Here is a 52,662-nt window from a genome sequence, read left to right on the forward strand (position 1 = left end):
TCCCTGCCCCTGGTTCCATCCCTGCTCTCCCAGCTCTCCCCCTGTCCTGTCCTCACAGGTTTTTCTCTGGTTGGAGTCTCCGTGTTCTCTATAATTGCCTCTGAGCTGCTGGATTTTGTTGTTAAGGGCTGAGCTCCCCACAGGAACCCTGTACCTTAGTCCCACCCACCAGCAGGGAAAACAACCACCCTAGGACCACAGTAGGCCCAGGGCCAGCTATGTCAATACCCAAACTACCCACCAAGAGATTGGCACCACCCAGGAATGCCCTGGGTCTGGCCCTGGCTAACAGCAGTCCTACAGCAGCTCCTGAACACCTTGGGAGGACACCCTGGAAGACCACCTCTTAGCCAGCCAACTCAGGATTTGACTATAAAATATGTCAAATATGTTGGGGAGAGGGAGAAAATTCAGAGTTGTTAAAATTCTTTCAAACTTAAAAAATCAACTCGAAATGACTATATGATATAGATATACACATATATGCTCATATATATATTACTACATATAAACATTTGTTAACCAGAAATAAAAAATCTATAGTAGATATACACAGAAAAAAAGAGGACTCCACACATAACACTAAAAATAGCCATCAAATTACAAAGGAAGAGAGAAAAAGGATTAAAAGCTTGACCAAACAAAAGAGAATTAACAAAATAGCAATAAATATATAACAATGAAGAGTATCTTTTTAAATCTGTTTTTTGGGGTCTGTGCTACATGATATGGAGGATTTCAGCCCATGTAGTTCCCTGATCAGTGACTGAACCTGTGGCCCTTGCATTGGAAACATGGAGTCAACAACTGGATCACCAAGAAATAATTACTTTAAATGTAAGTGGAGTAACTGCTCCAATCAAAAGACATAGAATGGCTGAATATATATGAAAACAAGACCCGTATATATGCTGCCTGTAAGAAACTCATTTCAGATCTAAAGACACACACACAGACAAAGTGAGGGGATAGAAAAGCATATTCCATGAAAATAGGATAGAATAAAGCCAGGATGCCAGTGCCAAGCCAGGATGCCAGTGCTTATATCAGACAGAATAGACTTTAAATACTGTTACGACAAAAAGAATGCTACATAATGATCAAAGGCTCAATCCAACAAGAACTAACAATCACAGTCATATATACATCCAACATGGGAGTACCTAAATACATAAAGGGAAATATTAACAGACATAAAGGGAGAAATTGACAGTAATACAAAAATAGTAGTGGACTTTAACACCCCACTTACATCAAAGGACAGATCATCTAGACAGAAAATGGATAAGAAAATATTGACTTTAAATGACATGTTACATCAGAATAAATTAATAGATGTATAGAACGGTCCATCAAAAAGTGATGCATGTGCAAGTAAATCATTCTCCAGGATAGATCACATCCTATGCTACAAAACAAATCTCAGTAAATTTAAGAAGACTGAAATATAATCAGGCATCTTTTCCAGCTACAAAGTTATGAGAATAGAATCCAACTACAAAAACACACAGAGGCTAAACAATATACTAAACAACCAATGGATCACTACAGAAATCAGAGGAAATTTAAATATCTGGAGACAAATGAAAATGAAAGCAAATCATAAAGGTAAGAGCAGAAATGAAAGGGAGACTTAAAAAGAAAAGATCAATGAAACTAAGAGCTGATTCTTTGAAAAGAGAAAACTGGAAAACATTTAGCCAGACATCAAGAAAAAAAGACCCAAATCAATAAAATCATAAAAAGTTACAACTGACACCACAGAAATACATAGGATCATAAAAGATTACTATCAACAATTATATGCCTATAAGGTAGACGATCTAGAAGAAAATGACAAATTCTTAGAAGTGTACAACCTCTCAAGACTGAATCAATAAGAAATAGAAATACAGACAGACCAATTACTACCTATGAAATTGAATTAGTAAAACAAAAGCAAAATCCTCCCAACAAAAGTCCAGGCCCAGACAGCTTCATGGGTGAATTCTACCAAACAGAAGATACCTAACACTCTTTTCAAACTATTCCAAAACTTTCAGAGGAAGAAATACTTCCAAACTAATTCTACAAGGCCAGCATCACCCTGATACCAAAACCAGATAAAGATAACACACAAAAAGAATATTACAGGCCAATATCACTGATGAACATAGATGCAAAAATCTTCAACAAAATATTGGAAAGCCAAACTTGACAATACATTAAAAGGATCATACATCATAAATAAGTGGGATTTATACCAGGGATGCAAAGATGGTTTCATATCTGCAAATAAGTCCCTGTGATTCACCACATTCCCAAACTGAAGAATAAAAATCATAAGATCATCTCAATAGATGCAGAAAATCTTTTGACAAAATACAATATCCATCTATGATTTAAAAAAAAAAAAAACTCTCAACAAAGTGATAATAGAGGGAACACAGCACACTGAAGTCATAAATGACAAGCCCACAGTTAACATCATACTCAGTGTGAAAAGCTGAAATATTCTTTAAGTTCAGGAGAAGGATGTCCACTCTTACCACTTTAATTCAACATAGTTTTGGAAGTCCTAGCCACAGTCAACAGAGAAGGAAAAGATATAAAAGGAATCTACACTGGAATGGAAGAAGTAAGACTGTCACTGTTTGCTAATGACTTGATAATACACATAGAAAATCCTAAAGACACCACCAAAAAAATTTCACTAGAACTCATCAGTGAATTCAGTGAAGTTGCAGGAGACAAAATTAACATGTAGAAATCTGTTGCATTTCTAAACAATAAAAGGTGCTACTAGAGAAAATTTTAAAAATAATCCCATTCATAATAACATCACAAAGAATAAAATATCACGGAATAAATCTAACCAAGGAGGTAAAAGACCTATACTTGGAAAACTATAAAGAGACCGATGAAAGAAATTGAAGGTGACACAAACAGATGGACCAATATACTGTGCTCATGGATTGGAAGAACTAATATTGTTAAATGATCATACTACACAAGGCAATCTACAGATTCAATAAAATACCTATCAAAACATAGCATTCTTCAAAGAACTAGAACAAGTATTCTAAAATTTGTATCGAAACAAAAAAGATCCCTATTAGCCAAGAGTATCTTAAGAAAGAAGAACAGGAGGCATCACACTCCATGATTTGAAACAAAGCTATAATCATCCAAATAGTATACTTCTGGCACAAAATCAGACACACAGATCAAGGGAACAGAGTGGAAAGTGCAGAAATGACTCACACTGATATAGGCAATTAATCTACAACAATGAGCAAAAGACAACCTCTTCAAAAAATGGTACTGAGAGAACTGGACAGCTACACACAAAAGAATCAAACTAGCCCACTTACACCATATATGAAAGAAAATTAAAAATAGATTAAAAACTTCAATGTAAGACCTGAAACTCTTAGAAGAAAATATAGATTTTTGACACAGGTTTTAGCAATATTTTAGGGGATATGTCTCCTCAGGCATGGAAAACAAAAATAAACATAAATAAATGGGAGTAGAGTGGGAAAAAAAATCTTTTGTACAGCTAAGGAAACTATCACCAAAACAAAATGATCATCAACTAAACAGGAGAGGATGATATGTCCAACAAAGTGTTAATGTCCAAAATATATAATGAACTCATACAATTCAATATCAAAAAAACCAATAACCTAATTTAAAAATGGGCAGAAGACTTGAATAGACATTTTCCCAAAGATACACAGATGGCCAACAGTCACATAAAGCCATGTTCAACATCACTAATTATCCAGGGAACTGCAAATCAAAATCACAGTGAGACATCACTTTACACTAGTCAGAATGGCTATTATCAAGGAGAGAACAAATAAGTTTTGGTGGGGATGTGGGGAAAAGGGAACACTTGTGCACTATTGGTGGGAGTGTTAATTGCTCTAGCCACTCTGGAAAAAAATCCGAAGCTTCCTCAAAAAATTAAAAATAAAACTACCTATGATCGGCAATTCTACTTCTGGGTATTTATGGGAAAAAATTAACATACTAATTCAAAAAGATACATGAACTGCTATGTGTTTTGCTGAATTATTCACAATAACCAAGATATGGCAGCAATCTAAGAGTTCGTAAACAGATGAATGGATAAAAATGATGTGGGGTGTGTGTATAAAATGAAATATTACTCAGACATAAAAAGGAGTGCAATATTATGATTTGTATCAACATAGATGGACCTAAAGGGTATTATGCTAAATGAATTAAGTCTGGCAGAGAAAGGCAAATACCATATGATTTCACTTATATGTGGAACCTGAAAACCAAAACAAATGAACAACCATAACTAAACAAAGTCGTAAATACAGAGAACAAACAGGTGGTTGCCAGAGGGGAGGGGTTTGGGGGAGGGAAACAGTTGAAGGAGATTAAGAGGTACAAACTTTTAGTCACAAAATAAACTAGTCATGAGTATGAACTTTACAGTGTTGGAACACAGTAATAATTACATAATATCTTTCTGTGGTGACAGATAACAACTAGACATCATGGTGATTATTTTGAAATGTATAGAAACACCAAATCACTATGCTGTGTGTACCAGGAGCCAAAATGGTGGTGTACTTCGATTAAACCTCAAAAACAAACTCATAGAAAAAGAAATCAAGTATGTGGTTGCCAGAGGCAGGGGGTGGAAGGGGACAGGGGATTAAATGAAGGTGGTCAAAAGGTACAAACTTCCTGTAATAAGATAAATAAGTGCTTCCCTTGTGGCTCAGCTGGTAAACAATCCTCCTGGGTTCAATCCCTGGGTTGGGGAGAACCCCTGGAGAAGGGAAAGGCTACCCACTCCAGTATTCTGACCTGGAGAATTCCATGGACTGTAGAGTCCATGGGGTTGCAAAGAGTCGAACACAACTGAGGGATTTTCACTTTCCCGTAATAAGATAAGTAAGTACTAGGAAAGATAAAGTACAATATGATAAAGATGACCTACACTGCTGCATCTTTTATATGAATTATTAAGAGACTAAATCCAAAGTGTTCTCATCACAAGGAAGACTATTATTTTTCTATTTCTTCAATGTTGTATAAGATGATAAATCAGCACTAAACTTATTTGATAATCATTCCAGGATGCATGTAAGTCGAATCATTATATTGTACACCTAAAAATTACATACTACTGTATGTCAATTACAACTCAATAAAGAAGAAAAAAAATGCTCTCCAAGAGAAAAAAGGAAAGAGAAAACCACATCAGAACCAGAGAATCAAACTGAAAATTATCCTGTACAGGAGATTAGCTGCTGTGGAGAGCCGGTGGCTGGGTGGCACTTGAGCTACTGCTGGTGGTATCAACCAACTCATCTCTTTTCTTCCTGCTTCCCCACTTCTCTTTCTCCTCCTCTCTTTTTATTCTTTCTCTCCTTTTCTTCTTTCCTACTACCTCTGTCATAGTCCAATGTGTATTGCTTCAACCAGCACATGGTGCAAGAGGTTTTCAAGCTTCATTAAACCAATAGGAAAAGATTGTCCTGAGTGAGTCAGGAGAATTCAATAGACAATTTATGGGAGGCTCTGAGAATGCCTCAGTGATGCCTCAGAAATACCTTCTGACTGGATATTACTTTGGGGGAAGTAATCCGAAGGAAGCAAGGTAGTTAGGGATTGCATTTTTAAAAATGTATTTGGCTTCAGGGGAAAAAATATTGCTTAAACAGAAACTGCTGATGAAGTCACAGAATGACTCCACCTCTGGAATGAGCTTCATTTTCATATATTTTGGTAAGAAATTTGGCTCTTAGTTGAGCACTCGGTCACTCTACCCACTCAAGGGCAAGGTGATAAGGTTCTATCAGACCAAGCGTCTAAACGAACCTGAGACTCTACCAAGGTCAGAAATGCTGCACTTCAAGCCAAAAGATCTCTCTTGGGTTTGCTTGTTTTGACTTGTAACTATAAATTTGTCTTGCCTAAGTGTCCAATCATATTATAAAACAAAGCGCCGGTCTCTACGGTACAGCATCCTCTGCAGCAACAGGAGTCGTAAATGTACATTTTGGGGATTCTCTAATTTTTCCACTCTTCTGATCTCCACAGGACTTTAAATTGCTTCCCGATCAAGTAACACAAAATGTTCTTGGAAGTGCTGAACCCAAGGCATTACAATGTCACTAGCATGGTGTCCGAAGTTGTGCCTATTGCCAGCATTGCAATCCTGCTGCTCACTGGATTTCTTCTCTTGGTTTGGAATTATGAGGACACATCCTCAATACCAGGTAAGGCAGTCGTTTATTTCTGTATCTAAGGAGATTGTTTCCTTGGGCTTTTGATCCATGAGGGTAAAGGAAATTCTACAAAACGACAAAGAGTAAACCTGGGGAGCTGACTGAAGTCCACAGCATATAAGCAAATGAGGACTCAGGTGAAAAAATGTTAGGCAATTATCTGCACATGTTTAATGAAAACATTAAAACAATTCCTCAGATAATCTCTACCTGGCTGCACTTTGCTTTGGTAAAATAGACTTGGCACAAGTATCCTTTAAAATAAGTTTACAATGGGGACAGCAAAGTAAAATTCCAAGAACTCACTTTTCTTTTGATCAAATTCATTCCAACTTTGCTCTGAAGGTAAAAATGTCTCTGGAATGCCGTCTGTCCTTCTGTCTGTCTCCCTCCAACTTTGCCTCAGTCATGTCCTCTGCCCTCTCCCTTCCCAAACTTATTCTTTCTCTTTATCCCATTCTTTATTTTCTTTTATCCTTGGATAAGGTGGTGATGTTGATGCCACCATAAGAGCTGGATGGGTCCTGGATACTGGAAGAAAAGTGGGGGACCACTATCATTGCCTTGAAAACCTAGAAACATCTTCAACAAGCTCGGTGGACCAATTAAAAACAGAGTATAATATAATTATCCAGATAACTTCAGTAGGAACACCATCACTCCACATTGTCATACTAACTCAGAATTCTCAGAAATATCAGACTGCTTTTTAATTTTCAGGGAAAATTCCTCATAGCAAGCATCTGCCCCAGTCCCATAGGACACTTGATAAGGCTTTATTTCAAGAGCATATTCATTACACACTTTCAAGTGTAGGCCTCTTTACACAGTGATGAAGAGTGGGAGTATAGGGCTGCTGCAAAATGCCCTGGGTCTGGTTTCTTTATCATTTTCGACAGAACGGCCTGTCTCTCTGTTTGATTCAGCCTGATATTTTAGGTTACTTTAAATGCCCAATGTAATGGAATGCTTAGTTGGTTTTCTTCTCTACTCCCTGATAGGGGTCTGAAGGAAGACTGTTCCATGGTCTTTAACTCATTGAACCCCATCTCCATCACTGCCCCTTTCTCACTGGATTCTCTTCCACCAGTGGGCACCTAAGTCAGGGTCCATGACTGGTAGAGGTGAGGGAGGGGCTGTTTTTAACAAGTCACCCCAGAGGTTTGCGTTGCAGGTGATGGTAGAACTCCCTTGGACCTTTGGGGAGGTGGGGGGAGGCAGGCACAGAATGAGCATCCCTGAAGCTCTGGGCTGGGGACATGAGGCTGTCCCACACTCACAGTCTATGACACTATCATACAGTGCTGTCACTCTCAGTCCTGCCTGAAGTGGATCCTCGTGTGGACCTTTCATTTTCCCAGGTGGTTTTCCTGAGCAGTCAGGGTTGAGAGCACAGAATGGAGCCCAACCCCTTCATTTGATATAAAGGGAAGTTGAGCACCAGAGAGGGCCTCTGCCTGGTTCAGGCAGTATGAATAACTGCGGAGCCAATCTCCTCTGTTCATACGTGGGGGTTAAAGTTCCAGAAGAGAAAAGGCTTGCCAGCATCTCAGCTGGAAGGAAAGTGGGAATGGGGGAGCAAGGGAACCACCAGGAAGTCCTAAATCCCGGATGGATGTTCATTTTGCTACTAGGGAGCTTCTACTGAATAGTTCCATGCTTTCCCCGGGGAAAGGTGAGGTCTGGTTAGAACTCTCTAGCTCTACAACCCTCTAGGCCAGATCCCTCCAATCACCAGCTCTCTGGGCTCTCAGTTTTATGCATATGGGGAATCTCAGGGTCAGTGGAGCCAAAGAGTAGGGAAGGTACAGTGAGCTAAATTCCCCAACTTAACAATTTTCAAAGCAGTTTCATGCCCACGTTCTCTTGTGAAGCTCTGGCACTCTGGTGAGGTAAGTGTGTTGATCCCTACTTTGTAGATGAAAAAAGTGAGACATAAAGAGGCCAGAAGTCCACAACTAGTAGATGATGAAGCTGGGACTCAAAGCTAAGCTTCTTAAACCCACATTTACTGAGAGACCCTGTGCTATCAGGTCATGGGGACAGGGGGTCCCGGAGTGTGCACAGGTGACACACATAGGCAGAGGACATAGTGCCAGGGAGGGCCGTGTGGGTTGGAGAGGAAAGAATCATTCCTACTTGGTGATTTGCAAGCTTCAACTTGGGGAAACTGCGCCAGTTCACTGATCTCTGCCAAGACTACGGTTATGTGGCGCCTGGCACCTCTCCCTTCCCCAAAGTTACAGGGTGATGTCTAACCTTGTATGTGGGCCCTCTCCCCCAGACCCTTTCTTTGCCCTGTGAACCACATTCTTTACAGGAGCCCTGGGGAAAAAGGCATGGTGATACAGTCTCCTTTTGCCCGCTAAAAATCTGTTCTACATAAAATGCACAAATAAACATGTGATTACAGATCAGAACAAGGAGGAGGATGTAGCAGGATCCCAGAAACTCCTCTTGTGCCTTTCCAGTTATACCCTCTGTCACCCCCAGAAGTAAATAAATAGCCTTCTATTCTATAATGATCACTCCCCTGCTTTCTGATAGATTTTTCACCTAATTTCATATTCTAAACAACATACTTCAGTATTACCTGTTCTTGCATGTTTTAGCAACAGGAATCCTATACTACTTATTCTTCTGTCTTGGTTTTTGCCTTACACTTTTGCCTGTAGGTTTCATTCAGGTTGTGGCATGCAGCTGCAGTTCACATAGTATGCAGTTACATGAACATCTCACTGTTTAGTCACCTATTCTACTGTTAGTGGACATTTGGGGAGTCTTCATTTTGGGGCTACTGTGAACAAGGCTGCTATGAACATTCATGTGCACAGGTTTATTCTGTCTAATGAGGTTTAGCTTAAGAGTCTCTTCTTAAACCAGTCCATTCAGACTGAAATTATTGAGCCCGAAAGGAACTGGTGTGGTGTGGACTACTTTTTACTTGTAGAGCTGTGAAGAGCCTCATGTTAACTTGTGTTGTTATTTTAATTATTTTGTATGTGAAACTCATCCATATACGTCAGAAGACGTAAAAGGACATTTGGATTTATAGGAACAAGAACAGCAATATCTTAAGCAATTGGTCTTTTGAGTGGTGCTGAAATACTGATTGTGATCTGATCACTTTCCTAGGTCCCAGCTACTTCCTGGGAATTGGGCCCCTCATTTCCCACTGCAGGTTCCTCTGGATGGGGATCGGCAGTGCCTGCAATTACTACAACAAGATGTATGGAGAATTCATGAGAGTCTGGGTATGTGGAGAGGAAACCCTTATTATTAGCAAGTAAGTCTCAATAACTGGAGAGATACCTGAAAAATCAAGGTTGGGATATTTCCTATTAAAAATCAAACTTATTTTGATATTTTGCCATCTTTGTTTCCAATGGTTTTACTACTTAAATAAAGATGAGTGATTTCCAGGGAATAATATAACACTTGAGACAAACAGAATAATTGGGTTTTGCTTGAAACCTGAGGTATAAACAATGAATTCTGGAAAGACTGGAAATTATTCAAAATATCTCTGAGCAGGGAATGTGGAAACTTAGAATATAGATGATTTGGTTTTGACAAAACACTTCAAGGAGAGGTATTATCTTTTATACTTCCCTAAGATTTTGGTCTTAACTGTAGAAGCAAGCATGAAAACAAATAAACAAGCAATAGTAATAGAAAACAAATACCTGAGGGGAGCGGAATTCTGATTGCATCAATTTGCTGATGTGTTTCTAATGCCAACAGGAGGGGAGACAGCAAACGAAGAAGGCATTCTTCTCTTTAAAGAATGCAGCTATCCTAAGGTGACTGTCTGCCAGTGTCCCAGTAAAAGCAATGGCATTCTCCTGCTCCTCGTACACTGTTGCGTTTTCCAGATAACTTTGGGAGAACTTTGGAGTTCACTCCAGTGTTAACAAAATATGGATCAACTAAAGAACTAGCTTTGTGAAATATTAGTTCTCTTACTGACTGATCATAGAAAATGAAGAGTTTAAAATAAAGCACATATCATAAATGTTCAGCTACTTTGCTAGAATTTTAGCAAAGCTAGTTACCAGAACGTCTCATTAATGAGATTTTATATTTATAATCCCTGACAAAGATTTACTCAGAAACTAAGACTACCAGTGTGATTTACTTATTTATTACAATTTTTTCTTCAAATACATAGACTATTGCCCAGAAATAAGTGAAGCATTTCTGGAAGCTACATTGGCTTTTCTCATGCCATGATGTTATACATCATTTCTGAAAATACCATGGTAAACACAAAGCCTGAATATTTTGAACCAAATACTTGAAAGAAGGGAGAAGGGGAGAAAAAGGTGTTATCCTTCCAAATATTTCTACCTATCCAAGAATGTTATTTTGAACCAGACTAATTTCTCAATTGTTTCCTGGGTGTTTTCCCATTTCATTCAGTTAGGTGTTGTAAGAGTCTTAACAGTAACTAAGACTGACCATGTTTATATAACCAAACATGCTTATACAGCTTCAGTGGAAACGTCATTTAGGTGGAAATGTCATTTCACTGGGTTAAAGTCAAACACCCCAGTACAGAGATTCTGACTGTGGTCCCCTGACCAGCAGCAGCCACATCTGGCTTTCCATCCTTGGTCCCTCCCTGACACACTAAAGTAGAAAGTATGGGGTCGGGGCTCAGGGGTCTTTGTCCATGAGCCCTCCAGGTCATTCTGAGGCACACTCCAGTTTGAGACTCGCTGCTCTAATGGTGAGACCATAGGTGCTCTTAGGCTTTACTCCTCTTGGTCTATCAAGCTCTGCTCAGCCAAATTTAAGTGAATTTGACATGTTCTCATGTTCAGAATCAGTACTTCACTCATTTTTGCAGCCAATTTTGAGTCTCGAAACTGTCCTGGAACAGATGACGATTGAGCTTGGGGACTGGGACACTGCCTCCTGCTCTTTGATCTCCCAGGGCAGAAAGCTGCCTCCCAGCCCTCCTCAGGTCAGCATCTGCCTGTCCCTCAGATACAGGTGAAGGGACCCACAGGATAGTTATCCAAAAGGATGACACCTGCAGCTCGGGAACTAGAGCACCGCTTCTTGCCCTGGCTTCACATCAAAGTCGCCCAGGGAGCTGTTCAACTACCCAATGCCCCGATCACATCCCAAGTTTTATAGTTTCTTCATGGGGGACCCAGGCATTGATGGTATTCAGAGCCCTCCAGGTAATTCCAATATGCTGCAGAGCTGGAGGGAGGAGAGAAGGTAAGCAGTTCCAGGACAGAGGGCTTTTCCCTTCAGTATGGGGAAATACTGAAGCAGGTTGTAGTGGATTTGTCTAATCTTCTCCCCCTGAAGTCTAGGTCAGGTGGTGGAGGTGCAAGATGAGACCTGGAGGGAAGAAGGAAGCACCTGAGAAAGGATCAGGTGATCAGGACAGAAACCGCTTGCAGACACTAGATACTCAGATCCCCAGATAAATGCCCAGGAACCTCACAGGCGATTCCTGAAATAGGATCCTGGTCACAGCACGTGGTGTCTAACCAGTCTGCACCTTTCAGGAAAGTGGCCTTACTGACCCCGACACTGTCAACTGCTTACTTTGCACTGAGGACACAGACAACAGCCATCTTCCCTGCCCCTGGCTCCATCCCTGCTCTCCCAGCTCTCCCCCTGTCCTGTCCTCATAGGCTTTTCTCTGTCTGGAGTCTCTGTGTTCTCTATAATTGCCTCTGAGCCACGCAGATTTTGTTGTTAAGGCTGAGCTCCCCGCAGGAATAGGACGTGTTTGTCCCCATCTCCTTCCTTCGCTGCTCTTCAGATCCTCCCAGAACTTCCTGTACCTCTTGAAGAGACCCCACTGGACCCCAGAAAGCTTTTTCTTTGAATAATATGCCAGGTCTTCTCTCTTCTGAAAGTTTGACATCTGTCGTCATTACAACTGTGCTGAGATTATGGCTCAACTTTTCAGATCAGCTTAGTTCTGAAGTGGTGGGGGCTGCAGAGCTGTGGGTGGGGGAGATGTCAGGCACCAGTGCTGCTGGGCTTCTGCCTGAGCAGCTGGGGGCGGCAGGGGGAGGGCATCTGATCGTCTGTAGGCAAACTGCGCACCATCCCCCAGGCAGGGGTGCTGTAAATAATGAGGGGCCACAGACACTTCATGCCATAAGTATATATTGGTGTTTGCAAGAATATCAAAAAGAAGAATGTGGGTAGCATCAATAAGGGAGTAGCACTTAATACACTGATGATGATGATGAGATGTCGCTTTGTCGTGTCTGACTCTTTGCGACCCCATGGACTGTAGCCTACCAGGATCCTCAGTCCATGGGATTTTCCAGGCAAGAATACTGGAGTGGGTTGCCAGTGCCTTCTCCAGGGGATCTTCCCGACCCAGGGGTCGAACCTGGGTCTCCTGCATTGTAGGCAGACATTTTACCATCTGAGCTACCAGGGAAGCCCACTAACTGGGGTCAAACTGGCCCATCTCCTACCAATTAAAATACTAATTATTGTTATAGTATTCATATACCTATTTTAATAGTGTATAAATTTATCCCCATGTTGTGGGATTTTTATGGTAAAACTCAGATAGTTCCAGGCAAACCAGGATGGTAGCCCACACTATTATCAGGTAGATATGTGCTGTATAGAAGATGAGGTGGGTGGAACTTCTTTCAGATGGGGAAGAATCAGGATTCCATTTCAGATATGTTGACTTGACTTGCCTAGCACCACTGAATGGAATATTAAGAAGGAATTTCTGACCATCCAGACCTTCCACTGTAGTCAGAAACTAGCAAAGGAGCTGAGGAGGAGAGCCAAACAGAGAAAGGAAAACCAGGAGAGAGTGGAGGTCTGAAAGCCAGGTGAGGAATGCATGTCAGGGAGGATGGAACTGGCAAGTATCCAGATAGTGCCACATGACTAGACAGAGATGTGAGCATTGCATTTAGCACCAGGGAGGTTAAGGGTGACCTTGACAGGGGGAGTTTCAGTGGAGTTCTGGGGGCAAAATGTGACCACTGTGGAGAATGGGGAGAGAAGAATTGGAGGTGGCAGATACAAACTCTTCAAGGCGTTTGCCCTAAAGGAGGCAGAGGAATAGAATAATGCTGAAAGGGGTATTTGGTCCAAGTCTTTTTATTTGCTGAGATACAAGATACTATGATATGTGTGCTTTGCTGGGAATGATGAGTCACAGAGGAAAACCATCGACGCAGCAGAAAGAAGGAGTGTGCCAGGTGAGATGACAAAGGAGTGACAGGTGGAATTGGCCTTGAATAGGGACATGGAAGTTCATCCCCAGTAACAGAAGTGAAGATTGAACATATGGGCACTGATCCTGATGGCTGGACTTGCAGAGGTTTTAATTGCTTGTTTTCTCAGCAAAATAGGGTCAAGTCTCTGTGTGTGTGTTAGTTGTGTCCAACTCTTTGCGACCCCACAGACTGTAGCCTGCCAGGCTCCTCTGTCCATGGGGTTCTCCGGGCAAGAATAGAGGAATGTGCAGCCATTCCTTTCTCCAGGGGCTCTTCCTGACCCAATCAAGTCTGTAGTTGAGATTAAAGGTGAGGAAGTAGAACAGTGGAGAAGACAGGAGGCAGGATATAACAGTCATACAGGAGACAAGAGCGTGATTGGACTCAGGAAATGTACTAGAATGGGCAACTGCACCTTGGGCCCATTTGAATTTAACTGAGACCTCCCTCTGTGTGTGTGTGTGTGTGTGTGTGTGTGTGTCTTTGTGCATGTATGGTTTTCCCCTAGCCCCATTCAGCTGCCAGGTGCAAGCAGAGTAAGCTGAGTTGGCTTTAACAGGGTTGAGATTTTACCAGGGAACTAGGACAAAGTAAGTAGAAGTTCAAGGAGGTGAGGATGCATGACAGGCAGAGACTGTAATGATAGACAAGAAACATTTTTCCAACTTTCTAGTAAGAAAAGTTCAAATGAACAAGAAAGAAGAACAATCTCCCTACTTTTTGCTGACCTTGACCTTCTGAAAAGACCATGTCAGTTGTCTTACACGATGTCACACATTCCATCTTTCTTTCATTGTCTCATTATGGTGTCATTGAACATACTCTTCTATTCCTGGTATTGCTTATAAACTGAACACTACGTTTATAAGATCAATCCAATCCAGATCAACTGTTTTGTAAGAATATTTTCCTGTTTAGTCCTGGACACTTCATATTGCATCATAATCAAGAGCCCAGGGAAGGTGGTCCCATATTATGAATACTAAATCTAATCAGCTTAGGGTGGTTGCAGTTAGGTCTGTTATATTCATTCTCTCTTGCAGTGACCTCAGTATTAGAGCTGCATAAGAATATTAGAGGGCAAAAGACAGGGAAAACGTGATAGGATTGATGCAGTGTGAGTGACAGGCACAGAACAGGTCTACAGGAAGCAAGTGCTTTTGAATGTTTGGTACCAGCTGTTCCACTGATTGTCTCCCCATATTTCTAGTACTCATCATTCTTGAACCTCACCAAGAGTCTGTGAATTCTCTAAACTCAGAAGGGATGTTTTTGTTTGTTTGTTTTTTTACCACCTACACTTCTTTTTTTACCACCTAAACTGACTTCCTGGCTACTTTTCATTCTGAGGAGACAAAAGATTTGCCTTCTTTAGAGATAGCTTTTGACTTCAGTCATGTTTTGAGAAGAATAATAACCCCAGGGACCAGGCATCTTAAACTACCCAGTATCCCTTCTGAGCTTGGTGACTCTCTGGTCTCTTCTCAGTGGTGAGAGACCCTCAGTCTCTCAGTCAATCAATGTAACATCCCCCTTACCTAGTGTTAGAGCCGGTACAATTATGGGAAGGAGGTCTCTACTGTCCACCTAAATGTCAGGAGAGCTCTGGGCTTAGCGCCTCACCAACCTTCCCTTCTTCACTCTCCTGATTTACTCTGGTTAGATAAAACCAGCCTACTTTTGACAAGTGATCTTGTTTTAAACTGCTTGTCTTTAGTCACACTTTGCTTGCTGTGTGTATCACCTTTGTCTTGCCTGCATGTGCGTGTTAAGTTGCTCAGTCGTGTCTCTTTGTGACCCTATGGACTGTAGCCCACCATGCTCCTCAGTCATTGGGATTCTCCAGACAAGGATACTGGCGTGGGTTGCCATGCCCTCCCTGAGGGGATCTTCCCAGCCCAGGGATCGCTTAAATCTTCTGCACTGACAGGTGGGTTATTTACCACTAACACTACCTGGGAAGCATTCTTTGCTAAGTTAGAGCCTCTGTCTCAGCATAAATAAGATATTGGTGCCCCTTAAAGAACACATTGCCTTTAAATGGTAGCTCTTTATTAACCAGCATTTACTCGGATTAATTTGGGATTTCTTATTCTCTTCTTTAAACTGATAAGGTAGTTCGTCAAAACATATGGAAAGACTTTTATGAAATATGCCAAAGCTCTAGGAGTCAGAGTAGAAAAATACTGTTCTGCCTGTTTCCTAACTAAAATGTGTATACTAGTTTGTTAATGATGAGGCAATAAATTGCTTACTTTCTGCTTTAATTATAGAACAAGGTGGGGGAAGGTGAGAAAGCTAGAGGCCTAAATTCTTTTAATCAATAAGAATTTCAGTCCTTTCTATAGCATGATATTTCCACACAGGACAAAGTTTGGCTAGTTGGTCAAACTAATTCCTTGAAACACAAATAGAAGCATCTAGATATTTGGGTTTTTTGCTTTTATAGTTGCTAGGAAGAGAAAAATTTACCCCAAACTAGGGTAATTTGGTTAATATTATCTGGGATTAAATCAAGAATATATGTGACTTAGTATTTTGGTTTGAAAATAAGATTTTGTTCCTGAAATAGATATCAAGTAAATAACTCATTCATATGATAATTCTGTTTTCATTTCATAGCACTGCCATTATTTCAGGGGCTTTCTTTTAAAGTTTAAATGGGAACTTGAAATCCATCACAGAGGTGTGGGTTTGGCTAGTACTTAGCCCACCACCTAATCTACTCAGTTGGAGCTGAGCTCCTTTGGCCCAGGGTCTTCTATGGCAATGTGTTCTCACAGGCATTCACTGAACAACCTCATTAGAGCTAAATCATCCTTTTAGGAGTCAATTGCAACTTGGAGAGAGAGGAGCTAATGAGAAGATGACCGCCCTAATCCACTGGAAGAATAAATGCATAGGGTATAGGAGCCACTCCCCATCTTTGAGAGTTGTCTGTTCAGAAAACAGCTACAGTAGGAGAATTTGCAGTTGAGAAGCAGAATTTTAATATAGAAGGAAGGCAGAGCCAAAGTACTAGTAAATACATGAAAATCTGTACAATATTAAGCACACCAAAATAAGGGAGGAAATAACATCTAAAGTAAAGCTAACATCAGAAATAAGTTATGCATCTAGAATTTGCACAATTGAGCACTGTGTGATTCCTTCCAACTTCTATCCCCTGCACACCAGAAAAAGTCCAGATTCTCCCTCTTTTGCAATGTCACAAAGATGTTTATAAATATATCCTAGGGATTTCCCTGGCAGTCCAGTGGTTAAGACTTCACCTTCCAATGCCCGTGGTGTGGGTTCCATCCCTGATGGGGCAGCTAAGATCCCACATGCCTTGCAGCCAAAAGAATCACAACATAAGACAGATACAATATTGTAACAAATTCAATAAAGACTCAAAAAATGGTCCACATAAAAAAAAATTTTTGTTTAAAAATATATTTACTTTCCTGTTATAATGTTCATATTTTCCTTTATTCCTCTACTCAAATGTTTGATCCCTTTCTGATGTCATGATCTGTGTCTCTTCTGAACTCCACTCTGGCCTTGGATACATGGAATAGTGGGAAAGCTCTGGAAGGTCTATTTTAACTTCCCTAGCAGACTTGAGCAGGTAGGCTCTTGAGCCCCGAATTTAAGGGTTATATCATTTTAGCTGTGCCTATGGCAGCTCCTCACCAGAGCACACAAGGTGGGCATCTTTTATACACATTCTGGCTCCTGTCTTGTAAATACGGCTGAACCATAGACTGATACCGGTTCACCCTGCACTGACTTTCTTCATGTCTCCAGCTGCTGCCCTGCAAAAAACCTCTACTTCTCTGCTCACCACTCTGTCCCTCTTTTTAATTCCCAAACTCTGCTTCTTTTTTCTGATTATCTCTGTGAAAAAATGGCTGTCAATTTGAAGATACTCAAGTGGAATTTTTGAAGTTTCATAAGCATATAAGGAGGAAAGTCACTCTGCTATGCTTGTGTTACTAAGATGGATTTACACTTGGCCATGTGGTCCACATATAAATACTGTGACATAAACCCTGTAATCTGAAGAGCCTGTTGTCCTGCCCTACAGAGGAGTCTGGGTAACAAGCTTGGAACAGCTGTACTAGCATAGGGAGGTGGAAGGTGGTACATGAGACCTAAGGTTGTTCCAGTGGTTTGTGTGAGCTCTGTATAGGGTGAGATTTATGCTGAGGTTTTTTTTTTCCTCTGATGGGCAAGGCTGAGTGAGGTGGTAATCCTGTCTGCTGATTATTTGGTTTGTATTTTTGCTTTGTTTGTTGTTTAGATGAGGCATGCTGCATAGGTTGCTACTGGTGGTTGAGTGATGTCGGGTCTTGTATTCAAGTGGTTTCCTTTGTACGAGTTCTCACTATTTGATACTCCCAGGGTTAGTTCTCTTTAGTCTAGGGTCTTAGAAGCCAGTGCTCCTACTCCAAAGGCTTAGGGCTTGATCTCTGGTCAGGAACAAAGACTCCACACGTGGTTTGTCATGACATTAAGTGAAATTAAAATAAATACCCCAAAACGAGAAAACAAAGATGAACCCCAGACAAATGGCAGTTACAAAATCAGGCAAATAATAATTATGATAATGGAATATATACATATACACCCATAAGCAAAATCAAAACAATCCAACAAAATTAGAGTACAGTAGATTGATCTGGTGAACAAAAGAAATAATTATATCTCTCAGTTAAGAATAAAACTATCTAAAGCACGAGCTGGAAAACAAAACTAAAGTAAGGTGCCAAGTGGGGAATAAAACAATGGAAACAAAACTAACAAATACATTGAGAGGAAAGGAAAGAAAGGAAAGAAAGAATAGATATGCAAAGTTAAATAGAGGTAGATAAAGAAGATTTATATATATATTGAAGATTAACTGCAAGGGGAAAAGAACAGTAGGAAAAGCAAGTAAAGGGATAAATGTAGAAAAAATCCTAATAGGTTTAAAAAATTAAAATTAAAAAAAGAGAGGAAAAAAAAGGAAGAATGAAAAGAAAACAAAGGGGAAACTCCACAGAATTGCAAAAACCCAGCAGAGAGGCAGAGGTTTATAACAATAATGAAAAATGTGACTGAGGGGAAAAAAAAGCTCAAAACTTAATTAGATTTCATAGTGTCAATAAAATCAACGACTACAACAGAGCAGGGTGGGAAGGGAAAAAAAAAAGTAAAAAAAAAAAAAATCCAAAGAATTTGGACAAGAATACAGAACAAGCAAAGCATAAGAATAATAAATGTTTTTCCTGAGTCACTGCTGTCAGAGTCCTTTCCCTTGCTGGTAGTCACAGTCCACCTCACCTCCCTAGGATGCCCTCCAAAACTGTGCTGGTCTCTGAACCTGCTGTGGGGCAGGTCAGATTCTAATCTGGTCCTATTCCTGTGTGTTCTTTCCTCCAATATCCACAGCTATCAGAACTAGTGCATTTTCTTTTGTGGGAGCTCTCAATGACCTTTTATATATTCCATCGACACAGAGTCTGCCTAGTTGATCGTGTGGATTTAATCTGCAGCTTGTACAGCTGGTAGGAAGGTTTTAGGTCTTCTTCCTTAGCCACACTGCCCCTGGGTTCCAATTGTGGTTTTATTTCCACCTCTGCATGTGGGTCATCCACTGGGGTTTGCCCCTGAGGCTGCCCTGGAGGACTTGTGTCTGTCCCAGTAAGGGCCAGGTGTGGAGGTGGTGCAGCTGCTTGGGTTGCAGGGGTTCTGGCAGCACCAGGTACTCAGGGGAGTTGGCAGCTAGGGCAGCAGGAAATATAGTGCTTTAGAAGGGTATTGCAACCAGTATTGGCCAATACACTCCAGTATTCTTGCCTGGAGAACCCCCTGAAAGAGAAGTCTGGCAGGCCACAGTCCACAGGGTCGCAAAGAGTTGGGCACGACCAAAGCAACCCTGTGCAAGACTTTTTTTGCCTGTGGCAGCTCTGCCCCAGTAAGGGTTGAGCGTGAAGGTGGCGCAGCTTCTTGGCTTGCAGGGACCCTGGTGGCACCAACTGTGCAGGGACACAAACTGCCTCCACTGCAAGAATTACGGCCCTATCAGAGTCTTGTTTTTTGAGCCTCTTGTATCTGGCAATCGGAAGGCCTCTTTGGCCAGTCTTTCTCCAAAGCTTGGCCCATTCAGGCACTTAGAGGGTTTCCTTGCCTGGGGTCCTCCTCTGTTATTCCACACGTGAGGCACATAGACATGGCTGGGGTCCTACTCTGTAGATCGGCATGTCAAGCACTTAAAGGGGTACCCTGGGTGGGGTCCTACTCTGTAGTTCAGTACATCAGGTGCTTGATGGGCCAGCCTCTCTATTGTAGAGCTGTGGATGTGAGTTTTACATGGTTCTATGTATTATTCTACACTGGTCAGGTACTCTTATCTGCTCTCAGCTGGTGTTCTGCATGCATTTCTGTGTCTGAAGGCGTATTCCTGATGTATCCGTGAAGAGAGATGTACGCCACATGAACCTACTCCTCTGCCATCTTGTCCTCCTAAAGTTTTTTATTAAACTATAGTTGATTTACAATGTTTTGTTAGTATCAGATATACAGCACAATGATTCAACTTTACACACACACACACACACTCCTTCAGATTCTGTTTTCTTATTTGTTGGTGTTCAGTCACTAAGTTGTGTCCAACTCTTTATGACCCCACGGACTGTAGCCTGGAGGCTCGTCTGTCTCTGGGATTTCCCAGATAAGAATACTGGAGTGGGTTGCCATTTCCTTTTCCAAGGGATTTTCCTGACTCAGGGATCGAATCTGGGTCTCTTGCATTGGCAGGCAAATTCTTTAGCGCTGAGCCACCAGGGAAGCCCTGTTTTTCTTATACATTATTACAAAATATTGAAGATAGTTCCCTATGCTATACAGTAGGTCCTAGTTGGTTATCTATCTCACATATAGTAGTGTGTATATGTTCCTCTTAACCCCCTTTCGCCTTTGGTAATCTTGTTTTCTAGATGTGTGAGTCTCTTTCTGTTTTGTAAATAAGTTCATTTTTATCCTTTTTTTCCCCTTAGATTCCACATACGAGTGATACCATGATATTTTTCTTTGTCTGGTTTACTTACTATGATAATCTCTAGGTTCTTCCAGTTCCATTCAGTTGCTCAGTTGTGTCTAACTCTGTGACCCCATGGACTGCAGCACGCCAAGCTTCCCTGTCCATCACCACTCCTTGATCTTGCTCAAACTCATGTCCATCGAGTTGGTGATGGCATCCAACCATCTCATACTCTGTCGTCCCCTCCTCCTGCCCTCAATCTTTCCCAGCATCAGGGTCTTTTCCAATGAGTGAGTTCTTTACATGAGGTAGCCAAAGTATTGGAACTTCTACTGGACTATTGGAGTATAGGTCCTTCCAAGTTGCTGCAAATGGCGTTATTTCATTCTGTTTTATGGCTGAGTAATATTCCATCGTGTGTATGTACCGCATCTTCTTTACCCACCCACCTGACAGTGGACATTTAGGTTGCTTCCACCTCTTGGCTGTTGTAAATAGTGCTGCTGTGAAAACTGAGGTGCATCTATCTTTCTGAACTATGTTTTCCTCTGGACATATGCATAGGAATGGGATCATTCGATCACAATGAAGCTCTATTTTTAGTTTTTAAAGGAACCTCTGCACTGTTTTCCATAGTGGCTGCACCAACTTATTTAATACATTCCCACCAACAGTGAAGGTTTCCTTTTTATCCACATACTTTCCAGCATTTATTATTTATAGATTTTTTCATGATAGCCATTCTGACTGGAGTGAGGTGATACCTCATGGTAGTTGATTTGCATTTCTCTAATAATTAGCAATGTTGAACATCTCTTCATGTGCTTGTTGACCATCTGTATGTCTTCTTTGAAGAAATGTTTATTTACCTCTTCTGCCCATTTTTTAATTGGGCTCTTTGATTTTTTAATATTGAATTGTATAAGCTGTTTGTGTATTTTAGAAATCAATCCTTTGTTGATCTCACCACTTGCAAATATTCTCTCTCATTGGTAGTTTGTCTTTTTGTTTTGTTTATGGTTTCCTCTGCTGTGCAAAAGTTTTAAATTCAGTTAGGCCTTGTTTATATTTGTTTTTATTTCCACTGTTCAAGGAGACACATCCAAAAAGATATTACTGTGATTTAAGGCAAAGAGTAACCTTCCTATGTTTCCCTCCAGGAGCTTTATACCAATAGTCTCTGGCCATATATTTAAGTGTTTAATCTATTTTTAGTTTATTTTTTATATAGTATAGAAAGAAAGTGAAGTTTCTCAGTCGTGTCCAACTCATTTTGACCCCATGGATTGGAGCCTACCAGGTTTCTCTGTCCATGGGATTTTCTAAGCAAGAGTACTGGAGTGGGTTGCCACTTCCTTCTCCAGGGGATCTTCCCAAGCCAGGAATCAAACCTGGGTCTCCCACATTGTAGGCAGAGCTTTTACCATCTGAGCCACCAGGGAAGTCGATTATGTAGTATAGAGAATGTTTTAATTCATTCCTCTACATGTAGCTCTCCAGTTGTCCCAGCACCACTTTATTGAAGAGACTGTCATTCCTCCACTGTATATCCTTGCCTGCTTTGTCATAAGCTAATTGACCACAGGTGTGTGGGTTTATTTCTGGACTTTCTCCCCTGTTCCATGGATCCACATAACTTTTGTCCCAGTATCACACTATTTTGACAACTGTAGCTTTGTAGTATACTCTGAAGTCAGGAAGCCTGCTCCCTCCAGCTCCATTTTTCTTTCTCTAGATTGGCTTTAATTACTCAAGGTATTTTGTGTCTCCAAATTAAAAAATTTTTAGTTCTAGTTCTGTGAAAAATGTCATTGGTAATTTGATAGGGATTACACTGAATCTGTAGATTGCCTTGGGTAGTATAATCATTTTAACAATATTCAATCTTCCAATCCAAGTACATGGGTATATCTTTCCATCTGTGTTGTCTTCAATTTAGTTCATCAGTGTCTTTAGTTTTCAGAGTAGAGGTCTTTTGCTTCCCTAAGTAAGTTTATTCCTAGGTATCGTATTTTCATTGATGTAATTGTAAATGGTAGTCTTTCCTTAATTTCTCTTTCTGATCTTTCACTGTTTGTGTATTTTTGCAATATCCACAAATCAATCGGTGTGATATACCACATTAACACATTGAAGAGTAAAAACCATGCGATCATCTCAATAGATGCGGAAAAACGTTTTGATAAAAATTAACAGCCATTTATAATAAAAACTCACCAGAAAGTGGGCATAGAGGGAATCTATGTCAACATAATAAAACCCATGTACGAACCCACAGCAAACATCATACTCAACGGAAAAAGTTGAAAACTTTTTCTCTAAAAACAAGAAAAAGACAAGGATGCCCACATTTGTCACTTTTATTTGCTATAGTTTTGGAAGTCCTGGCCATAGCAATCAGAGAAGAAAAAGAAATAAAACAAATTCAAATTGGAAAAGAAGTAAAACTGTCACTTTTGGAGATCACATGATATTACATAGAAAACCCTATCCTTTCAATTATTAAATTATTTAAATGATTGATTTATACTTCTAATGCGATAGGCTAACTTATAAGCATAATAAAATACGCTTAATAAAAGAGCTTCTCATCAAAGTGAGCCTCTCTGCAAAAGAATTCTGTACCGCTGTCCTATGAAGACGATAGTCTCCTCACATGTGGAGGCCCCATGATGCGTTCAGCTAGAATTTTTAAAAATTTTATAAAACTCAATGCCTTAACATGCCCTAATTCTACTGGGATTGGAGGTAGGAAGCAAGCCCTGGAGGAGATCTGTGGGGAGGGGGCTGCCTCCTCCCTACCTACTTGTTCTGAAAGCTGAAGCTAGGCTGTAAGAACTGGTCCAAGAGCGAAGGTAGAGGGCGGAGTAGTGCAAGAAGAACTGGGAAGTTGAAGGAAGCCTAGGCTATTGGCAAAGTCCCAGGGATGCCATATCAAGGGCTATCAAATGACTCAACATATCCTACATCTTGGGAGAACTCTGTGACCCTCTAGACCCTGATGATTCATGACAGATGCAGAGCCTCAAAAGAACTGCTGTCACCACCACAGAGAGCCTTCCAGGTCCACCCAAGTCAGTCAAGTTCAAGGCAGAGGTACCCAGGTATATTGTTCAGTCTCAGAATGATACCCCTGGAGGGGCCAGGCCTGATTAGAGACTCTGGGGAATAGGTGGTACAAGGCAGAACTGCTGCTTTCAGACTAAAGAGATGAGACTTCAAATATTCCAGCATCTCCCAATTCTGAGATTCACTTCTGTGGGGGGTGGCGGGGAGGGGAGAGAAGGGCACCATCTGGAGTGGGGCTGCTTCAGGGCTGGAGGCTCTTGGAAACATGGTGGTGTGGAGGGTGCAGTTTCTCACAGCCTTGCAGCTTTGACCACATTCGTGGGTAATATTTTAGAGACTTGGTGTCAGAGAAGAAGGGCAAATAACAAATAACTGTGTGTGTTGTTTGTTGATCTTTAGTGACGCCCAAACAGAGAGCTAGTAAGTAGAAATGTTTTAACTGGAGGAGGAGGTTCTTATGCTAACACAAGTATGTATTTAATCTGAACACTAGAAATAATGCATTTTTGTCTCGATCAAATGCATCTGCTCCAAGAGCCAACAGGTAGTCAAACTCATCATCGTGAGTTCTTGACCCTTAAAAATCAACACCAAGGTTTGTTTTTGCTGCAGGTCCTCAAGTATGTTCCATGTAATGAAGCACAGTCACTATATATCCCGGTTTGGCAGCAAACTGGGGTTGCAGTTCATCGGCATGCACGAGAAAGGCATCATATTCAACAATAACCCAGCACTCTGGAAAGCTGTTCGACCTTTCTTTACAAAAGGTATTCAGGTGCCGGGTACATTCTGCTGCTTTGTCTATGAGCATGTCTGTTTTGGAAGCATTTTTAACTTCTGCTACTTCACAATTTTAAAATGGTTACAGCTAACATTCATTACATATGCATTTTACAGTAGGCGCGATTTTAAACACTTAATGCCACAGTAACTCCATGTAGTAAACAATAATAATATCACCTACATTTTGCAAATGAGAAAACTGAGGCATAAAGAGGTTAACTGCCTTGCCCAATTTCCACCATTAGTAAATGGTAGCACAGAAGACAACCCCAGAGCCTACATATTTAACCACTTTGATCTGGTTCTTCCTGTTTCTACATCCCTCTCATGGATTTAAAAAAGAATTGGCTCTCTATACACTTAATGTCACTTCAATTAAGAATTGAGTGTGTCAGCCATATTTAGCACACCCAACATGTTTGGTGAAGCATTGGTTGACATCCCACGTGTTTTAACAGAAAACAGTTTGCAAATAACTTAGATAATTTCAAAACTGTGAATGGCTATATATGTCATTTCTTCCAGGCTCTAGGTTTTTTACTTAAGTAAATACATTTCTAGAGAGCTTATGACTTTTCCCCAAGGCAACATAGCCAGATATGGAATAGCAAAAACTAGATTCCAAAATCCTTATCTAGCGATTTCCCTCCCTCTATCTGCCACTGGAATTGAAGTCTTTCTTATAGTTTTATGGGTCAAAAGTCTGATGTGGGTCTCACAGGGCAATAATCAAGATACTGCTGCTGCTGCTGCTCCTAAGTCACTTCAGTCATGTCCGACCCTGTGTGACGCCATAGACGGCAGCCCACCAGGCTCTTCTGTCCCTGGGATTCTTTAGGCAAGAACACTGGAGTGGGTTGCCATTTCCTTCTCCAATGCAAGAAAGTGAAAAGTGAAAGTGAAGTCACTCAGTCGTGTCCAGCTCTTAGTGACCCCATGGACTGTAGCCTACCAGGCTCCTCCGTCCATGGGATTCTCCAGGCAAGAATACTGGAGTGGGTTGCCATTTCCTTCTCCAATCAAGATACTGGGAAAACTCTATTCCTTTCTGGAGGATCTAGGGAGAAAATGTTTCTTTGCCTTTTCCAGCTTCTAGAGGCTGCCCACATTCTTTGGCCCATGGCCCTATCAGTGATATTACAATTTGTTTATACATCTGAAATGTGGCTTCAAACTCTTGAACTTAAAGGCAAATCAGACATCAGCCTGGGACTGATATTCAAGGTCAATCCTTTCATGCAAAGGATTGATTCATGAAGGAATTAGTTGTCCCACTTGCGGATGTGACAGTCACCCAGAAAACAGCATCCCCACCTTCCATATCTCCAACTCCTTCCTTAAGTCAGAAAGTATGCTGCCAACCCAAGCTTCTTTTTTATACCTGGGTGGACATGCTTAGAGTCTAGAACCACTTACAGATCTCTTCCTTCTTTGTAAAGTGTGTCTTCAGGGGCTCTGCAGCACAGTTGATTGGCTTTGCTTGAGCACTTTGAATTTAACAGCAAATCTGAATAACAAAAGACATAAAAAAGCAATTACTCATAAAGAAAACTCAAAGAAACTTGGAACAAGGGGAGAAATAATTTTAAGAGTTAAACTCTCAAGTTAGATCATCTGCCATCATGACCCAGTAGCTGCTAAGACAGTCAGGAGCAGAGCAAAGGGAGAGAACAGAGCTAGTTAACTCTACCAGGTTTCAGTCATTCCTCTAGTTGACAAATACATTTGGAGAGCCACCATGTTACTATGGACTTGAAGTACAAAGCTAATAGGTTATCATTGCCCTGAAAGACTGCCCAGTTCTATGAGAAAGACTGCTCAAACAAGGATTTGTTTTGTTGTTATGACATTGATTGAGTAAAATGAATGATTGTAGTTTGAAGAGAAACTAAGATTAAGAGAAGGTTATTTTGGTAAGCACTTCCCAATTGACTCAGTGGTAAAGAATCCACCTGCCAAGCAGGAGACACAGGTTCGACCCCTCTGTCAGGAAGATCCCATGGAGAAGGAAATGGCAACCCACTCCGGCATTCCTGCCTGGGACAGAGGAGCCTGATTGGCAACAGTCTATGGTGTTCCAAAGACTCGGATATGACCTAGCGACTAAACAACAACAAAAAACATTTGGTAATTTAGAAAATTAGCATTTTACATGTATAACCTATAATTAAACAGTAAGCACCTTAGATCAAAACAGTAAGATCCAATTTGAATAGTTCTGTAGCAATATTCTGCCACCCTATGAAACATAAAATATCCTACTACCAAATCCAAATCTTCTTTAGAAGGGTATATAATAAAGATGGAAAATCACAGATTTGTGATTTATAACCCCAAGTATTACATATTTCATTTGCAATCTCACAAATGATTTGTTATCATATGAATAAAAGTATAATTTTGAATAGTCTGTTTTAAAAATACTTATTTTTTCATTTTTAACCATAAATGTGATAACCAGCTGTAGAAAATTAGGAGAATACAGAAAAAGTATGAAGAAGAAAGTGAAAATTACCACCCACTTACTGAAAAAATTTTGTGGTCAGTTAAGCTCCAAACATAAAAAGCCAAAATTGCCTGACTGGTTGTGTGCCCTGGAGTTGGAGGGAGCTCACTCTGATGTTGTCCCCTTCAGCTTTGTCCGGCCCTGGCCTGGTGCGCACAGTGACCATCTGTGCTGATTCCATCACCAAGCATCTGGACAGGTTGGAGGAGGTCCGCAACGACTTGGGCAATGTGGACGTGTTGACCCTCATACGGCGTATCATTCTGGACACCTCTAATAAGCTCTTCCTGGGGATCCCCTTTGATGGTACTGAAATTTTCATTCTCATGACTTGACATTCAGCCCTTTACTAAACAGGGCATAAGAAGGGTAATGAACTTATGGAAAGATACGCTCTTTTGTACACTGTTCTTCTTTAAATCTTTCTAAGTATTCCTAAAATGTTTTCCTGGTATGTCTGCATTCTTCATTTATAAGCTCTTAAATATTCATAGCAAGAGCCATCTTCTATTTCTTTTGTATCTTGTATCTCTCCTCATTGCTCTAGGAAATAGAATAATTCTACCCACAGCTGAAACTTAATAGATGTGATCATTTCATTTGGTCATAAATATATCCTACCACCAAACCTATGTATTCAACCATTACCAACCATTCTTTTGCACATGATATATGCACACACACACACACATACAAACCCATAGCCACATTCAACCTATTTAACTTTCTATGTATATATACAAACACACACACATAAATATGTGCATATACCTCTCCCTCAAAGTCATTAAGTATGAAAACTTCGAGCTGATGCTGCTGAAAATGATGATGATAACTCCCAAAAATTTAGTATCTACAATGTGACAAGTAGTATAAAAAATTGCTTCACATAAAGCTTGTGATTTAGCATTTATAACAATCCTGGCAAGATTTCTCACTCAAGAAGATTCTTTCCTCATTATATTATAGAAACAAATATTAAACACATCCATTTAACTCTACCACCAACAAAAAACCAAACATTAATCATGTGGATTCATTCCATTCTGCTATTATCAGCTTAAAGAAATTTCTCCTGATTTGATTTCTAACAATCTTTATTGATTCATACATTCATTCAACTAATATTTATTGATTGCCTATTTTATGGAAGGTTTAGGTTCTGGGGTTACAGCAATGAACTAGATAAAGTCTTTGCCTTCAAAGAGTTTACATCCCAGTGGACATATGGACAGTAAACAAGTTACTATCTAGCAATATTTTAGGCAATAATAAGTGCCTTGGGAACAAAAAAAAAGTAGGCCAAAGGGCTAGAAAGTGAAGGGAGGCAGTTGGAGAGAAGCCAAAACTATTGTGGAGAGAAGGGGTGATCAGGAAGGCCTCTGATCCTCTGATGTGGAATGGACATCTGAACAAAGCCCCAGATGAAGTGTAGCCCTGAACCCTCTGCAGATCTGAGGGAAGAACATCACAGGAATAAGAACAAGGCATGATTTTCACTCTTGCCCACACCAACTGAGCTATCACACCTGCTCCCTGACCGACCACATTTGGACAAGCAAACAAGTGATAAGCCCTCCCCTCCTTTTTTCCACTCTCCTTGCCTCCTCTCCCCACTCTTTAATTATTTCTTTCAAGAGGACATAACAGTCTGATTGACTTCAGGATGGGCGTCTCATTCACTCTGAGGACCTTAGTCACAGCCTCTTGTCTGAACTCCTTTCAGACAGGCACTCTAAAAGCCCTATTTGCCTGTTCCACACACACTCCTAAGGATTGACAGGTACCTATTTTAGAAGTCCCTTCTCCTTGATTCCCAAACAGCCTTGAATCTTAGGAGGGGTAAAGAAAAGTGCATTGTACAACTCTCTGTTAACTTATGGATGCAGACTTTGTTGCTAAGAACCTGCATAATCCATACAGAGTTCTGTGTATTTCCACCTGCTCACTGGGTCCTTGTTAAACTCTCAGTGAGCCTGGGGGCCATGGTGCACCAAAGAGGAAAGGACACGGCCCTGAGGTCAGATAGGACTGGGCTGCAGCCTAGGGGCTGCCAACCACACTGGCTGTATGGTGTTGGGCAAAGTTCTTCAATTCTATGAACTCCAGCTTCTGCACCTGCACAACAAGGACACTTACTCCCTTCGCAAGACTGTAAGGATGAAATGAAGTTTCTTTCTAAAGCACCTTACCCTGTGCCCGGTGTTTACCAGTTGAAAATACAGGTCTCTTCCCTTCCCTTGTGTATAATTTGAGAAAAGCAGTGTTTTTCTTTTCTCTAGTATTCAATGTAATTCAAGAAAATCAATTAAGAACTGACTGTTCAGGAGACTTAGGATAAGGCACTGAAAACTACAAGATGAATTCTACACTCTGAACTGAAATATAAACAGAAGAATGGTAAGGTTTTTTGCCTTTGGTGCCAGATTGAGGCCATAATAACATTAATTACTTTTTATTTCCCATGATCAGGAAAACAGAAGATGTTGGAGGCTCAGCCAAGGAGATGCATGTGAGATTCTAAGCTGGGTCTCTACCATAAACATGAAAACTACCAAATCTCTGGTTAACTTGGCCATTTAGGTACTAAAGTAGAATGAATTAGTGTTGATTTGTTTGGGGACATTCATGTGTTTGTAACACCCACTGAAGACAGAACTTTGTCCTGCTTGGAGTCCAAGATGCTAGGAGAGCCTATAGGGGATCTTCTTTCATTGGCATACCCTTCTTGGACTCACATTTTTGCTCATTTGCTCCGATGTTTTCCAGAAAGTGCCATCGTGGTTAAAAGCCAGGGGTATTTTGATGCATGGCAAGCTCTCCTTCTCAAACCAGACATCTTCTTTAAGATTTCTTGGCTGTGCAGAAAGTATGAAAAGTCTGTGTAAGTAACACATTTTGGAATTATTATTGACGAGACTGATTTGTGTGTGTCTCAGATATTTCTGGCCTCTTTGGCAAGCTTTCTCGTCCCCAGAACCACAGGGAGCTGTTGAGTAAGATGCTGGTGAAGCACTTCTTACAGCGCCTTGGGCACATGTGGCCAGACCACAGGGGAAAGGCAGCCTTTGGCCCAGGGATGCTTTTCGTTTAGGAAACTAAGAACCCCAAATCTACAACTAGATTTGACACTGAAGTGTGTTTTGAGTTGAACACAAAAGAGTTGGCTGAACCTATCATTATTATTGTCAAAATTTTCTTTGCATGTCTAGAAAAATGGAAACATGAAATCATTTATTGTGTCCCATTGAAACAATTTAACTTAATTCAACTTGTAAGAACTGACAGTAGTCACAAAATAACTTTTTCATGATGAATTTTTATAAGGTGTCCTTTGTTTGTTTAATTATACATCCTATGTCTTAGGGGATCCTAAAATAGTCATTAAATGGCTTTGCCTTGGTCTCAGACTAGTCTAGCAGAAGACTGGACAAATGCCCAGTGACCTACTGGATAATCATTGGGTTTTCAGGGTGCAAGTGTTGTTGTTGTTTAGTCACTAATTCATGTCCAACTCTTTAGCAACCCCATGGATTATAGCCCACCAGGATCCTCTGTCCATGGGATTTCCCAGGCAAGAATACTGGAGTGAGTTTCCATTTCCTACTCCAGGGGATCTTCCTGACCCAGGGATCAAACCTGTATCTCCTGCTTCGCGGGCAGATTCTTTACCATTGAGCCACCACAGGGAAGCTCCAGTGTGTAAGTTGCCAGCCACTAAACATGCCACCTCTAACCACCAATGGAAAACCCAGGGAATTTAGAGGTAGACAGACCTGATTTGTATCCTGTCTCTACCACTTAGTAACCAAATGGTCTTGGGAAGTTCTTTAAAATAAAATATAACCTACTTTCCAGGGTGGGATATAGGTTAATAGATCCTCTATGTAGGGCAATCAGCATAGAGCATGACACATAGGAGACAATAAACATGTCAGCTCTCTTCATATCTCTGTTCATATCTTACTCAGATGTCCAGACTGTCTTAAATTCTCCAACTCTTAAAGTTCCCAAACTTGGTTGAAGAGCTAACTTCATCTATGTGCACATTTTGAAATTCAATCATATTAGTCTCCAAGAAGGAAGTCAGCTTCATGTTGCTCTTGCATGTTCTCAACTGGTCGATGAGTATCAGGTGGATGAATTGGACACATGGTCCCTTAAACACTTCTCTTTTTCTCAACCAGAACTGAGTGTGACTTGAATCAATAAGGTCAATTATTCATCTCTTCACTCTGGTCAGATTTTGTGGTGGCTTAAAGAGTCATACAGAGTGAAACAGAGACATTATTTTGCCAACAAAAGTCCGTCTAGTCAAAGCTATGGTTTTTCCAGTGGTCATGTATGGACATGAGAGTTGGACTGTGCAGAAATTTGTGTGCCGAAGAATTGATGCTTTTGATGCTGTGGTGTTGGAGAAGACTCTCAAGAGTCCCTTGGACTGCAGGGAGATCCAACCAGTCAATCCTAAAGGAGATCAGTCCTGGGTGTTCTTCGGAAGCACTGATGCTAAAGCTGAAACTCCAGTAATTTGGCCACCTCATACAAAGAGTTGACTCATTGGAAAAGACCCTGATGCTGGGAGGGATTGGGGGCAGGAGGAGAAGGGGACGAAAGAGGATGAGATGGCTGGATGGCATCACAGACTCGATGGGCATGAGTTTGAGTACACTCCAGGAGTTGGTGATGGACAGGGAGGCCTGGCGTGTTGCGATTCATGGGGTCGCAAAGAGTCGGACATGACTGAGTGACTGAACTGAACTGAACTGAACTGAAAGAGTCATACTGGTCTGCAGCTACATTTGGTCATTATTTTATCTTCACTATTGTCAGCAGGCTCACAGTAACATCACATGAGACTGTATACCAGTTCCTCTTTGTTTTCTTTAAAATTAGCTCAGCAACATTCTCTCAGTATATAAAATTTGCTAATGGATAGCGAATTAGGTAATATCTCCTATGACCAAGAGCAGTAAAGACCTAGAGAAATTGTTTAGTCTTCTTCCCCATATGCCCTTGCAATATGCCAATATTTGGTTTTTTGTTAAGATATCAATAACATATAAAATTATGCTTCAGTTATACAACATAATGATTCAATGTTTGTATATTTGGCAAAATTATCATTATCATTAAGTCTAGTATCTGTCACCATACACAGTTACAAAATTTTCTTGTGGTGAGAACCTTAAAGATCCCTCTTAGCAACTCACAAATATCCAACACAGTAATATGAACACATACTGTTCATGACATCTCAGTGACTTATGATAACCCAAAGTTTGTATCTTTTGATAATCACCACCACCAGTTGGCTCCCACCCTCAACTTCATGCCTTGGTAAACAACAATCTGCTCTGTGTGTCTATGAACTCCCACTTTTAAAAAGATTTCACACGAGGCTTCCCCGGTGGCTCAGTCATAAAGAATCTGCCTGCCAATGCAGGAGCACAGGTTTGATTCTGGTCCAGAATGAGCCAGAGAAACTAAGCCTGTGGGCCACAACCATTGAGCCTGTGCGCTAGAGCCTGGGAGCCAAAACTACTGAGTCCAAGAGCTGCAAACACTGAAGCCTGCGTGCCCTAGAGGCTGTGCTCTGCCACAAGAGAAGCCGTCACAATGAGAAGCCCGCACTGCAACTAGAAAGTGGCCCCCACTCACTGCAAACTGAGAAAAGCCCAGGCAGCAATGAAGACCTAGCACAGCCAAGATGAATAAATAGAATTAAAATAAAAAGATTCCACGTATAAATGAGAAAGATTCCACATACAAGTGAGAAAGCCAGCATGTATTTTCTCTATCATACCAATACTTACAAAAATATGTTGGATTTAGCCTTTTGGTAACAGTTCTCAACATTTAACTATAGTTTATAGCCTTGACTTTGCTACCAGTAGCTAGATATGTGGCTAATTCTGGTTCCTTACTATGAATTGTAATGTATACATAATTTAAGGATATTTGCAAATAATTAAGTATAAATGTGGTTATTCATGAACACTAATAGCTTCATCTATAGCATTTCATTTTATTTAAACAAATGGCAAATAAACCCATTTTTTGGTGTCTTAACTGAGTACAGGTAGATTATATTTTCACTTTTATTTCTAGCAAGGACTTGAAAGATGCCATGGAAATTCTCATAGAAGAAAAAAGACACAGGATTTCAACAGCAGAGAAGCTGGAAGACTGCATAGATTTCGCCACTGAGTTGATTTTTGCTGAGGTACAGGCCTACACTAATCATAATTCCTACACAACTTATGTGTATGACTGTATGCAAGCATGCTCGGTCGTTCAGTCATGTCCGACTCTTTGCAACCCTATGGACTGTAGCCCACCAGGTTCCTCTATCCATGGGATTCTCCAGGCAAGAATACTGGAGTGGTTGTCATTTGCTCCTCCAGAGGATCTTCCTGACCCAGGGACTGAACCCAGGTCTCCTGCATTACAGACAGGTTCCTTACCACGGAGCCACCTGGGAAGCACGTATGATTGTGTATAGGTGTCTAAACATTCCCACTTCTTAATTGTTGCATGTTTCTGCTTTTAAATGTTTGCTTTAGTGTTTATATAACACCCAGACTAAACAGCCCAGTATTAGACAATCTGATTGGACTGACCCTTAGGATTTAAACATCTCTGTGTCTGTACAATACAAAACATGAAAACCAGGGAGTGCAAAGACATTAAATACATAGATAAATATCTAAATTGTTTGGCTTTGAGCTGAAGATTATTAATAAAAGTGTCCATTGTCAATTCCAGAGACTTGTAATTCCTACAATTTCATTTTGTTGAGGTAATTGATTCTTGAGTGCTACCTCCCTTCCTGTTCTGAACCTCGCTCACTTTCCCAATATTTCTCTCCCTTCCCATTCTTCAGAAACGTGGTGAACTTACAAGAGAGAATGTAAACCAGTGCATATTGGAAATGCTGATCGCAGCACCAGACACCATGTCTGTTTCTGTGTTCTTCATGCTGTGTCTCATTGCAAAGCATCCCCAGGTTGAAGAGGCAATAATGAGGGAAATCCAGGCTGTTGTTGGTAAGAATTTATCAAACAAACAATAGAGCTCAGAAAATAATTTCTTGATATGAGCTTCTATGTCCTAAAATTTTTATGTCAAAAACTCTCTTATAATCTGCTCAGAGAACAATAAGGCAAGTCATTGTGTCATATTTTCATTATGCCAGACAGATTGAAATGATAGTTCTTCCTGTGTTTTCCTAATTTTAAAATAGCACATACTCATTGAAAAAATCCAAATAATGGAGAGATGTATAAAGCAGAAAATACTGTCAACTGAACCCAATCACTCTTCTCCTCAGCCTCATCTCAATTCCCAGAGGGAATCACTGTTGTTATTTTCTGTCTTCTTCAAGGCCTTCTTAAAGGGCCACATAAGCACATACATCTGGTTTTATATGTCTGTGTTTAAAACACATGAGATCATCCACAAGGATTTTTACCAAAGAATTTTGAAGGTCCACTCAGGGAAATGGTTATAATTTAAGGCAGTGTTTCTGGGTTTCAAGCAGTCCTTTCTTCCAGTTGGGAGCAGAGGGAGGAGAGAGGGTGATAGCAAAGGCAGGGGAGCAATCTGTTTCCCTGGCCCCCCAGTCCTGGACTGCCAGGTCCTTCCTCCCCCTACCCTCTCCTCCTCTGCAGGGGATCTCCCAGGCCTCTGCTCAGCTCTTCCCAACTCCATCTCCTCCTGCTCTGCCTCTGCTTCACATCATTCTGCCACTGCTCCTGATATCCCCACACTCCCCTAGAAATACTGCCACACTCAAAAGTCAGAATTGCTTTCTGGGAGAAAATGAAATGCTCTATTTGGAACGTGCTTCATATAAGTAATCTCTTTAGAAGTACATTTCAGACACATGTGAAGAGATATCTGTAATGATAGACTTTTCTTTGTTGATTTTAAAGAATCTCTGTGAAACAACCTGTTTCGTTGCTGAAAGGCAATACACTTTAAAAAAATTTTATCTTATTTACCTTTAAAACAATTGAGTGCTGCTTGAAATAGTTGACAATCAGGTGAAACTTCATACAAGTATTAAATATGTGAAAGAATGTTTCTGCAGACGTGTTGCTGTAGGAGGAAAGCTGCCTGGGAAGGTAGATAGTGAGGAACCACAATAACCTCCAGGCTTCAGTTCTGGAATGTTTTCTCGAGCACCCATTTCAGGTTATAGGTTCTGCGCCAGGTGCAGGGGCACCTGGTGAACAAGCCAGGTCCATCTCTGCAGTCCTGGGGCTCTCAGTCTCCTGAGAAAAAGAGAACTCAACAAGCAGGCTCACTGGAGTGAGAAGGAGAGCCACAGAATGGCAGACTGCAGACAACAAGGGGGAAACTGCTCTTGAGATCATAAGCCTGTAATATAATCTCCTTGAGAGGTGAAAAGGGCTTGTGCTCCATGATGTCTCCCTGACAAAACAGTCCTCTTGAAACAAAAAACTGGGACAAACACTAGTGCATGTACACGTGCTCCCTCTAGATCCACACACCTGGTCATTACTTCCTAGGAAATTACTTGGATTACCTTCCCCATCATCTGCCCTCTACCTCCCCACCCCAGATAAACACGCCCATTAGACTCTGAAGTGTACAAAGAGCAGTACATGAAGGGCTGGGTCAGTAGAGTTCTCTGAAAAAGTAAGACCTCTCCTGGATAGTACAGGAGACAGACCTGCCTTGGGACTCTGGGTTGATTTTCATTCTACAGAAGTGATACCCCATTTGAGAATGCTTTAAAGTTTTGCCAATTCTGAGAGTGATCTGAGCCTGTCTGACCAGTGTTGGGCCATGCTGAGATCGTAGAGGTGTCCATCAGTCCCCAACTCACCTAGGTCTTATCTCAGGATCCCCTTTTGTGTGGTGGGCATAGGGAGTTCTTGCCACCCTACCACACCAGGTTGTCCTGGATGAGATGGGGAGGAGGGATGATCAAAGATATTTTCTGACAGATGACTGCACAGGATACCAGAAGAGAACATTTCCTTGAACGTGATTAAACTTACCATCTCACTTTGACTAAAGAAGAAATTAACATCTTTTAGAATTTAGAGTAGGGAACCAAACTCAAGAACCACAGAGGTGGCAGATAAATGTCTGAAGTAGACTGGGTAGGTCTACATGATGCTGCAGAGAGGAGTTTCTCTAGAGGGCTCCTCAGAAACTCAGCCTCAGCCAACTGCAGCCATGTGGGGATGTGGATCGAATGTTTTTTTCTTTTTGTCTTTTTAAATTTTCTAGAAATGTAGACTTAACTATGAAACCCCTAGGTGTTAAGAAAATTCTAATCAAAATGTTCATAAGACATTCTATGGGACAAGCACAGAATATTTTACTCCAGTTACTGGCTTACATTAGATTTGTAGATATACATGTTTTCACCTAAGAGGAAACTGCTCTGTGGAAAATGTATGATTTTAAACACTGATCATATATTGAAATTAAGATGAGTTGTGTCTTTTTATCTTATTCTACAGGTGAAAGAGACATAAGGATTGATGATATGCAAAAGCTAAAAGTGGTAGAAAACTTTATTAATGAGAGCATTCGATACCAGCCCGTCGTGAACCACGTCATGCGCAAAGCCTTAGAGGATGACGTCATCGATGGCTACCCGGTGAAAAAGGGGACTAATATTATCCTGAATCTTGGAAGAATGCATAGACTCGAGTTTTTCCCAAAGCCTAATGAATTTACTCTTGAAAATTTTGCCAAGAATGTAAGAGTCCTTCCTTAAAACTGAGTGTGCCACCCCTGAAAGAATCAGCTGTTAAATCCCCTCTGTATTTGTGTTTGTACATCTCATTCTATTTACTCATCCCTTCCTGCATCACCAGGAGAGAACACAATTCCCCCGGCTAGAACATGCCCATCAGTTCTGTCCTCAAGCCACGGAGGCTGGCTCTCCAGCTCTTGGAAATGTCTTCATGGAGGGCACATGAGAGATCAAGTGTGAACAATTCAGGCCCTTAATTTGCCTAAAATGAGATGAAGTTTGTTTAACCAACGCACTTTTCCATTGAAACTTATCACCTTGTCATCATGTAGATTCAGCTATAGCATCATGTATGATGATTAGATGGAAATCAAATGAGAAGAAATGACTTGGTTTTTTCAGTCTGCCTTTGGTTCTCCAAATGGCCCCACAAGTACTAGTCTCTATTCTAAACATGACTTAGTAATTAGAAGAACTCCCACCTTGTTCTTAATTGAGGTGTACTAGAGATTCTACCTCCGTTATGTCAAATTCTAGGAAATTTTCTAAAAATCTCAATTATTCATATAGTTTCCTCTGTGCTCCTGTTTCCATTGCCATGTGGAGAAGAGATATGATCTAAGTTAAACCAGTTCTCTAATTCATTCTGCCTCTATATAAGCAACCCATGCCATGTTGCCAATTGGTCTAAAATAACTAAGCATCTATTAGGTGCCAGACACTGAATCCAAATGGGGACAAGACAGAGAGATGTGTCCCTTTAAACATTTGTATAACAAAAAATATTTAGATTCTTGGCATTAATAGGACAGGAATCCACACTTTTGCCTAAATTTGTCTTTGTCATCAGGTTATATGGCCTGGGACAACAACAGTCTTTGTCTCAGTGACTGGCAGAACAGCAGTAAAGATGTGGCCTTCCCACAGAGTTAGCTGAGTACTTTACATGAAAATGTAGCTGGGAATTATTGAGGTTGTGTCTGTACCACAAAGGGTGAATCAAACTGGAAGGAGAAAGAGTCTTTTCTGAATCACAGTCATCCCTGTCTGTGGGGAAGCAGTATGGCCAAATCACTAAAACTGAGCATTCTGACTGACTGTGTTTTCCGGGTGAATCAAACGGAGATGCATGATTCTAGCCTTTACTACTCTGGCTAATTGTCTGATCTCTTCCCAGGTTCCTTACAGGTACTTTCAGCCATTTGGCTTTGGACCCCGGGCCTGTGCGGGAAAGTACATCGCCATGGTGATGATGAAGGTCATCCTGGTCACCCTTTTGAGACGCTTCCACGTGCAGACTTTGCAAGGTCTGTGCGTTGAGAAGATACAGAAGAAAAATGACTTATCTTTGCATCTGGACAAGACCAGCGACCAGCTGGAAATGATTTTCATCCCAAGAAATTCAGACAAGTGCCTTGAGCGCTACAGAAGTTTGGTCAGTCCCTGCCCCAGAGCACTGCTCAACAGTATTCCACATGGGAACCACCCATCTTTGCCAGGTGGTCCTCCTCACATGAACAACAATGGCCTGTGCCGTTTTATAGGCTTACCTCCTGTGGGTTGTCAGCCAGCCAGGAGACACGGTTCATCTGACCAGATCCAAACCAGACACCAGGCTGCAAGAGAAAATAGAGGCCAAGAGTTTGTACAGGAAACTGCAAGCCTAAAGACCTAATTCCACAAAACATGCTTTGGAAAAAACAAATCACCAGCAAAACTCAGCCCAGCTCCTTACTGTCCTACACTGAACTGGGAGCTTTTTAATATCTGGGGCAGAAGCACTCAATTGATTATAAAGGCCAGGCCAACATCTGCGTAACTCAGATCAAACATATCTCCTAGTGTGAATAAAATGGTTTGCATTTGCTTTTCGGTGGGGTGGGGACTACAATATCCATACCCTTGGAGAAATGCTTACAAATTCAGCATTTGACTTTTCCAACAAACTACATTCAATTAACTCTTGTTTATCTACATGTGACTTGTCTGCGGAAAAAGTTAAATTCAAGATTATCCTTTTCCAATTTCTCAATTTATTGCTCTCTTAACTCTGATACAACAAGTGTACATTCAGATATAGGAATACTAAGTACTTATTAATAGCCTGAATAAAACATAATTAGTACCATTCATCTGCCATTCTAAAAAATTCAAACAATGCATTTTAAATTAAATAAAATTCCTCTTTTCATGTCTGCATTGTTGCTTAGCTCCAGGAGTGCAGTAACCAAAAGATAAATTTAGATAATGGCACCTATTAACTCTTATTGAAGCTTCTATGATTTTCAGGGAGGGTAAGATTCTAAGTGTATATCTAAATCTACAACCCAGTGGGTTCAAATTTCTCAGGAGTGCCCCTTGTACCATTATCCTTCTCGCTCACCATTTCTTCCCTCCTCTTTCTTTCCATGATCCCAAAAGCCAAGAGCAACAAGCATATCAGTAGAGAACACAGCCAGGGTAGAACCCCTAAAATCACATTTTATCCTAGCTCCAATTTAACAGTCACCTATGAGATTTAACAGTTAACCTGGTTTACTGAATCACCACTATATGTAACCATGGGAAAATGCACATCTTGGAAGTTAGCGCCAAATCAAACAGATGAGTGAATTTTCCAAGTATTAATACGACTTTCCTTGTGTATTATTGATATGGCCTTACAAGTGTATCTGCTGAATGCCACATAAAAACTAAAAACTAAATTCATTTACAAACATGTAAATGTTTGCCATTGAGTCAACCTGAACATTCTTCTCATCCTGCTCTTTGGCAGGAGGGCAACAGCTGAGTATAAAATGAGAACGTAAGCTCCTGAGAGTAGAAGCTCTTTTCTTTCTTTTGGAATCCATGCCTGTCCCCTATTCTTACGCCCCATATTTGTTTTTAAGATCAATACTGAATTGACACTCTGGCCCAGAGATATTCTAATTGACCCAGAAATCAAGTAAAGGAGAAGCAGGTATCCTAAAAATTAAAGGATGGGCATTAATAAAGCAGCAAATATTTGAAATTGAAATTATCTAGATCATCTATATGACATAAACATATGCAGAAATATATCTGTGTATCTGGATATATCTGTGTAGTCAGGTCTAGAAAGTGAAAGTCATTCAGTCATGTCCAACTCTTTGCGATCCCATGGACTACACAGTCCATGGAATTCTCCAGACCAGAATACTGGAGTGGGTAGTCTTTCCCTTTTCCAGGGAATCTTCCCAGGGATCCCAGGGGTCGAACCCAGACTTCCCACATTGCAGGCTAATTCTTTTCTTTTATTTATTAAAAAAAAATTTTTTTTTTTGCAGGCTAATTCTTTACCAGCTGAGCCACAAAGGAAGCAGTCAGGTCTAGATGAGTATCCAAACACTTCAAAAGCCTGAAAGAAAAGGATTTTAGACTTGATGTATCCTCATTAATTTACTTGGTGATTATTAATGGTTTACTTTGTTTGGCTGGAGCTGCACAGTAGAGAAAAACAGACTTTGAATCCCTGTACTTCATCCATCTAATTCTCTTGAACATCTACTGTATTTAAAATGCATATATGCAGCCAAGGTCATACTCTGCCTATACAAAGTGAAATGGAAGGTGAATATAGTTGTATATAGATAATGCAGATACAAAAATATGCTCGAGGAAAACTGGGGTGGGGTGGGGGCAAGGGGAGAGGAAAAATATCAGTTAGCATTATCTAAGCAAACTCTCCCAGAAACAAGTTATCTGGGTAATTGTTCAGCTTGTCACTCTTTTCCCTGTACTACAAACCTCATAAGTATGTACAAACTTGGCTTAAGGAATACAGAATGTCATTGATTTTTTCATTGGGTTGATGAACGTATATTTGAAAATCCTGTTTTCGCTTCAGAATTTTGCCTCATTGTTAAGTACTTAATTGTGACTCTGAATGTGCTGTGTATTCTGCCTTCACCAACTCTCAAAGAACTGGAATGTATAAATTATTAGTGAAATGCATACACCTGAGGGCTCTATCATTTTCAACTTGTGACGAAAACTGTAGTCTACCATCTTTGGAAGTTCCAGACACCTGCCTCTGCCTTCCTTGACCTCTTACTCTTCCCTCCCCCAAGTGGAAAATCATCTCATTTAGAAAGACTCCACATAATGGGATTTCCATTACAGCCAGTTGGAAGTTGTCACTTTTCATTTCTAAGCAGCGCCCCTCACTACTCATGGTGCTAATGTTCCACAGAAGTGTGTGGCACTGGCCCGCTGGGAAGAGTGCTAGCTGGGCCTCCTCAGTCTCCTGTATTAGTTGATCTCTGGAACTGAATTTATCATCTGTATTTGCAGAAAGACTGGCTAAATTAAACTTTGTCAAAGTATGGAGTTGAGTGGAATTTGTGGTACTTTCAGTCAAACTGAGCTCAAAAACAAAGTCAAGCGCTAAGGGCAAAGACAAACTCTCCATGGCTCAACTCAAGATATTACTCATTCTCTTATTGAAGTTTTTAGCAGGTTTTGATCTATGTTTAGGGAGTCACTGCCATACCATTTCCACCAGGTCAACAAGACAAAAGGAATGCATAGAGATAAGGCAATCTGGTCATCAAATCCAGCCTCTTTCACCTTCCATCATGACATGCATGCCTCTTTCACCTTCCATCAAGAAAGCATTACAGGAAACCCAAATAGGGGCTCTGTATCAACCTAGGGGGGTGGGATGGGGAGGGAGATGGGAGGGAGTACATCAAGAAGGGCTTGCCTCTGCTCCATGATGTTGTTGGAGGTAGCTGGAAAACTTGAAGTCCAAAGGCTAGAATCTCCTGAAGGCTCCTTTACTCACATACATCACATACATCTGCCACTGGGAGCCTCAGATCCCGTACATGTGGCCACTTGGGCTTCCTTACAGGACGGTGGCTGCCTGGATTAAGTACCGTACTTCTCACTTTGTTCTTACTAAGTAGCTTATAGGGAGATGGTATGAGACTGAATAAAAACTCTGTATCTCAATCATAACTTTTCACTACTTTTAGCATCTACAGATGATTTTTGCCTACAGCAATTCATGTAGTATTGTTGGAAACTCTATTTTTAAATACCAGTTTACTTCACAGACAACTACATTTCTTCAAGAAGTTCAAAATCCAAACAGATTACAGGTTAAATCGCGGTGACACAGAATCCCTCTTGCTCACAAAACTTCATCATTGATAAAGCCTCTTGTCAAATCTTTGTCAATCCAATAGACTACCAAAAATGATATCTCATTATACATTTAATTATACTTCTATTATTATACACTGAAGTTCAGAATCTTTTCATGTTTGAACCATTTATATTTCCTTTTTGATAACTGCTCATATCACTTTTCCATTTCATGTTTACTTGCAGGATGCTTTTCATATATGGGCTTCCCTGATAGCTCAGTTGGTAAAGAATCCACCTGCAATGGAGGAGACCCCAGTTTGATAGCTGGATCAGGAAGATCCGCTGGAGAAGGGATAGGTTACCCACTCTAGTAATCTTGGGCTTCTGTTGTGGCTCAGGTAATAAAGAATCTGCCTGCAATGCGGGAGACCTGGGTTTGATCCCTGGGTTGGGAAGATCCCCTGGAGAAGGGAAAGGCTACCCACTCCAGATTCTGGCCTGAAGAATTCCATGGACTGTACAGTCCATGGGGTTGCAAAGAGTCAGTCACAACTGAGTGACTTTCACTCACTTTTATATATGCAGAAGTAATTATTGTATAAAGAAATATATTATGGAAGATAGCTCTGTATCAGTTACACAGGTGGCAAGCATTTTCTCAGCTTTGTATTTGCCCTTTTTCTTTTAATTTTGCTTGAAAATTCTTTCTCATGCACACTTGTTTTGTTATTTCTATGTAGTGGAACTTACTAATTTATATGTGGTTTATTAAAAGATTATTTCACATTCTGCTATTATTAGTCAAATCATTCATATTTTCACATGTTACATTTATTATTTTATTCTTTATGAAGTTTTTTTTTTTTTTTTGGTCTACCTGGAATTTGTCGTTAAAAGTGAGTTAGAGATGCAATTTTTCTTTTCATATAATGATGTATTTAATAGTTGTCTGAACATCATTAAATGAATAATTTACCTTTTCCCTACCTGATACAACTTTTATAATGTAATAAATTCCAGCATGTATTTGCCTTACTTTTTAGTCTATATTAGTGACACAGTCATGTTTTAATTATCAGAGCTTTATAATATTATAATATTTGGTTTGACCAGTATGTTTTCATTATAATTTTTCTAAGAATATGCCTCTTTTTCATGTGAACTTAGATTCAGGTTATATGCAGAAAAATGTGACTTTAATCATATAAATAGATATACATCAAAAACACATTTAGAATGCTATGTTAAGCCACACCAAAGAGGATACCATAAAAGCGTCAAGCAGTGGAAAGGTCTGATACGTTTGAACTTCTATGGATTTGAAAATACTTTGATACCGATACATCTATATGAAAAGATGTAAAGTCTCCCTAAATTAATCTAGAAATATATTACTTTCATGATAACATTTATTTGGGGAATATTTTATCTGCTTCTCATTATTGTAAATGAATTATTTTTTCCCACCCTATCTTCTAATTACAGCTTCTATATAGTTAAGTTTTTATAAGTACTTCAAGAGTTTATAAGTTCCATAAGTTTATATCGCTTAATGGAAGAGAATATTCTTTCTTTCAACATCAGTCACCAACACACTTAGTAGGAAATGAATCTAGGGCTCCACACAAAAGCAAAAGACCACTTTTTGTCCTCTTCTTATCCATTCTTCAAACAACCTCGTGAGGGAGATGTTATGATAACTCTAGTTTTTCAAGAAATATAAAATCAGCACAGTTGTATGGCTTTCTTGACCTCTACAAAGTCAATGCGTCTGCTCAGCCAGCTTCAACAACTTTCTCTGTCTGTCTCCAGTCAGTTCGTCAAGTGACCCCTATCCCAGGGCTTTGTCCCTGCTGTTTGTGGAAACCTATATAGGAAGAAAAGGAAAAAAAGTAGTTCCTTTCAAGTCTTAGAAGAGGCAGAGATAAACTTCATAAAATCCAAGAAAAGAAGCTAAGACAGATGGACAGAACTCAGGGAAAGAGCCACCTAGAACTCCTAGACGAATGAGTTCCTCTGGAAAGTCAAGCAGGATAGTGGATAATGCCTGGTTAGAGAAAAATGGTCATTACATTTGTTCGTATGTTTATTCTGAATGGTTTTACAATCCTTAAATACATCTTTGGTAAATTTTAAACTGTGGTGTATAATGAAGCTTTGAGTGGTGTTTTATAAAGAGAAATTTGTTTTTATGGAGCTGAAATACCATGAAGCTAATTTTGTAGTTTATCAAAAAGCAACTGTTCTGCAGGGAGTCCCTTGGACAGCAAGGAGATCAGGATCACTCCCAAAGGAAATCAACCCTGACTATTCATTGGAAGGACTGATGCTTAAGCTGAAGCTCCAATACTTTGGCCACCTGACGTGAAGAGCTAACTCATGGGAAAAGACCCTGATGCTGGGGAAGATTGAGGGCAGGACGAAAAGTGGACGACAGAGGATGAGATGGTAGAATGGCATCGCTGACTCAATGGATGTCAGTCTGAACAAATTCCAGAAGATGGTGAAGAATAGGGAAGCCTGGTGTGCTGCAGTACACGGGGTCACAAAGAGTTGGACATGACTGAGGGACTCAAGAACAACTGCAGGGAGGCGAGTGAGTTTTGCTTGTGACTTAGCAAACATTTCTGAATGGGAAACAGAAAAGGAAGCTTCCATTTGACAGCCACTGAGAGGATAGAGAAGTCTAGACAGGAAACCCATAGTTGTCATTTCTGAATGGAAAAATCTTAAAAAACGACTCCAAGTATTTAAAGTGAAGCATCACAAATAGAACAGGAGCTCTGACCTGACCTATGTACTACCATGCTTCTATTCTGCTATACAATATAATTTTCACATTTTCTCTTACCCAGAGTCCTGCTTTGTTGACTTAAGTATTCACATTCAGTGTATGGACCACGTGAGCTGACTATAACTCAACGTTCAAACCTGACTGACTTGATTCTTCCACCTTCAAAACTGCTTTCTCCTGTGGCACGAGCTCTCCTTGTTCTCCAGGTGCTACAGCCTGTCATCCAAGGCTATGATTTCTACATTCAAACTACTTTTAAATTAACCCTTCCTTCCTAGGAAGGATCCCGATCCTGGCCTTTATCCTTGAATTCTGGAGTCTCTCACTTATTTGACACATTTTGACTGGGCACTGACTGCTGGTATATTCAGCCACACACTGGGCAGGGGGTAGAGACACGAGGCAGCACCATCTGCGCACTGGGGAGAGGGCTTATTCACAGAGGGTTTCAGGTGAAACCCTGCAAGTCAAATCGAGGATGAGAAGCTTCCTTGCTGGGCTTCTTGACAGGAACTCTTTTCTAGTTCAATCCACCATAACTTCTCTTCAGCCTGACTTCTCTTTCATTTTTGAGTCAAGGTTTTCAAGTTCCCTCCTTCATCCAGGCAGCTCATCCACCGAATCTGTCTGGCTCTGTACTCAGAGATACAGACGGGGTGAGATCCAGTCCCGGGCCTTAAGGAGTTCAGAAGGAGAAAGACCGACAGACCCACAAGTACAGAGCTGCCTGAGGCAGGGATAACAGGTGCTCTAGGGACCCAGAGAGGGCATAAGGAGTTCTGCTAGGCACTGGAAAGAACTGGACTGCGAGAGGTCGGGGGGGGAGCTGTTTTCCAAGAGAAGGTGACATTCACACTGGACCCTGAAAGATGAGGAGGTCATCAGCTGGACATGGGGGAAGGCTAGGCAGAGAGCATCCCAGGCAAAGGGAGCTGCAAATGGAAACACACAGAACAAACGGAGGGGTCTGTAACTGCAGTCCTTCTCCATGGTGGGAGAGGAGGTGCACAGTTAGTGGGCTAATGACCCAGATTCTGACCACCTCAGAATGGTCGTGATGGCCAAGTTCCCTCCACCAGGTAGATTTATCATTCCTGAGGATGCCTCAGGCAATAACTAATAATGAGGTTTCAAATGAATGAATGAAATCCCATGCAGCCACTTCTGACTCATTTCACACGCCACTGCACTGAAATGGCTGGGCTTGTATGGGGCTCAGCAGTCACTGAGAATCAGGCTCTGGGATCAAGGCTCATATTCACAAGTCAGTGTGGACTGAGGTGGTGTATGTACTAGACTGAGGCATCGATGACCCCAGCGGCAGCAGTTCTGTCATCTGATGGCTCAGATGAGTTTTCCTCTAGGATTTCCTCTCTGTTGAAGAGAACAGCCTCATTCAAAGTCATGACCCCTTACCACAGATAACCCACATCCAGTAATAGATGCAAGGAACAAGCCTGGGCCTCCTACCTTTATACAGAACAACTTGAAGGGACCATTCCAGCTCCAGGGCCTCCCGTGGGATTGGCTGACCTCTGTCACATCTGCATGGCACTTCAACTCCCTCTTCCCACCCTGCTGTCTTCATACCACCATAGGTGTTCATCCCAAGAGTACTCCCAAAGCACACACATCTCTGCCCGGGAGTCTGCTTTCCAGAGAACCTGACCACAACAGATACCCTAGGTGACTTGGTTCCAATTCAAACAAACCAGATGGTATTAAAATAGATTCAGAACGACTGTACCAATCTGAAGGAAGTTGGTCAGCCATGGAAAGCCTGGAGAGGTTCACCCAAGCTCTATGCTTGGAAAAGGAGCCTTGTTAAGGCCTCACCAGCTCTGTTCCACCTGGAAGGATGCTTCCCTCCTGGGGACAGAGGCTTGCTGAGATCTGGTGCCATTAAATGAAACCACATCCTGTAATTAAATCCTCTCTCTCCATTCTCATGCTCAGCAATAGATACTGTGATTCTCATCTGCCTTTCTGTGTACCTGCAGACAGACAGTGCCTGAATATGCAGTCCATCTGGCAGTTACAATTTCTTACTGTCATCAGCACTTTGACCTTCAGGCTTGGAGCTTGTCTCCACAAACTCCATCAGCCTGGGTGGATTTATTGGTGCTGAGACAGTGAGGGAGACATATGTGCAAGCCCATAGAGCAGAGCTTAAAACTGGGATGATGATCAGTTCACCATGGCAAAGACCTTCTGGGGGTGTCTCAGTGGACAGAAAATCCACTGCTTCTTATGGTATGTCAGCTAGACTTTCAAATGTCTATAGACTTAGTTCAGAGGTAACATAGAAACAGTTCTGCTTTCCCAATGTAGCCCCTTCTCAGACCAAACTCACTAGGAAATAGACCTCTTTTACCTCAGATGTCAGGGGAGCTGACTGATGGGAGGTTGAAGAGATTTTTCACAAGCAAAGGAAAAGAATTGAGAATTTCTCAAGGAATGAAAAATGACTAAGGCCCTCCTGTAAGGACATGTGGTTGGTATATTAAAGCAAGATTTGTATAAGTAATTTTCTTGGAATAAAGAAGATAGTTTCACTGGTAACTGCTTTCTGAGTTCACTTTAAAATCTCAACAGTAAGGTGATTGATGCTAAAAATAAAAATTCAATTTTTAAGGAAACACCAGAAAAATTTAAACATAAAGCTTTTTCTCTTTGGCCCCTTTTCTCCTGTGTAGTGTGCACTGTGCATCTATATTTGTATTAACCAAACCACCCCTCAAAGACAGAAATACCTGCTTAGCCAGAAAGATCAATTTTTCTCCTTCTGACACCAATCAGGTAGCTCCTTAGAAGATAACTTTCTTTCTTAACCTTATAATGGACACAAAGACCCATGACTCACCAGGTAGATGTAGACACCTTTGGTGATCTTTATATACAATGCCAACATATAATTTCCGTTAATCATAGTTGTTGGTGCAGGTAGACTGGTCAGATAACCTTTGGAGATAATGGACCAAACCTAATGGAAATTCTTAGTGTAAGTAATTATTTATGATTTCACCAATGTTATTAGCTATATTACTTGTATCTGCCTATTTCCAAGATTGGGCTTCCTGCGTTGTGCGAGAGGTAAAGAATCCAACTGCCAGTGCAAGAGATGTAAGAGACTTGGGTTGGATCCCTGGGTCAGGAAGATCCCCTGGAGGAGGGCATGGCAACCCACTCAAGTATTGTTGCCTGAAGAATCCCATGGACAGAGAAGCCTGGTGGGCTACAGTTCATGGGGTCACAATGAGTTGGACACAACTAAAGTGACTGTGCCCACATGTATTTACAAGATTATTGTTCCTGGTATTACTAGATGTGTATCTGAGCCTCAGATAAAATGAATGATGATTAGGCAACCTGAAACTATTATCAAATATATAGTCTCATAAGATCAACCATCTTAACAATGTAACTCTGGATATGGGAAGAAGCAACAAGAGGAAACTATCTCCTGGACCATAACAGGCTAGTAAAACAGGCAGTCCAAAGGCCTACTCCAGTAACAAGTAATAATAAAATCCACCCTTGACATGGGAATAAAGCTTCCTGGCACCTTGGAACAAACTGGTCATGAAATGCCTACCAAACTTCGTTGAAATAAAGACCAAAAGAGACCTCGTTTCAAGGGTCTCTTGACCATCCTTGATGAGGGTGAGGGTTCAGAGCATAAATCATGAACTGTCCCTGCCGAAAGGACAGTGGAGATGAGACAACACTCCATTCTACAGATAAGTGACCCGAGGACCAGAGAAAGGCTGCAGAGAGTTGCAAGAAGAACCAATGCTTGCTGTAGACAAGTCCCCCAAATACCAGTCTTGACTCAGAATCTGAGTGGGACCCTACTGCCAGCTCTACTTCCTTCTCTACAACACTGGGAGGTAAGCAGAGAAGAAAGGCAAGATGGCTTGATGGAAGGGACTTCTGAGCCAGACAGACTGGCCAGATCTGCTGCTTTCCAGCTGTGCAAATGTTGCTGTCATGGAAACAGAATCTCAGTTTCCCCACCTGAAAAATGAGGAGAGAATGTACCCTACAGGTTGGATGAAGTGAGATGAGGTGCCTAAGAGGCTCAGAGATCCTGCCATTAGAACACGTGCTCAATCTAGGTTGTGTCCTGCCCACCCTCCCTCTCTCGCTCTGCATCAGGAGCCCCAGCTGGGACCACAGGCAGATTTGGAAACTAATCATAGACGATGTGAGGTGGAACATCCCAGCAGCTAGCTGCATCTCCTGAAAAACATTAATCTGAAGACCTTATGAGAAGAGACTTTAACTATGTACACAGCTGAGGTTGTGACTCACAGGCAAACTGGGGTTCAGTGGGAAGGGATGGGGAGAAGCAGAGGGATCCTCATTTTGGATCAGCAAAAGCCTGGGGTCACATCAGATACACCCAGGATGTCCAGAAATCTTTGAGGGAAGAGGAAAACATAAAATAACTGCTGAGAACCTGTGGGACAGCATGGATGTGAATCAGTAGCAGGATCCATGTGTTCCCGTCAATGGGCTCTCCTGGTCTCCTCAGGCTGCTGAGGACTGTAATTGCCTCACACCCCACATAATACCAGGAAGAAGTCTACAGGGGCCCCTAAGGGTGGGCAACTCCAAGAAGAGCCCATTGGCTATTTCTGTCACGAAAGCCGCTCCTTTCCATCTTACTTCTCACACACTCTCCTCCATGTACCTTTCAACCCTCCTGTCTACGTTCCTCTGACTCTCGCTTAAAAGCCATGGCTGATTTATGTCAATGTATGGCAAAAAACACAATACTGTAAAGTAATTAGCCTCCAATTACAATTAATTAATTAATTATTTTAAACAAGGGAAAAAAAAAAAGCCAACTTGTACCCAAGGAAGCCTTCTCCCACCTCAATGCCCCTCCTGGAGGAAGCTCTTCTCACCTCATCAGCTGGAACCTTGTACACATTTGTGGTCCTTTATACTGGCCTGGATCTCTGTCCCATAGCAGACTCTGACTCGGGCTGGGACCCAAGCCTGTGTCCCTAGACACTGTGAGCCTCCTGGTGCAAGAAACACTGAACTAGTCACCTCTGTACTCTCCCCAGTGCCTCACACAGTGTTGGTGTCTTTAAAATGCCAATAAAATGGAATAATTGGGTAGCTGCCTCAACATTCAGAAAACTAAGATCATGGCATCTGGTCCCACCACTTCATGTCAAATAGGTGGGGAAACAGTGGAAACAGTGACAGACTTTATTTTGGGGGCTCCAAAATCACTGCAGATGGTGACTGCAGCCATGAAATTAAAAGACATTTGCTCCTTGGAAGAAAGGTTATGAACAACCTAAACAGCTTATTAAAAAGCAGAGACATTACTTTGCCAACAAAGGTCCATCTAGTCAAGCTTATGGTCTTTCCAGTAATGTATGGATATGAGAGTTAGACTATAAGGAAAGCTGAGTGCTGAAGAATTGATGCTTTTCAACTGTGGTATTGGAGAAGACTCTTGAGAGTCCCTTGGACAACAAGGAGATCCAACCAGTCCATCCTAAAGGAAATCAGTCCTGAATATGCTTTGGAAGGATGGATGCTGAAGCTGAAACTCCAGTACTTTGGCTACCTCATGTGAAGAGATGACTCATTTGAAAAGACCCAGATGCTGGGAAAGATTGAAGGCAGGAGGAGAAGGGGACAACAGAGGATGAGATGGTTGGATGGCATCACCAACTCAGTGGGCATGAGTTTGAGTAATCTCTGGAAGTTGGTGATAGACAGTGAGGCCTGGCTTGCTGCAGTCCATGGGGTCGCGAAGACCTGGACATGACTGAGTGAATGAACTGAACTGAACTGACTGTCTAATTATTGCACACATGTACAAGTCTTACCCTCTACATTTCAGTCCCAGAAGCCCACAGTACCCCTTCCCAACCCCGTGACCACCCACACCAACCAGCACACGCACACTGCTGACCCTTCACTGGTTCAAGGCATTTCACTATCTTTGCTGTTTTCCTGATGGCCATGGGTCACATACCACAACCTCCCAGCACTTCTCTGGGATAATCCATCCTTGCAATCCATCCACCTGTAGCTATTCCACAGCGCTAGCTGCACCCAGCACCAACCCTCAAGACCTCTTTGCTTCTGCCTCATGTCCTCAGGTGCTGGAGCCCCCCAAGGCTCCCTGTCCTAAGCAACCCTTCCTACCCAGAAGCACGTGTCTCCGAACCTGTGTGTCCACCTTGTCTCTCTTTGCAGTGCCAGGGGCTCTGAATGTGGACACTCCTGTTAGAGTGCCCACAGAGGACGGGGGCACACTTGAAACCACACGCACAGGGATGAGCGCTGGGTTCTGGAATGCAGACAGTTCTGCAGACAGAAGACGTGAGGACTTGGGGACTTATTTGTACAGTTCGAGTTCTCTAAAGTTACAGGTAGGTGTTCTAAAGCCAATGTGGCAAATAGGAAGGGTGTCCATGGTTGGCAAAATATTCTGCGTGTGTGTGTACACGTATATCATAATTTAAGATTTTTGAAAAGAACTAATTTGAGGATATGAGCACAGCATACTTTTCACTCATACTTTGTACAACATCCCTGCCTGAATCCTGCACATTCTTGCCTTCTTCCCAGTGGCCCTCGGGCTGCTTAGGGCTGCCAGTCCTGGAGCCCACAGTGAAATTAGCAAGGGGAATGCCTACAGAAGCCATACACAGTCCTTCAATCTCATAGGATGGAGGGTGTAGCCAAGTAGACCCAGAATCACTTTCTTCCACAGGCACACCAAAATTACGACTATTTACAAGCAACTACTGATGAGAAAGATCTGCAGACTAGCAGAAAGGATCTTCTACAACCAAAGATATACAGAAGGAACCACAAGACAGGTAGGAGGGACAGGAGACGTGGTTAGATTCCTACACACTGGGTGGGCAATCTACTAATGAGAGGATGATTATCATTGCTGAGGTGCTCCCCTGTGAGTCAGGGATCTGAACCCCACATTGGATTCCTCAGCCAGTCATTCTGTACAAGGAAGAGGAGCCCCATGGACTTTTGTAGGTTTTTAATGGCTAAAATCAAATGTATCTATCCATTTAACTTTTATTGAAATATAGTTCATTTATAATGCTGTTAGTTTCAGGTGTAAAGCACAGTCATTCAGTTACAGTTTTACAAATAAATATACAATCACACTTTTTAAGATTCCTTTCAATTATAGGTTATTACATGATATTGAGTATAACTCCCTGGGCTTTAAAGTAGGTCCTTGTTGGTCATCTATTTTATATATAATAATGCACATATTTTAATTCCAAACTCCCCTTTGGGATCCCTCCTCTGCTTTCCCGTCTGAAAACCATAAGTTTGTTTTGTATGTCTGTTATCCTGCTTCTGTTTTGTAAATAAGTTCATCTGCACCATTTATTTTTTCAATTCCACATATAAAAGCAATATCACATGGTATTTGTCTTTGTCTGGTTTACTTAACTTAGTTTGATAATCTCTGGGTTCATCCATGTTGCTACAAATGTCATTATTTCATTCTTTTTATGGCTGAGGAATATTGAGTATATATACCACATCTTCTTTATCCACACTTCTTCATGCATACTTCCATGTCGTGGCTATTCTACATAGTGATGCTATGAACACTGGGGTGCACGTGTATTTTTGAATTAGTTTCCTCTGGACATAAGCCCTAGAAATGGTCCTACTGGATGATATGGTACCTCTGTTTTTAGTTTTTTAAGGAATCTCCATAGTGCTTTCCACAATGGCTGCACCAATTTACATTCCCACCAAAAACAGTGTAAGAGAGTTTCTTTTCCTTCACACCCTGTCCATCATTTATCATTTGCAGACTTCTTTGTGATAGCCACTCTGACTGGAGTGAGGTGATACCTCATTGTAGTTTTGATTTGCATTTCTCTAATAATTAGCAATATTGAGAATTTTTTTCATGTGCCTATTGGCTATCTGTCCATCTCTTCGGAGAAATGTCTATTTACATCTTCTGCCCATTTTTTGATTGGGTGGTTTGGTTCTTTTAAATTGAGCTGCATGAGCTATTTGCATATTTTAGAAATTATTCTGTCAGTCACATCATTTGCAAATATTACTCTCATTCCATAAATGGTTTTTTGTCTTGTTTTTGGTTTCCTTTGCTGTGTAAAAACTTTTT

At 41.1% G+C, this 52,662-nt stretch overlaps 1 protein-coding gene across 1 annotated transcript; it reads left to right on the forward strand.

Annotated features, from left to right (window-relative positions):
- Positions 1 to 6,106: 6,106 nt before the first annotated feature.
- Positions 6,107 to 38,262, forward strand: LOC136172629 (aromatase-like). The gene is made up of 10 exons (XM_065942034.1): positions 6,107 to 6,251; positions 9,396 to 9,546; positions 24,177 to 24,331; positions 26,983 to 27,159; positions 29,623 to 29,737; positions 32,965 to 33,079; positions 33,740 to 33,902; positions 36,357 to 36,598; positions 37,773 to 38,030; positions 38,140 to 38,262. Exons 1-10 carry the CDS (start codon positions 6,107 to 6,109, stop codon positions 38,260 to 38,262), a joined length of 1,644 nt encoding a protein of 547 aa, XP_065798106.1.
- The last annotated feature ends 14,400 nt before the right edge of the window (positions 38,263 to 52,662 follow it).

Source organism: Muntiacus reevesi, chromosome 7 (assembly GCF_963930625.1).
Source record: "Muntiacus reevesi chromosome 7, mMunRee1.1, whole genome shotgun sequence".
Classification (NCBI taxonomy): Eukaryota; Metazoa; Chordata; class Mammalia; order Artiodactyla; family Cervidae; genus Muntiacus; species Muntiacus reevesi.

Excerpts from the sequence above, each read along its gene's own strand:
- LOC136172629 (XM_065942034.1), top strand. The coding sequence starts at position 6,107 with ATGTTCTTGGAAGTGCTGAACCCAAGGCATTACAATGTCACTAGCATG. Across the intron at positions 33,903-36,356 it reads GGAAATCCAGGCTGTTGTTG|GTGAAAGAGACATAAGGATT; the intron begins GTAAGAATTTAT and ends CTTATTCTACAG. Across the intron at positions 36,599-37,772 it reads TTGAAAATTTTGCCAAGAAT|GTTCCTTACAGGTACTTTCA; the intron begins GTAAGAGTCCTT and ends ATCTCTTCCCAG.